The following is a 72,089-nucleotide window of genomic DNA, read 5'->3' as shown; positions in this document are numbered from 1 at the left end:
TCTTTTTTGTCTAACTAGCTGACACAGTCTTCTGGTTACCACCCCACCAGATTTCTCAGGCACCTGTCTCTCATCTCTCCATCTTTTTGTGTAGAGTATAAGGGAGGGTGGAGGTGGAGGTGGGGTTTGGCTTCTCCCATGGAAAGAGGGCCGTTTGAGAGGGGAAGGAACACAAGCAAGTCTCCCAAGGGTGTCATCACCTTTGATGTATGTGTGCCAAGTGTGGTGGGATTGAGTTCTCACCATGACTGTGAGTCACATGGCCTGTTCTCAAAAGGGTGCATAAGCCCCACCCCACATACACACATGCAGGTCAGGGTGTGGACTGGTATGCTTTAAAAGAACTGAGGACAGTAGCAATCCAGAGATGGAGTATGACTTTAGAAAAACACATGCTGGACAAGTATATACAGTAAATGATGATTTATCTGTGACTCCACCTCTTTTGTAGATTTGAGTTGTTTTGGATCTTATCTTTTTAGGTCATTTTTTAGTTCAAAGTCACACAGGAATAATGCACTTGGGACAAGGCCCCTCCCTGTGCTATAACCCAGTATTAAGGTTACAAGCTTCACTTAAAAATGTGTGTTTATTGTTGTTTTTTTGTCTCGGGGTTTTCAAAAGCAGTGAAGTAGGTCATCTGGATGAGAGAAAGAACACTCTCACCCTCTTCTAGTCAAACTAATCTTTCCAACAATGCAAAAGCGAACATGTTACCAGATCAGATGTCTAATTGAGCATGTGTGTGTGTGGGTGTTTGTGTGTGTGTGTGTGTGTGTGTGTGTGTGTGTGTGTGTGTGTGTGTGTGTGTGTGTGTGTGTGTGTGTGTGTGTGTGAGAGTGTGTGCGAGCGCGCGTCTGTGTTGAAAGGAGGGGGGGGCGTATGAGCGATTGCTGCTAATAGACTAAAGGTTGATTATTGTGCCATCTACAGTATCTTCGCATTAAAGTGAGAACTAGAGAAAGCGCTATTGGTTCAGTTATAAAAGCACTATTACAGGCATCTGCCACAAAACCATTGTAGCATGTGTGTGTGTAACAAGTAGATGGTGTTTTTGTATGTTTTCACCAGCACTCACCTGTGTGGAAATATGCACTGGCGTTGCTGCTGGCCGCACTCTCGCAGTTCTCAGAGATGGCGGTGACGTGCACCTCGTAGCTCTGCCCACAGGGCACCCCCTCCAGCCTACAGCTGGCGCTGTGGGAGGTACAGAACACCCGGGTGCCATTGCTGCCCGTGGCCTCTGCTCGATAGGTGTCAGCCCCGAAAACAATCCCCCACGACACCAGCGCTGAGCTGTTAGCACAGTTGTAGTCCACAGAGACTGATGTGACAGGGTTCAACTCTGGATACAACAAACACACACACACACACACACACACACACACACACACACACACACACACACACACACACACACACACAGATAGTTAGATAGATAGAGAGGGAGAGAGAAATAGAGAGACAGAGAGACACAAAGAGAGAGAGGGAGAGAGAGAAAGAGACAGAGAGTGAGAGAGAGAGAAAGAGAGAGAGAGAGAGGAGTTTGGCTTTAGATGTGATAATCATAGAGGTTTGACTGTCACTAGTTTTAACTGTCACTACATACAGTAGGCTTGCACCTCATTAGCCAAAAATGACTATGTACAGTATTAAGACCAGACGGATGCCATGCTCACTGTTTGTGGTGTAAGTGTAATTGTTGGCCTCTCCAGGCTCCAGGAAGCTGTTGATGGAAGAGACCGAGATCTGGTAGGACGAGCAGGGCAGAATGTTTGGCACGTCCAGCGTCGTGGAGGACACGTTCATTTGGATGGGAGCATTTCTGGGGTCGCTGACGTCCGCGATGACCACCTCGTACAGCAGGACCCTCTCCACCGACTCCCAGCTGATGCGGGCCGTGCGGCTGCCCGTCTGCACCGCTCTGATGCCCCCTGGTGGCTGCACCACTGCAGACACAGGACAGGTGTGCTTATCTACCCATCGGTGACTCCACCACAAGTAGCCTGTTTGTGTTAAGGAGTCTCGAAAACATGTTACATTAGTTTGTCCTGACAGTTAATGACAAGCAACCTCTGCAAATGTATCCTTTGCTTGCTCCCAACAGAATTCCCGATTGCATAATAGCTAGTTTAAGAGAGTGAATACACACTCAAGCAATCTCTGACATCTCTTACACGTCTGACACATATGAAGAGGTGGGACACTTACAATTATATGTTCAGCTCTGAACGACAATTCAAATGCACACATATTTACAAAACAGAATAAAATACAGAAGCCGTAACTTGACCATACTGTAAATCACATCGGATCAGAGTGTATGATTCTATGAGATTTCATCTGTGTCCGACTCACATGTGGAGATTGTCCGCACTCGGCTCCTTCTACCAGTCCCAGCCGCGTTCACTGTGTCAACGTAGAAGCTGTAGGCGGTGGATGGCCGCAAGTTCGTCACCAACGCAGACAGCCCGGTGAAGGTGAAGTTATAACTTTGTCCAGTTTCCGAGGAGTTCACCAGCAAGTGGTAATGCTCTGCAGTGGTCACTTGGGCCCACTCCACCTGGATGGCTGTGCTCGATATTGCCTTTGAAAAGGTTATCTGAGATGTGCCTGGCACTGAACATTGAGGAGAGATGAGACAGCAAGAGGACTCTCCGTTATCATATCATCTTCAGAATCTTTTGATGCTGGTTGAAATTGATATTAGTTGATGGTTTGTCTCAAGGTGTTTAGAGGCATTTTTGATTACAATGGGTGTATTCTCCGTGGATATAATAACCGGTTTGCTTAGCAAGGGCAATCTGTCAGCGCTATAAAGGTTTCAAGGCATGAAGTGTTTTTCAGGATAAGATTACGAGAAAGAATGGTGAGAGAGTTCTTACCTGTGAGAGCTGTTTGAGTGTCTTGACACCGCACGTAATAAAACTGAAATACTTTAAGTGTAACTCTGTAAGTGGTCCCGGGCCAGAGACCCCGCACCCTCATCTGAGTGCTGCTTGCACGCACAGTGACCACCACCGGGGCAACACCATTGGCGTTCACCACCCGCAGGTCTAAAAAGTAATTTGTTGCCCCTTCATAACTGTTCCATTTCACCAGGAGTGACGATGCGTCAGGGGAGGAGATTGATGTGATCGGGCATTCTGAAAGAAATCACCACGTCATAGGATGAGTGTTATAATGCCAACTAATATATATATATATATTACCTTAATATGACTGTTGTCATATTAAGGTAATATGAAGATCTTATTAATATTAAAATATTATATGTGATTCATATCTAAAACAAATTCTTCTCATTCGTTTGCTTAGTGTATGCCATCCATTCATTATTCCACTATACCAATGTATATGACAATCTATAGAAATATGTATAAGTCCAGTACAACACTATAGAGATCCAAAACAACGAGAGCTCTAGCCATTAACACTGCTGAGACTAACCAAGAATTTAACCAGAAAGCTCCAGTTCACCTTCACACTTGCTATAAATCTCCACACTACTCAACTGTCTGATATGTCTCACAAGAGCTCTCAATATCTTTTGAGGGTGAATGAAAGAGTGCAACTCACCTTGTGCCTGAGAATATGGCATCTGTGAAAGGATCAGAATCAAAGCATGAGGCCACATGTTTGTACCAACATTTACAACAACAAAATGTACATCTCAACACTCAACATCACTCTGCCGCTGTATACCATAGCAGTAAGTATATAAGAAGGCATTTACCTGAGTCAGACATGCCAATATCATAGAAAGCCCTAATGCTCCCAACAATTCCATCTTTGACAATGAAGGGAGGCTTTCAATTAGTTGTATTCAAGGCAGTCTAACACAAAAGGTGTTCTGGATCCTTTGGAGCTATAGCCCAGGGAGCCAATCAGAGTGCCCCAAACGGGGCCAGAGGATCTGCCAATCCCCTTAGGCGCTGCCCTGCCGTGAAAAGAGCTGAGAGGGGTGGCTAGAAGGAAGTATGACAGGTAGGCTAGCTGTACCAGCAATCACAGAGAACCTGTTGGTGATATGAGTTTTCACTGTGTGCCTATTAAAGAACGTTCCTGATGACATGATTCACTGCAATACACAAGGAACAAAGTGAGCTGAATGAATGAGTGATGTAATTAATAGGTCATCCTAGCCAATGATAGTTGATGAACAAAAAATACGAGGCATTTAATTCCACACTGAGAACATTGACATTTAAATTAGGTATCAAGGTGTTAGCATAAAACATATAAAAAAAATATGCTTCTGCTGGGACTGAGATTGTTTCCCTAAAATGGCATTGGTCATTTAGGTGAAAAGAATGAAATGGGCCTATCAAAATCCCTGAAGAGAAAACGAAAAAAAAAACAATCATTGGGATTCTCTTCAAGCAGCACTGAATAAAATTTGCTCTCCCTCTAAAGTTGAGAAGCACAATAATAAACGAAATCTAGTCTTTTGCAACAATGTACAGTATGATCATAACGCTGTTACATTATAGGGGAAATGCACCGACAGCATTCTGTAAAAAGAGATCTCCGAATTCCTGCAGGAAAGGAGATCTTTTCCATTTCGATTTTGGATGGGGACAGTGTTCCTGCCCGAATGCCAAACTTCCTATGGCTGTTTTACAAGCGGGAAGACCTGCTCAGAGCGTGGCTGAAGTGCCGCTCCTATTAAGTTTATGTGCCATCAAAATGATTTTGGAAACGATCAAAACAATAATAATAATAATAATAATAACTCTGTAAGGGGTCTTTAAAATAGAATTTTGGACTTTTAGAGCTATTTTTCCATACATGGATTAAGACTTCTAGTCTAAGATGTATGGAATAATGGCTCTAAAAGTACATATCCTCAATTGTAATGTACATATACCCTTTCATTGTTACACAGAACAGCTTTACTAGTGTTCAAGAATACTAATGGGCTCTTAATTCCAGATTTAGAGCATTTGGCTACTTGTGGCTGTTTGTGTAAAGAGATGGCTCAATATTTCATTAGAAATTCTTTGGGCACCTGTTTGTCCTTTGAAATAAGAACAAATGCAATAACTTCTACCCTACAGCTTGGAATTCTAATGACAGACATGTTTACAGCCATCATCTACACTTAAGACACTTCAGACAATACATGCCATATCTGACACCTGTGGACATACTGTACTGCTCGTCTAAGAGTTTGTGGTGATACTATAGGTCTTTGTTTTGAAGTTTACTGGGCAAGAGATGGGATATAACCCACTTAATGAAAGATATGGATAAAGATATACATCAGAGCCACAAGACACCCAAATACACGACCCTACAGAATAATACCTACAGAATAAATACTACAGAGCTTGATGAACGGTGACGGACTGAAAGACAGTCTTGACCCAGATTGCCATTTTTTGACCTACAATCTTTGTCTGAAAACAGTCAATTGTGTTCAGGCTTATCTGTTGCCCTGTTTGCATCTCAGCAGCACACCAAGATAACAACCTATAGCTATATGAATTCACCGCTTCCATTGTCTCCTCTTTTATCCTAGTCTCTCAGGCAACAATACCCGGTAACAGTAGAGATGACCTGCAATGCCGGGATAATGATTTGGGTGGAGCCGGATAGAATGGAGCATGGTGACGCTGGAGGATTGGATATGTGGAAAGTGGGACTCATGGCTGACAGATACAGCATGTACTGAACATTTTTTTTGTCATCCCACTGCCTCTGAAACTGGTGTTCATAGTCATTTGTAGATATTGTCTAAACGTTTTTGGGGCGCTGTTACTTATTTGTATCACTCACTCCACTTATTTGTGTGTACTTGTGTTTTGAAGTGCGTTTCACATGGACAGCAGGTGGGTGTGTCTGAAAGGACCTTTCATCAGCTGGGTATAAAGAACCACCACCTCTGGTTCCTGATGGTACATAAGAGGGAAGGAAGTTGACATGAAAGAGAAGAACCCTTCCGAGCCAGTTAGGATATCCAAGCTGCTGCCCACACAAAAGAGGCTTTTCAATAGACATAACAAGGACAAGTGGTGTGAACGCCTTAAAAAAAGAGTTATTTGAGTCCATCTCTCTCTCTCTCTCTTAGTGTACTCATCTGTATGTGTGAGGTATCTGTCTATTTATACTGTGTGTGTGTTGCAGTGATCCACTCAGCAATTTTCTCAGTGACTAACGTAATGGCTTTTGGCAAAGTTTAGCCATTTTTTTCAAAGTTTGAATTGACATGTTTTGCAACATGTCATGAAACAGTGAAACAGTGAAAAAGTATATCAGAGATATCAGTTAATGGTTTAATTGTTTTTACCCCCTAACATTAAGAGGTTGCTATAATTTTCCCCGATGGGATTTTTGTGTCAGGCTCTTCACAGGCTTCAGAGGACTATTTGCAATTTGAGCTTCATTACCGGTTTGTAACAAAGTGGATGTCTTGTATAATGGTTATATAACAGTTATATAACTGTAAAAGGAAGGTTTATAATCAATCAGTCAGGCATTATTGGAAACCATTGTTATACTGAAAATAACATTGAATATATAAACTTCCCAATCTTCTGAATGAAAATTGCAACAGCAGGATATTCCTTTGACACTTTCCCCAACTGTTTAATCGGAATGCTGCATTCACTGTCCAGTGAGTAGAGTCAAATTACTGTAACATTCAACACCAATCAAATATGGCATGGAGTTTAACCTTCTCTATGCAAATGACCCCTACAGGATACAATTTCGCTGGTTGATAGAAACATGGTATCTCATTTCTGTAATAAATGCGGCAGATGCGACACATTCCTTTTTTTTTTTTATCTTTTTAAGCCTACTGTCCTGCTTTATTTATATTTAAGTACAGAAAGAAAACATACATTGGTACTACAGTATATGAAACATTTTAGAGAGACAATATGTATAAACAATTAGAATTAAGTGCTTCAAATGATTTGCACTTTCAAGTTTTTAAGTAATTACCTTTTATTTCAGGTAATAAGGTAGACTGAGTAAATCCAGCCCAATCTGCCAGCAATTGGATTTTACCCTGCAGCTCAAGCTGGAAACCTGCACATTTATCTCTCATGCCTGCATTCCATGTTTGAGTGCCCGGGTGCGCCTGGCTTATCTACCAGGTGCACCTGAGTCGTTGGTCTGATTGGTTAAAGGACTATCGTTCAGGGACATTTGAACTATGCCCATTGATCAAGCCTCTTGTAGAATACAGCACAGACTCCCCAGACTAATTTTCAATGTCAGAAGATTTTAAAATGCTAATGTCCATTAGAGTTAACTATTCAATAATATCAGTGCTGGTTATCATGTACGTGTTTTTCATCTATAGGCCTGTTTTTAGAATCAGGTAATCAGAGAATGTCTAATAAGGGGAGAACTGCCACTGTCGTTATACTTCCGGTTTTTAAATGGTTGCAGTTCCACGCTGGTTCTATATGAGGGCGCTCACATTTGGAGTGCAGAATGCATGGAGGTCTATGGAGCAATACCCCTCAAAATCCACTTTTCTCAAAATATAATTTTTTGTCAATTAATTAGAATGTTGTTTTCGAAAGGGAATGCAAAGAGATTACGTATTGCGTGTTTGATTTTTTAGAGTCACTTATTTGCTTTAAAACGTCTTTTAAAATGTAAATGACGTCTTACACTCAAGCTTCATTAGCAGAATGCTAGCGTGGTACAGTGGGTACGGGTTGAGAATGCACCTTCTCCCGCGGGACTCCCGAAGAGATCCCGCAGGCCGTCAAGACGATTTTTTTCGAGGCTAAGGCAATGTACCCAAACAACCACCAGGTGGCAGAAAGCTTCATCCCGCATTTCAAAATGATGAAGACCGCATATCCGTCAATAGTCGACTCCTTAATCTCATTTAATCATTACAATGAAGGTGATGACTGGCGAAATTATTCAAACGACGTTTCAATGAACCATTGTTGAAATGAATGAAAATGGTTATAGAAAATCGCCTACAGCCTATAGCCGACACAGCTGATTCTTTGATTGATTAAGCTGTTTTGATGTAGGGGATGGGTAAACTGGCGCGCTACAAACATGTTACCAATCAAATGTAATATTAGTAGGACTAGCCTACTTAGACACTTTAGTCATAGGCAACGTTGCCATGTTAATTTGGGCTAGAAGTGCTTGCTTGTGGTGACGCTCCTGTCCGATGCTTCTCCCGAATTGTGTGGCAAATTTGTCAGCAATCAGCTAAAATGTCAAATCATATTTATTTCTCTTTGTCGCCATGGTATTGGGGGAAACGCGGAGAAACGAGACGGTCAGTCCTCGTATTTTTTCTTCGCGTTTCGTTATAAGAAATATATAGGTAATAGTTAGTCTTCTTCCGTATTGAACATTGGCTACGGGACGCTCTTTGTTCCGTAATTTAGGTAATTAGGTCCGGTGATCTGATAATTTGCTGCGCAATTGACCAAGCAACCGCGGACCGACAGAAAAAGAAAGCAAACGTTGCTGCTATCGGGAGGAAATGCTTGCTAATTTTATGTGTTTAAACATAGAGCCATACAATTAGGTGTGTCTGTTATTATGATAATTTTCGAGCATAACTGCTTGTCCATAGCTCAGTGACAGGTGTTAATAGCCTTGCCATAAGCACTGCTGTGGAATGCAGGTGCTTCTTTTATTATGCGGTTAGAGCATAAGCGCTTACTCATATAGACCAGGGGTCTTCAACCTTTTTCAGCCCAAGGACCCCTTGGCTGTGAGAGAGACTGAGCACGGACCCCCACACCTGGCACACCTCAAATCATGCCTATCATTTGAACCGTCAGTCATTAGTGCCTACATGCATGCACGTACGCGCACGCACACACAAACGCACACATTCTAAACATAAGTTATTATTAACAGGGGGGTAACTGCTTTATACAACTCGTTTCTGATAATTCTTTACATAGTGTTGCATAAACTCGCCCTATAATAGAATGAATGTCACAAGGGTCAACTAAGGTGGATATGTAAGGGATAATCAACGACGCACCGTGCGTTTCTAGGAAAATAATGCACGTTTTAAGTGTTAATAAGGTCCCGACGCCGCAGGCATTATTGCAGTGCATTATTTTCCTATAAACGCACGGCGCGGAGTTGATTATCCCGTTTATACCACTGCTACTGTCATTTTCGTTTATATTGCCGCTGTCTTAGATACAACGTTGCTGTGTTTACCGTTACAGTACATTCACATTGGCGAATTAATATTCAAGTGTGAGAAGCTCCGCTTTAACCCTCTCTGGTGGTATAAATTCAGCTAAATTCAGGCAAAGCTTCATTTGCTCAACCTGATACAGACAGAGAGCCTCTGCATCTTGTGTAAATATAACTTGTCTTACACAAGGAAACACAAACACACAAGATTATCGTTATCGTTTCATTTTGATGGTATGACATCGCAGAGAACGTTGGATTAATGAATTCACGCAGAACGCCTTGACCCCCGGTTGAAGACCCATGATATAGACTATAACTCAGGGACAGGTGCAAAACCACCAACTGGGATGGATCGAAGGGCAAGCAAGCACTGCCACACAACGTGAAGGCCTTTGTGTTGTCAACACTAAACAGAAAGTTTCCTACGATGGGGAGAAGTGGCCGCAAGGACTGCATCGATAAGATCAACGAATGCCTTCGCAAGCCCCGAAACCCCGGTGATACATTTTCTTTCCTTTAATTCAATAAAAAAAAATTTATCTGAAGAACTTTTCCGAGGTTGTCTTGTCTACCAAATCCTAAACTTAAATAGCGTAAACATTTTATCTTATGAAAAAACTCTTAGGGGGAACAGTTAGGCAGCCCTTCCTCCATATCGTAGTAGGCCTATAGGCAATTTATTAGAGGGGTCAAAAAATCTCATAAAGTAGGCTAGCCTGCTACTTTTTCCAGACTAAATGTGTCACTTTAGTGATTGGCTCTTTCAAATGCAAATGAGGTGGATGGGCTTTTGAATGGGCCTGCTGCAGGTGAGAGGACAAATCCTAAGAATTTGTTGTTTTTACAAAGTGCCATTATCATTGGCATATTCTCTTAAAACAATACATAAGTTTAGAGCGAACGTTTCAACTATGTTTGCCATGGTAGACAAAAACACTCAAATAAAACAATAGCCTAAAAAATAACTGTAGTGCGTAATGGACACGGCTCTATATCCTAAATAATTTTCGAGGTTCGCCATTTGGTAAAAAGCCAGGTCTATATATATATAGAGAGAGAGAGAGAGAAAGAGAGAGAGAGAGAGAGAGAGATTCATGCATTCTGCATTACCGTGACCCTATACCTTGGATGTTTTTTTTCTCATTGGAATAGCCTACAGCAGGACAGGATGCCTTTTATCTATAAACGCAAAAGCTGAGATTGTTGGAAGGACTAGGCTACTCAACAAACTTGTTTTTCGTTTCTGGGAGATCTCGTTATCGTTTTGGATTGTCGGATTTTATACTTATTGTATATATAGGATGAACAAAGTCCATGGATTTGCTATATTAAATCCAGTAGCCTAATAATTAGGCTATGTGCCACGTCCGATTTCGCAAGTGGTGTAGTAGGCCTAGGCTACATTTAAAAATCGACAGCCGTATGTGAGATCCATTTCATGAAGAGCAATTGTCTTGTGCGATCATGCCCCCTCCCCCACACTCGTCTAACCAGTTCACTACATTATAGCCTACCTATATGTGGCACTGAGGACGACTGCCTCTCCCTCTTCTCTCTCGACAGACACCTGAGCCCGACTCGTCAATGTAAAAATGTGCGTGAGTGTGCGCTGAACCACGAATTCACATAGGCTATTAACTTTTCTTTTCAGCAGACATCGCAAACATAAAAAAAATCGCAAAACAGAAAATCTTTCATTTTTTAATAAAACGACAACTTTGCTCTTGATGAGTTCCGGAGGGGTTCTTCGAGTGGGTTTCGAACCCCGGTCGCTGGCGTACCTTGCACAAGCGCCAACCAGTTGCGCCACAGCTCTATTGTTAACTTCATTATGCTTTATTTGCGCCATGGACTTGAAACGCCGATCAAAAGTTCTGACATGTTAAACTGACGTTAGTTAGCCTATTAATTCACCACATGATAAAATGCTGTCATATAGCTTGACGCCCAGCAGCCTATGGTAGTCTATGCCTATCTCTGAATCAACATGAACATGCATACGATACATACGTTGCTAGAAACTTATATTGCGGAGCTAGGCCTCCTAGTCGATGGTTACAATGAATCACCCTCACTGCATATCTGACCATCCATTGTTACAATGTTACAAAATGCGCGATCTTCTCCATGCATGTAGCCTACGGTTATAAGTAAAGTGACAAGCATAGGCATGTATTAAAGAGATTTCTGTTAAATACATTTTATTTTCAGTCGTCAAAAGTGGTGGGGACAAAATCTGTCATAACAAGTGCTGGGTACATGTAGGCTACCCAGCGTCGCCGGTTAAAATGAACATGCCTCCGTTTTAAAATACAGAAATGCGGTCTTGTAGGCTAACCGTAATGAATTCATGAATTAATCTAAGGTTGTCTTTAGAGTATTTCAGGTTGAATTGAAGGCTATTTCCTTCTGATAGGCCTATAGGCGATTTTCTAAAACCATTTTCATTCATTTCAACAATGGTTTATTGAAACGTCGTTTGATTAATTTCGCCAGTCATCACTTTCATTTTAATGATTAAATGAGACGGATATGCGGAGCATTTCTCTCCCCCTCCATTGACCAAAACGTTGCTCTGGCATCTCTGCTGGACTGACTGAGTTATAGGCTACGTCGAGTGAGAGAGCTGTGAGGTAGGCTGTAAACATTCGAAAACTCTGCAACTGCAATCTAACATGCCGAGCGTCATGTCTCTTTTCTCCGCTTGTCACCAGCGCGGTGTCCTCGGGTTTTTCCATGAGCCGAACCTTCATATTATTAGGGCGGTCTATGTTGCCCCCTTGCGGTTGCAGTTTTCCCGATGCTTCGGGAGTCCCGATGTGCGGGAAAGAAAGGAGCATTCTCAACCCGTACCATCTGTATGGGCAACAACAACTCAACCTGTAAGAAATCTGAAGGACGTAAGTACTCGTTCATTCAACTTTTGACCTATAACCCATGTTGAACTTGCAAAAACTACAATCAAATCTGAGATCTCTCAACGACAATTGGGTGAAAGAGCCAAATTTAGCCGTCTAGCTCCATAGACTCCCATTCATTCTGCACTCAGGCGACCGCCCCCAGTGGAATTCTGATGGAACTGCAACCAAAAGTCGTTACAATGGGACTTAATAGCGAGTGGCAGGGCTCTCCGTAGACGGGCTCTGAGGTAATCTAGAATCAGGGCTAAACCACGCCCCCTAACGCGACGAGCCAATCACAGTGCACATAGCTAACAATAGAGCTCCACAGTCCTGCCCACAGCCTTGCCTGTAAGTAAAAATCCAATACAATTTTTCCATTGACAACTGGAGAATAAGCCATAAAATCGTAACCGTCCATGGTAGACTTAAAGGGATATTCGCGATATTTTGGAAATACGCTCATTTTCCACCTCCCCTCGAGCAAAACAATCAATATTTAGCCTACATTGTTCCCGTTCATCCAGCCATTCTGTGAGTCTGGCGATACAACTTTTAGCTTCAGCCTAGCATAGATCATTGAATCGGATTAGACCATTAGCTTCTCGCCTGCTAGCTTCATGTTTAAAAGTGACTAAGATTTCTGGTAATTTTCCCATTTAAAACCTGTCTCCTCTCAAGTTAGAAAGTGCAATAAAGACCAACTGAAAATGAAACCTGGAACTACAATCAAGGCAACTTGCAAACTACTGGCACTACTACTGCTTGTTGTCTATGGGGACTATTTTCAGATGCTGCGTACGATATCACTGCGCCTATGGTACGCTTGCAAGTTGCCTTGATTATTACGCCAGATGAGAGTGTAGTTCCATGTCAAATCAGCCTAAAACCGCCAGGTTTCATTTTCAGTCTTATTGCACTTTCTAACTTGAGAGGAGACACGTTTTAAATGGGAAAATTGCCAGAAATCTTAGTCACTTTTAAAAATGAAGCTAGCAGGCGGGAAGCTAATGGTCTAATCCGATTCAATGATCTATGCTAGGCTGAAGCTAAAATATCGCCAGACTCACAGAATGGCTGGATGAACGGGAACAAGGTAAATATCGATTGTTTTGCTCGAGGGGAGGTGGAAAATGAAAATGTATTTCCAGAAATGGCGGAAAATCCCTTTAAAACCAGCTACGATGTGACTAAGCGATTATACCTGCTCACATAGATGTCAAAAGTTAATGGGGCATAAACCTCGTTTTGGAGAAAACAATGTTTTATTCACGATTTAACGAGAGAGTACTACACTACCCGACACCCTAACGTGTAAAACTGGTGAAAGCAGAGCCTTTGATTGGTAGAGATCGCCGTTGCCATGGCAATCCCAAACAAACTGTACTCAACTTTTCCCGCACCTATCGTCCAGCTATCGTCTTGCTGGAACTTCAAAACTTAAAATGGCTGCAGGGCTGTCAGGACCGATGTGTGGTCTTCCGAAAAAGAACGGTTTTCTCATCTTGAAGGTTGAATTTACTCAATGGAAACGGTAGGAAGTAATCATCTTCTTTTCTCAGATTAATATGGAACCATGTTAAACTATCGTTAGGCTGCAAATGTTGGAAATGTGTGTACATTTGCAAAGCATCATGGGATTTGAGTTCTCTAAGTCGGAATTTAAGATATTTACACAGTCTTGTACCTTTCGCTTTTTTTACATTTTCTGTCCATTTTTTCACTCGAAATTATAAGTTATATGCTTCTGAGTAACATCGTAGCTGGTTCACCTAAGGCAGGCATCACCAAATGGCGGACCGCGGTCCGGGTCCGGACCCAGTGACGGTGCTGTCCGGACCCGTTGAAATTGTCGGCCTAATATTATCAAAAAGCATCGTCCGTAGCTAAGCCAATCAACTCGATTGTTTACCTTTCAGCAACAGAGAATAGGCCTAGCGGGAGAGAGAGGAGATGAGAGAAAATGGCTTGCTCAAAAATGATGGTGAAAACCGAACTTTTAAAGATGAATGGACGGACGGACCAATACGTTCGTGCTGCTGTGAATATGCGCTGTGAAACTGTGGCGACGTTAGCGTGCGTCACTGAGATCAAACACGGGTCGTTAGAGGAAAGGTACACGCAGAAGTCCGCAGTGAGGGCAAGTAAAACTTGAAAAGCACTCCGAGAGCTAACAAACAGAACAAACGCAAACCCCGATGAAAACATTACTTTCCTTGGCGGAGGTAGGATAATAATTATCAAATTGAAAGCACACTATGACAGGTCTACTCGTGTGATCACGCATGCATGTACAGGCAAATTAGTGTTCGTTAAAGATTGCGTGGATTTTGATGCAACACAAAAGAGCATTTAGCGATGGGACAGCAGCTGTGAATGAGTGCTTAATGCGGCTGCAGAAACTTTACAGATCCCATTGTCAGCTTCAACAACAAGATTCAAGAACATCTGAACTATTAGCAGAGGATACTAGAACGCAGTATGCAAATGTGGCCTTTGGGAGTATAACCCAGTTGACATCACAAAATGGTCTGACTACGCCACTCCCATTTATTTGACTGGATGGGAGACCCAGCTAATATCTTAGAATAAAGGTACACCCCACGCTAGATATGTTCAACTGAATGAAACGATTGGAGGCTGATGTAGCAAAAGCAATACAGACATTATTTATTTATATTCTTTGCAAGTAGTTAAAATAGTTGTTTGGTATAGGGACAACCTACAATAACAGATTACACTAAAGACACATCCATGGGTTCTCGTACATAAATATAATAAATTACATTAATTCCTGTTGGGCAGCACCACAGTTCTCAATGTTGACAGGCCATCCACCTTTTTGGTTCACCATGAGCACAAGGCTCCAAAGAGATTCAGCACCCCAACGACAGCAACCTGGATTACACTGCATCAACCATAAAATGTTATACACACCAATTTTAATCACGTCACACAGGTGGTCACCTTAACACACTGAGAATTGAGCCCTGCCCACTAATTACAAGAACCCACTTAATGTCTTATACTGGAGACCTACTGTAGTAAAGTGCATAGTGCTACTAAGATCAGCTGTATAGAAAAACATACAATTGCACTTGCCCACTGGCCTTTCCCCAGCCCCCCTTGGTATTGCACACTGCCCAAATACAACAATTTAACTCAATACGAGACAATACCAATGATCGGAACAAGACATTAATATAAGTTCATAGACCTGAATGCAAGATAAAATCATACGCAATTTTCATACATGAGAAAACAGTGACTGATGTCCAAACAAAGTAAACAAACTGAGAAGACCTACGAAGACAGAAACACACTGATTTAGTTATTCACATATCACACGCCTCTTCATCTTACTGGTAGCAAACATTGAAATAAGTTGTAAACCTTCAAACACTCACGAGGGTTGGAATTCCTTCACAAAGGACTAGCCATGTGTGAATGGAAGCATGCAAACGGCAGAGCGCGCAGAAGCCAGAGCACGCAGAAGCCAGTAGGCCCAAATAACTGAGCGCACGGGACCGGGTATGACGACGGGCTACACACAGAGTCAGAGTAAGTCTTTGTAAGGCCAAAGTCTTAACAATTCATTTGGTAATTAGGCTACCAGATACCTACTTTGGTTAGGGCTAGGCCATCCGCCCCAGTACACGACAGCAATTAAGCAAACGTCCTGTAACACCAGCACAGTCTATTGAGAGACATAAGATAACAATATTCCCAGCGTACAGAGCAGGGGATCATCAGAGCAGGGGATCATAGCTTTGTTATTAATACGCACCTGTTCACGAGAGAGAGAGAGAGTCCCAGCGGAGATCAAGATTCGTTCTATTTACATGCTCGTTCTACAAGATAGGCCATAATAAAATCACATCACTGCATATCTCAAGGCTCACATCAAAACCATACTTTTAAGGGAAGGATACCTACCAGCGTTAAACCCAAAGACGCTTCCGCGATTCATTTACCAGGACTGCACACGCACCCATCAACACACGAAACACCAGCAAACTAACTGCCTACGTTCGCCTGTGATCTACAACAAACACATCTTTATCAATATCACAACACACAATAAAGCAGCTAATGCTGGCCTAGTACAACAGCGTGCCAAACAATTCAAACTCACCGCGGTTCCACTCCGCTCTGTTTCCCTGACCAAGCAGCTGACTGACGACGCAAAGTCCCGCCCCCACGAACACCTCAGCATTTAAGCCCTCGCTACCAGCTCCTGGGTCCTAAAGTCCCACAGGCTACACAAAGGTCTTTTTTTTCTTTTCTTAAAGATCCACTTTTATTTTATTCAAAAGATTCGGAATGTTTTACATTAGGCCTAGGCTGCTTGAAATAGGCCCTAAGTTCAGGCTGCTCAAAGTTATTTTGCACTTTATATTTATTCTATTCAGAATAAATTCAGTGTCTGTTGTCTGTCTTTCTTGAAATGTAGGCCTAGTAAAGACAACTACAGTATTGTTTTGCATTCAAGTACCATTCAAGTTCAGACTTTTTGGTATGTTACAAGCATATTACTTTGAAAACACTTGAAATGTAACAATAAATTAAATAGGCCTAGAAATGTACATGCATTATTGATTTTATTAACTTCAGGGTAGCCTACACTATTTTCAGTGACAATTTAAGATTCGGACCTTTGCCGGGAGGACATTTTAGTAACTGGACCTCTTTGAATTTTAATTGAATACCCCTGACCTAAGGCATGGTCTAAAACTCTTTATATTCAGATTTTTCCAGAACTCAATGGGAGAAATGAATGAGAAATGTACTTCCAGGCAAGCAGCTCTCTCGGAGGAGGGGCGGGACTGTGGAGCTCTATAGCTCGGACATCACGTCCATTAAAATGCATTGCAGTTAGTCAGTTTTCATTCGTTTTTGTTTTTTTCTCAACATTTTAAGTTTCATATGGTCAAACGGTGTGCATGGGGTACATGCAACTCCGAATGTATCCCGAGAGGCTGGGCGACAGTGTGTATTTTATACTCTTTCCCAAGCCACATTTCAACCGAGAGAAGCGCCTGCTCTGGATAAAGTTAGGCGGTAGACCACAACAACTAAACCTGGATAAAATGAACTAGAATGCATTTACAAGGAACTGCGGAGTGTGCTTGCTCTAGTGCGGTCACCAACGTGAGCAGACAGTGGAATATACTACGTTGAATTTGACTTGATCCAAGGACTCTAACAGTGCCTTTCAGTGTTGGAGCAGTGGTAATATCTCAAAAGCTCGTTGTGGCCCGTTGGATTTTACCTGTGTGCTGCCTTCAAATCTAGCCTCCATGACCAAGATCAATAAAATAAAACAACAGCAGTGATTGGCTGCAAAAATAAACAATGTTGTGCCTTTCACACTGGGCTGTCATACAATCTACAGTGGAATTGATCAGTGGCAGCAGTTAATGTTTCACTGTGGTTAATTTACCAAATATGAAACATGACATAGGCATTAAAGAGGACATAGAATGGCTATATTGAGTATTGCACTTAGGGATGTCACGAGAACCGATACTTGCAATACCTCTCGATTCTAAAGAGAAAAAACACCGGCGTTGCCTACTTTTTTGAAGCACCGTAAGCACCGACGCCAGCATAAGCATCGGTGCTGCGACTCTTCCGGAACTGATGGGGTAATAGTGTTTCCCACACATAGACTAATTTGTGGCGATGCGCCACAGATTCAGCACCGGCCGCCACATATTGCCTATCGTTACTTTTTTAAATTAATTTATCTATTTTTTAACGCTATTGAAAAACACGCAACATTCGTTAAGCTGAATTTCCTTTCCCTGCTCTCCCTCTCTGTCACTCATGCGTCTGTCTCTCATGCACACACATAGAGCTCGACAGTCCCGCCCACAGCCTTGCCCAGAAGTAAAAATCCAATACAATTTCTCCATTGACAACTGGAGAATAAGCCATAAAATCGTAACCGTCCATGGTAGACTTAAAACCAGCTACGATGTGACAAAGCGATTATACCTGCTCATATAGATGTCAAAAGTTAATGTGGCATCAACCTTTTTTGAGAAAAAAATGTTTTATTCACGATTTAACGAGATAGTACTACACTACCCAACACCGTAACGTGTAAAACTGGTGAAAGCAGAGCCTTTGATTGGTAGAGATCGCTGTTGCCATGGCAATCCCAAACAAACTGTCTCAACTGGCTGGGTAATTTTACAGTCCCCAGTCACTGATCAGAGCAGTAACAGATTGACATAACTAATTTGCATACTGTAATAGGCTAAATTCATATACAATGTTGATTTTTGAAGTCAGTTAGCTTGTAATTGTAATGTTTTCCCTTTATTCTGTCTTTTCCAGATCCTCTTCCAATATGGCCCTCCATTATTCATGATTACAAATAAAGTAAAATTCTAAACTGAGATGATGTCTTGTATTTTTACTACACACTTAGTTTAGAATTCTTAAATGTAAAAAGTGCATTACATGGCAGTCAATGTGTGACCCAAGGGAGTAAAAACACTGTAAAGTTCATCTTGACCTGCAGTCTTTCACCATAAGATATGCTTGATTTCTTAACTGATTTGAGATAAGAGTTGGCACACAGATATACATTAGTAATGAGAAATGGCATTTAAATTCCAAAAACATTTTATTATTAAACAACATTTTAAAAAAGAAAAATCACATAGCCATGGCTGCCATCATGGATTCTGAATTTGATCCCCAGTCATCTCTGTCCTGGTGCAGCTTTACAGGGACATTAACACGTATACAAGCTACTGTACTACATACAGGAAGGGAGGACGCAAAATTAGTGTACATAAGTGCTTATGTTCTTAAAAATTTATCTGGCATCAAGTTATTCAGGGGGACCATCCACACAGACACACACACATGAGCAAAGATACAGCAAAGTCATTAAAGTGGGTGGTGGTATAATGTACACACCTTACCATTACAAATACAGTGAGAAGAAGAGGACTCTGATCCGGCGATCTTTCCCACTGAACAGCTACAATACTCTGTTTCTAGAGGGTTGGAGAGAAACAAATGCATTTAGTAACATAATTTAACCCCTGGAGTCTAAATCCCCCTGGGAAAAAGTTTGAAAAACTGTTCCAAACACACATCTGAATCTCTGCAAGTTTTTGTCCTAGAAACATATACATGACACCATTAGTCTTTGAATCTTCTAGTTTTCCAAATATATGACAAAATAAAATGTATCGATGGCACTTTGTAAAAACCACGTGTTCAGGTAGAAACAGTACAGCTGATTTCACTAATGAGCTGGTCCACATGGCTTAAATGTTGTGGTAATTATGGTGCATTCCAGACAGCATTTAAACTAGTGGGATGTGGGATTAATCCTACCTCCAACTACGAAAGATGCACTGGAACGTCTGTCGAAGTGGGAGCTCCTACTCGCAAACTCGTAGGAGCTCAATCTGCCCCGACCTCAACAAAATGAAATGGGAGGATTATGGCGGCGCCCATGGAGACATGCTCCGTGAGAGGTAACTTCAAGGAATACGCTTTAAACTTTAGGGTAGGGTTGTTTTAGACTCGATAATTAACTTGTTCTTCATATTATGACTTAAAATTGTGTCAACAAAGAATACAACGTATTGTGAAAGTAACGTTATACAGTTAGCCTAGCCGTAATATGCTAACGTTACGACGGTATGCTAATGTTACGGCAGTCACCCATGTTTTCTAAACCTCCCACTCCAAAATGCTTGGAACGCTTTGAAGTGGGAGGTAGAACCTTTCAGGTAGGGTAGGTCCCACCTCCCACTCGTTTGGATGAGGTCTGGAATGCAGCATTAAAGGTAGGGTATGGAATGAGCTTTTTTGGCCATTTTTGCAAAATCACTTGAAATCCTATTCCTAACCCACTTATAGCCACTAAGTTGGAAGCACTGAAATGGAAATTAAACACGTCAATCATCTGCGGAACGGGCAGGGCTCGAAAAACTCCAGCCAATAGAATTCCTCACCCCATACCATCATTTCACAGCTCGATCGTCAATCTAACGTCTTACTCCTCTTCCTACTCCCCCTCCCCACCGCGCGACCCTTTCAAAAGCTGGTGACCGCGAGTCAGTGCTGAAACGAAACCAACTGCCTGCTGCTGCACGTCCATGTTCCCCTCTTGTTGTGTCACTTCATTTCTATACAAACTAACTAAGGCAGCGGATACCTACGGAAACTCAATCACCCACGCAATAAATAAGCTATGTAGCAAAAATTACATTTTACCATGACACGAAGAGTGCTGTAAACATGAAATCGAAACTTAACAGCTTGGAGCTACGGTGGAATAGGCGAACCAACGGGGCAGCACTAAACTCGGATATTTCAGGAGATAATCGCCCTGGTAAGAACAAACCAGATTCTGTTCAAATATAGGCTACACACCTATGGCTACTGAACCATATGTACTACAACCCTTTGGAGGTGAATAGCCTAAAGAATGTAATTGGGGAAGTTGATGTGAGTGATTGTATGGAGACTAGAGCTCATAGTGCTGTAGACGCCAGGATGGCATTTCATTTAGCCTGGCTCGCTCTCGCGCTGCGCATTTGAATTGTCGCTCGTGCATGGAGGGCGGGACTTGAGGTTGTATATGTTCAAACTCTGCCGTCCGTTTTGCTAATTCCGTACCCAACCTTTAATATCAGCTAATTAAGTGAATTGAACACAATAAAGGGAAGTTTTCTGAGAGTGAGAATAAAAGAAACCATTTCATTACATTCACTTTACTCTCATATTATTATTGTTCATGTCTTCTAGAATGTAACCATATGTACCACTTTTGCATAGATGCTTTTAGGTACATGAAACACTTATTATCATTTATGCTGTCTAGGTACTTGCTTATTTGTGCATCAGTGCTCGAATCCTGGGTTGTGCTGCGTTGCAACCTAAAGGCCTGGTAGCATGAAAGAAGACGCTGTTTCGGCGGTGGGGCAGAGTCACTATCAGTATCCATATCTGATGCTTCTGCGTCTTCTCCTATTGGTGCTGCAGCTGCATCTCTGTCTGCCTCTCTGATCAAAAGGCCTTTAAAAAGTGCACGCACGCACACACACACACAAAAGAGGCAGGATTAGACAGGATGCTTCTAATGAGGGTATAAAAACAATGACGGTAATAGTAATTGCAACAATAACAACAGTAATAAATAATAACTATATAGTCACCTCTTAATGATGTTTTAAGGTCATCTCTGAACCTCTTCACTGATGGTCTGGTTTCACCATTTTGGACATCTAAGTCTACCCAGGTCAGTCCAAACTGGGGGTCGAGCATGGCGGCAAGGAAGTAGATCCGATGGCTAAACGGCTCCTCTGGATCCTCTTCATCCATGTGAATCCGCCTGAAGATTCCAGAGAACCGTTTCTCTAAGGATCTTTTCAGTGCCCTGACTATACTGTAGCCACGAGCTGAGGCATTTGCACTTCCATCTTTGTAAGATGACTCTTCAAGTCCAGTACGGTGGGGACTACCATGCTAATTGTCACCTGATGATCACCTTCTGTAAGGTCTGTTGCCTCAGAAAAAGGCTCAAGTAAAGCACAAAGGTCTTTTAGCTGAGCCCATTCTCAGGCTGAAAAGACTAAATTCTCTGTATCGCTGCACATTTCAGTGATGGCTCGGTGGTCAAGTGTGGTGAGAGCCTTTAACTATCTGTAGGTGCTATTCCAGCGTGTATTGTTTGCTGCTGGGATACACTTATTGCAGCCGAAGTGGGCCTCAAACAAGTCTCTGTGTTTACTACTGCTATGCAGCAGGGTTGTAAACTTGCTGGCCTTGGCAATGGCTCTAGCTACTGCCTTTACCTCTTTCATCCCGTCATTAATCACGAGTTGCAGCGAGTGGGCAAAGCAAGAGAGACGTTCACCCGTTGAGCATGGATCAGAATCCTCTGCATCCTCCCACATTGTTTCATCATCTAGCTCATCACAGCTGTCACCTTCAGGCTGCTCTTCTGGCATCCTGACTTTAACCCTTTGTGGACGGCCCATTGAAATATGGTTCGATTTCGAACCATGACGTGTTCGCCGTGTTTGAATCACGCATTTAACCTCACCGATGAAAAAAACTATGTAGATACGTTGTCAACAGCTAGCCAATCACTGTCAAGTAGTTTAGTTCGTTTTGATAGCCTATTGGCTTAGTTTTATGTCATTTTACATCTTGTGATTGCCCCGCCTCCGATACTTCCGCGTTCAGCTCATTCGCGGCTGTTCAATGAATAAACATGTCGGACCATACATATCGACAAGTCCGTTTTTCAGCTGCTGAGGTGGCAGAAATGTGTTGTCAACACATAAATGATGACAATAGCAGTGAAGACAGTGAAATAGGTGGCTTATCTAGTGGAAAAGAGTACAAGTTGGACCGTGAACTGGATGAAGACTTTCGTGACTCTGACTCCGACGACGACTAGCTGCTACGGCGACAACAACGTGAGTAAACAATAAAGTTCTTGAAACTCAATATTGTATTTTACTACTACTTACACTACTTACAGCTTCATAAAACATTATATTTTCGTGTGATAACACTCTGAGTAGACTGTGCCTTTTGTATGGTGTGTTTTTTGTCTGTCACAACTGAAAGAAATAGCGCCTCGTGTTAGTTTATTTTTGATCGCGCTTTATCTACTCGCGGGTAAATTATTCGCTCTTTGCCAACATTGTAGTGTTGCTAGCATATTCTATGGGCATGTCTGGATGAAGAGCTGAATATAGTATGGAAGGAATAAATAAATATCAGTGTTACTCATTCTGTTTAGTTCCAGACATGTCTATTTGTGCTCCCTATAAGAAAGTAATGGCATATAAGAAAGACATGCCTAGTAGGCCTAAGTAGCAACCTTCTCTGACTGAAAGTAGCCTTGACCTAGGTGTTGAACATTGAACTTGTTTTTTTTTTCTCTCAACTTCTAGACAGAAAGCCTAATGACATTTAGTAAGTAAGCAACCTTTCTGCTAAACAACTTACTTTTTTTTCCATCTCAACTTCTAGAAAGAAAATAATGACATGTAGTCAATAACAACTTGTCTTGTTTTTTTTTTTATCTCAACTTTTAGAACTCAACATTCTCCTGGTTCTGCCACCGACTCAGAGGAGGATGACCCTGACCCTTGAACCTGAAAGGACCAGAAGGAATGCCAGAACGACCGTGCCCAGGGAGAGCTGCACATCCAGTGAATCAACCTGTTGTCCAGACATATAGCTATGATGATCCAGACATGCTCAACCAGTTGCCATCTGTCCGTCCTGTACGCCAGCCTGGTGTTCACCTAGATGTACAAGTAACACGAGGTACCATGACCAAAGCCATAGATTTTTAAAAACTTTTTTCTACAGATGCCCTCCTGCTACAAATGCACCTACACAAATGCTTATGCTTGGGAGGAAATCCTCAGAAAGCCCTATTATGGTGGTACAGATGGTACAAGGAAAGAAACCAGTCCAGATGAATTGGCACGACTGATGGCCCTTGTAATGTTTTGTGGTCTTGTCCCAGTCAGTTCTTTTTACAGATACTGGAGCCCCAAAACCATGTACCATGGCCTGTGGGCACGCAGCATAATGTCAAGAGACCGGTTCAAAGCATTGATGCCAATGCTCCATGTTGTAGATACTGGTGCTGAAGATGAGCGTGATAAACTGTGCAAAATCACTGGCCTGTTAGAGACTTTCAAGGTGACGTGTAGTAAAGCACTTTACCAACCATAGAGCTCCCCAGTCCCGCCCAGAGCCTTGTCCGGAAGTAAAAATCCAATACAATTTCTCCATTGACAATTGGAGAATAAGCCATAACATTGTAACCGTCCATGGTAGACTTAAAACCAGCTACGATGTGACTAAGCGATTATACCTGCTCATATAGATGTCAAAAGTTAATGGGGGCATCAACCTTGTTTTGAGAAAACAATGCTTTATTCACGATTTAACGAGAGAGTACTACACTACCCGACACCCTAACGTGTAAAACTGGTGAAAGCAGAGCCTTTGATTGGTAGAGATCGCCGTTGCCATGGCAATGCCAAACAAACTGTACTCAGCTTTTCCCGCGCCTATCGTCCAGCTTCGTCTCGCTGGAACTTCAAAACTTAAAATGGCTGCAGGGCAGATCAGGACCGATGTGTGGTCTTCCGAAAAATAACGGTTTTCTCATCTTGAAGGTTGAATTTACTCAATGGAAACGGTAGGAAGTAATCATCTTCTTTTCTCAGATTAATATGGAACCATGTTAAACTATCTTTAGGCTGCAAATGTTGGAAATGTGTGTACGTTTGCAAAGCATCCTGGGATTTGAGTTCTCTATCTCGGAATTTAAGATATGTACACAGTCTTGTACCTTTCGCTTTTTTTACATTTTCTGTTCATTTTTTCACTCGAAATTATAAGTTAACTGTTATGAGTCACATCGTAGCTGGTTAACCTAAGGCATGGTCTAAAACTCTTTATATCCGAATTTTTCCAGAAGTCAATGGGAGAAATTAATGAGAATTTTACTTCCGGACAAGCACCTCTCTCGGAGGAGGGGCGGGACTGGGGAGCTCTATTCCAGCATGTTGCTGTGGATGAAAGAATCAAAACATAGTTTATGCTTCTATACAAAACCCTGGGGAATTTGTCACTGATCATATTCCTTACTGGTACGGGTACTGTTTATAGTGATTGACAAGAGATTATTGTTTATTGCACATGAAAGCAGGAGGCACTTTCCATTACCATTGATCTGACATTGAGTGTTCATTCACTATTGATTGTTTATTGGAAATGCACTTACCAATGAATTTACATTTATTGTTGACCATAAATAAGACATTTTTTTAGATTTTATTGATTGCCTGTTCATAACATGCTTTTTCATCCTAAATAAGAAGCACTTTTTTAGTTGATGGTTGACTTTTTGTCCATTGCTGCTTATGTTTATTGATTGCTATTTTTCGTGACTTGATAAGTGCACTTCTTTATTGAGTTACCACATCTAAAAAAAAAATGACTGAAGCAATATGATTTGTAATAATTTATGTTTGCAAATAAATCAACTAAATACAATCAAAATAGATGTTGGGTGTTGTGGTGGTTTCCAAAAAAAAGTTAGAATGTACTGTACATATTTGGGTTATTTAGGTGCAACTTTTCGTTGGTCACTAAAAGGTTAACACTTTCTTTTCCATAAGGATTTGTATTATCTGTCCTAAAGTATAGTGAAACATACCATATATAGCTCTGTCTCATGGATATATGGCCAAAATAACTTATTTTGACCATTCTGTCTGGATTTTGAGGTCAAATGTCAAATCGGGCAGTGAAGACATTCTACTCTGTAAAGATTCTAAAAATTTCTGCAAACGTACAGGACATAATGAATTGACCATAACTTTTGAGCAGAAAGTGATAAATTGATTCTGTTTTTTTCCTTGAGTAGGGGACAACATTGCTAGTCTGTCATGTACTCTAAGTTTTTCTCTATCTACACCAGAAATTAGAGAAAAATAAGATTTATGTTGAAATACTGTAATTTTCTCCTTTTTTTCGGATTAATTTTGAGCATATTTATAAAAATAATTATGCTACCCTCACACATAATTACTTATGTTTTATATCATTTTAAAGTGCTCTTTCTTCTGATTACAATGGTGTGTATATTTTATCTCTGCCATGTAGTATGGCCACACTGTAAGCTTTTTTGTGCCCCGAGGTCATCATTCTACTATTTTCTGCAAACGTACAGGACATAATGAATTGACCATAACTTTTGAGCAGAAAGTGATAAATTGATTCTGTTTTTTTCCTTGAGTAGGGGACAACATTGCTAGTCTGTCATATACTCTAAGTTTTTCTCTATCTACAACAGAAATTAGAGAAAAATAAGATTTATGTTGAAAAACTGTATTTTTTTTTATTTTTTCGGATTAATTATGAGCATATTTCTAGACATAATTATGTTACCCTCACACATAGTTATTTATGTTTTATACCATTTTGAAGTGCTCTTTCTTCTGATTACAATGGTGTGTATATTTTATCTCTGCCATGTAGTATGGCCACACAGCAAGCTTTTTTGTGCCACGAGGTCATCAAGTGTGGAAAAAATGGAATGTTCGGGCAGTCAACAAAGGGTTAAAGGCCCGCTTCATATTGGACGCATTATCCGTCAGGATGTAGCTTAACTTATGGCCAATGCCATACTCCTCTACAATGCTGTCAAATGCTGAAGCAATTCGTTTGCCACTGTGCTTACCTGTGAAACGCCTACAGTCTAGTAAAAAAGACTGTAACATGTAGGAGTCCTTGTTCTTGCAGATAACATGAGCAGTAACTCCCAGGAAGGACCGAAGCCTCCGGTCAGACCAGAGGTCTGATGTTATTGCAACATTCGTCTGGACTTCAAGGGCTTCAATTATGTCCTCCTTAACCTTAGTGACAAGGTGAGGAACCATCTTCTCTGTCAAGGTGGCCCTTGACACAGGAGTGTATTTTCCATCCAGGACATTCAGGAAATGTCTAAAGTAGGGATTTTCAACTAAAGACAGGGGGAGAGAGCATCCGACTATGAGGTCCTGGAGGATGGACTGGGTGATAGCCTGTTGCCTGGCTGAATTCACAGAGTATAGCTGGATGTTTGAAGCAAACAATGCTATATGTGGCTGTGTTGGGTCAGATGAAGATGCTGCAGATCCAGCTTTGTACTCCAAGTATCTTCAACATAGGGGAAAAAGAATCTGTAAGTCATCTGTATCTATTCAACCCAGCAAACTACTGTATCTTACAAATGCAGTAATTGTAAATATATCAATGAGTGCAGGTCTTTATTAACCTCATCCAATCCAGTGAGACACATTAACAGAAAATTGTATTTTCACATTACATTAAGGCTTCTTATGTGTCAGCCAGCAATCAGACACAGCTGATGACAAGAAATGAAATAAATATATATCTATTATGGGACACAATTCTATTGTATAGCCTAGGCCAGAGTGTAACTTAAAGGGATATTCCGCCATTTTTGGAAATACGCTCATTTTCTACCTCCCCTCGAGCAAAACAATCGATATTTACCTTGTTCCCGTTCATCCAGCCATTCTGTGAGTCTGGCAAATGAAATAAATATATATCTATTATGGGACACAATTCTATTGTATAGCCTAGGCCAGAGTGTAACTTAAAGGGATATTCCGCCATTTTTGGAAATACGCTCATTTTCCACCTCCCCTCGAGCAAAACAATCGATATTTACCTTGTTCCCGTTCATCCAGCCATTCTGTGAGTCTGGCGATACAACTTTTAGCTTCAGCCTAGCATAGATCATTGAATTGGATTAGACCATTAGCTTCTCGCCTGCTAGCTTCATGTTTAAAAGTGACTAAGATTTCTGGTAATTTTCTCATTTAAAACGTGTCTCCTCTCAAGTTAGAAAGTGCAGTAAGACCAACTGAAAATGAAACCTGGCGTTTTTCTAGGCTGATTTGACATGGAACTACACTGTCATCTGGCGTAATAATCGAGGCAACTTGCACATTACTGGCACTACTACTGCTTGTTGTATATGGGGACTATTTTCAGATGCTGCGTACGATATCACTGCGCCTATGGTACGTTTGCAAGTTGCCTCGATTATTACGCCAGATGAGAGTGTAGTTCCATGTCAAATCAGCCTAGAAAAACGCCAGGTTTCATTTTCAGTTGGTCTTATTGCACTTTCTAACTTGAGAGGAGACACGTTTTAAATGGGAAAATTACCAGAAATCTTAGTCACTTTTAAACATGAAGCTAGCAGGCGAGAAGCTAATGGTCTAATCCAATTCAATGATCTATGCTAGGCTGAAGCTAAAAGTTGTATCGCCAGACTCACAGAATGGCTGGATGAACGGGAACAAGGTATATCAATTGTTTTGCTCGAGGGGAGGTGGAAAATGAGCGTATTTCCAAAAATGGCGGAATATCCCTTTAAGACTTTTTTGAATATATAAATATATAAAGTTACACTCTGGCCTAGGCTATACAATAGAATTGTGTCCCATAATAAATAGATACAGTAGATAGATAGATAGATAGATAGATAGAGACATACATTTATATATATTAACATGCTGTGGTCCTACACGCTGGACTGGTTACAGCTAACACAGGACAAAACGCCTAACCACCATAACCAGGTCAAACATGATTGTACATTTTGTAGAATAGGTGTCAGTTGCAATTATGTTCAGGCCAACTCAAGATTCAGGACGTTTTTTACCTCACAGCTTTTATGACACAATGTCAGTCAAAAACAGATGTCAAAGCAACGTTTTGGATTGTCGTTTTTATTGACTATAAAATTAAAATAAAATTAAGGCTCAATTCCATCATCCTTGCTATCTTGGCCAGCCTAGAGCTGCTCTGATCTGGCTTCATCGTCGACAATGCCTCTAGTGCTAACCTAGCAATGTACAGTGGGTACGGGTTGAGAATGCACCTTCTCCCGCGGGACTCCCGAAGAGATCCCGCAGGCCGTCAAGCCGATTTTTTTCGAGGCTAAGGCAATGTACCCAAACAACCACCAGGTGGCAGAAAGTTTCATCCCGCATTTCAAAATGATGAAGACCGCATATCCGTCAATAGTCGACTCCTTAATCTCATTTAATCATAACAATGAAGGTGATGACTGGCGAAATTATTCAAACGACGTTTCAATGAACCATTGTTGAAATGAATGAAAATGGTTATAGAAAATCGCCTACAGCCTAACGCCGACACAGCTGATTCTTTGATTGATTCTAAGCTGTTTTGATGTAGGGGATGGGTAAACTGGCGCGCTACAAACATGCTACCAATCAAATGTAGGCCTAATATTAGTAGGACTAGCCTACTTAGACACTTTAGTCATAGGCAACGTTGCCATGTTCATTTGGGCTAGAAGTGCTTGCTTGTGGTGGCGCTCTGTCCGCTGCTTCTCCCGAATTGTGTGGCAAATTTGTCAGCAATCAGCTTAAATGTCAAATCATATTTATTTCTCTTTGTCGCCATGGTATTGGGGGAAACGCGGAGAAACGAGATGGTCAGTCCTCGTACTTTTTCTTCGCGTTTCGTTATAAGAAATAGGCTATATAAGTAATGTAAGTAATGGTCAATTTGCTGCGCAATTGACCAAGCAACCGCGGACCGACAGAAAAAGAAAGCAAACGTTGCTGCGGAAATGCTTGCTTATTTGATGTGTTTAAACGTAGAGCCATACAATTAGGTGTGTCTGTTATTATGATAATTTTCGAGCATAACTGGTTGTCCATAGCTCAGTGACAGGTGTTAATAGCCTTGCCATAAGCACTGCTGCAGGTGCTTCTTTTATTATGCGGTTAGAGCATAAGCGCTTACTCATATAGACTATAACTCAGGAACAGGTGCAAAACCACCAACTGGGATGGATCGAAGGGCAAGCAAGCACTGCCACACAACGTGAAGGCCTTTGTGTTGTCAACACTAAGCAGAAAGTTTCCTACGATGGGGAGAAGTGGCCGCAAGGACTGCATCGATAAGATCAACGAATAGCCTACAGTAATGTTTTACAACCCAGCTGGTATCCGCTGTTCATTCCGACATATCCCCACTCGGCGGTAGGCCTAGGCCTATTTAACTTTTATTTCAAACAACGTGCCATTCCGACATGAGGTCATTAATAGGCTATTAATGTCATAACTATTAGGCTATGATTAGGCTTACTATGCATGGCTGTAGGCAGCTATATGAGGACACTGAGATCTGGACCTCATCGGTTTTGAGAGCTGGAAATACATGTGTTTGCTAAATATCGGTTGTTGTGCATGTTGCGTTCGCGACTCGGGGAAGTGAAAGCAGTTCTGTAAAGACATTGCAAGTTTTCATGGCGATCATCTGCGCCGCGCCGCGCAGCTGTAGCTGATTGTGAAAGCCGATTGGAAATACACAAGTTTAGAGCGAACGTTTCAACTATGTTTGCCATGGTAGACAAAAACACTCAAATAAAACAATAGCCTAACAAATAACTGCATGCGTAATGGACACGGCTCTATATCCTAAATAATTTTCGAGGTTTGCCATTTGGTAATATGACCTATCCTTACTGACAATATTTGGATTGGACAATTTAGATTGAGCACAACTAAAGTTGCACGAAGGCAAAATACAGTCCTAAAAGCCTATTCTATATAGCCTGGCCAATATTGTAGATGTGCAAAAGCAGCATTTGCGTGCGTGCTTGCCGGTGAGGTGTAGCCTACAAAAATGAGCATAACATCTGATTATTAAAGTATGGCTATAGGATATAGGCTAGAGAAGAGTTGGTTTAAAATTCAAGTGTAGTAAAAAAGTTTGTGCACATCCCCGGTCAAGGTGCAGAACAAGAGTAGGCTAAATCATAAAAAATGGAAAAAGGTTCGCACACTTGAAATCCTTCTTTTTTGATTTGATTTTATTTTCTTTATCACAAAGGAATGACGTTTCGACCGTGTGGTCTTCTTCAGATTAAAATTCAAGTACGTGCGCTATTTAACCCCTCGAGACCGACTGCAGTCTGCTGACACAGCCAGACGACTCTCCCAACCCATTCATTCGTTTTGGCCGATATAACCCATTCATTCGTTTTGTGCGTATATAGATTCCTGCATGCTGCTACCGTGACCCTTAGCCTACCTTGTGGATGATTTTTTCTCATTGGAATACAGCAGGACAGAATGCCTTTTATCTAACAAACGCAAAAGCTGAGATTGTTGGAAGGACTAGGCTACTCAACAAACTTGTTTTTCGTTTCTGGGAGATCTCGTTATCGTTTTGGATTGTCGGATTTTTATACTTATAGGTTGGACTTATGGACAATGAACTTTGAGGGGTGGTTGTTAGTGCTTTACAAAGCTTTGTGTTAATAAGTGTCGGTCCTCCTATCCTTCAGCTCACTGCGCGATGCAGTTGCGCATAGTGGCCAGCCACGAAGTCATTAACTGTTTACGACACAATACATGATATTTGTGTTTTTCGTTTCTTAGATTTAATGCATGTTTGACATGTAAACAGGCCTTCAGTCCGTTAACTTAAGGCCTTCTTTTGCATGGGGTAATAACCTAGGCTATTATGTGCGTAGTGGCTGCATACTCTTGATTATAATAAGAGGCAAATTGTTACAGGACAACTTAAACTGACTTCCCCAATGCTTCCCCGCAGCACATTACATTTTAATATAGGCTAATATAGGATGAACAAAGTCTATGGACTTGCTATATTAAATCCAGTAGCCTAATAATTCTATGTGCCACGTCTTTTCACGATTTCGCAAGTGATGTAGTAGGCTACGTTTAAACATCGACAAACGTCTGTGAGACTACCCATTTCATGAAGAGCAATTGTCTTGTGCGATCATTCCCCCTCCCCCACACTTGTCTAACCAGTTCACTAGACATAGCCTACCTATATGCGGCATTGAGGACGATTGCCTCCCTTCCCCCTCTCTCTCGAAAGACACTTCCTGACACTAGGGCTCGGGATCAAGACATCAAAACTTCACGGGCACAGCCACATTGGCAGCTTCACTCCTTAGTTTACTATGGATTACTATGGATTTACTCCCGCCTTTTAGTGTGTTCCTGTTACTTAGTTTTTGCCTTCTTGGTAGTATGTTGCTGTGTAGTGGGGTGTAACAGTGCAACCCACGATCGCAAGAGGAAAAGAATAAATCGCTACTATATTTCTGCTTCTTGTCTTGTGCATCTGAATGAATGGATATTACGTTCAGTGCTATACCAATGGCGGCGATATTCCTAGAATGCAAGGCGTGTGCCCGAGCCCTATTATGTAAATGTAAAAAATGTGTGTGTGTGTGTGTGTGTGTGTGTGTGTGTGTGTGTGTGTGTGTGTGTGTGTGTGTGTGTGTGTGTGTGTGTGCGCGCTGAACCACGAATTCACATATTAACTTTTCTTTTCAGCAGACATCGCAATCATAAAAAAATCGCAAAACTTTTTAATAAAATAATGCCTCTTGTCTTAATGGGTTCCGGAGGTTCGTAGAGTAAGTTTTGAACCCCGATCGCTGACGTATGATTAAGATGCCTCAACCAGTTACGCCACAGTTCGAGTGTCAATCTCTTCGCACTTAGCCAAGAAATATAAAGGATTCAGTCAGTCGAGTTCATTTATTCGCGGCATGCACTTGAAACGCCGATCAAAAGTTCTGACATGTTAAACTGACGTTAGTCATTAATTCACCACATGATAAAATGCTGTTATATTGACGCACAGTAGCCCACGGTAGTCTATGTCTATATCTGAATCAACATGAACATGCATAACGAGATCCATATATTCTAAGTTGCTAGAAACTTCTTTTGCGGAGCTAGGCCTACTAGTCGATGGTTACAATGAATCACCCTCACTGCCCTATCGCATATCTGACCATTCATTGTTACAATGTTACAAAATGCGCGATCTTCTCCATGCATGTAGCCTACGGTTATAAGTAAAGTGACATGATAGGCATGTAGGCCTATTAAAGATATTTCTGTTAAATACATTTTATTTTCAGTTGTCAAAAGTGGTGGGGACAAAATCTGTGATAAAGTGCTGGGTAAGCTACCCAGCGTCGCCGGTTAAAATGAACATGCCTCCGTTTTAAAATAGCCTATAGGCCTACACATTTCTAAGTATTCCTAGCATAAATGTAGCCTAAATGTCCATCTTGTCCATCTCTTTCGTCTTCGCCTTGACAATAATATATTCACGGAAATGCGGTCTTGTAACCGTAATGAATTAATGAATTAATCTAAGGTTGCCTATCGAGTCTTTCAGGTTGAATTGAAGGCTTCTAAAACCATTTTCATTAATTTCAACAATGGTTTATTGAAACGTCGTTTGATTATAATTTCGCCAGTCATCACCTTCATTTTAATGATTAAATGAGACGGATTAAATTAGACGGATATGCGGAGCATTTCTCTCCCTCTCCATTGACCAAAACGTTGCTCTGGCATCTCTGCTGGACTGACTGAGTTATAGGCTACGTCGAGTGAGAGAGCCAGCTGTGAGGTACGCTGTAAAACATTCGAAAACTCTGAAACTGCAATCTGACATGCCGAGCGTAATGTCTCTTTTCTCTGCTTGTCACCAGCGCGGTGTCTTCGGGTTTTTCCGTGTTTTCCGGTATGAGCCGAACCTTCATTTTATTAGGGCGGTCTTATGTTGCCCCCTTGCGGTTGCACTTTTAATTAAAGTCCCGATGCTTCGGGAGTCCCGATGTGCGGGAAAGAAAGGAGCATTCTCAACCCGTACCATCTGTAGAAGCACCCAAATGGCTAATCATTCCGTGTCAGCAACCATATAATGCCAAAATAAACAACAAACCACGTGATACCAGCCCTTAAAGTGCTCACTGACACGGTTTTGATATACAGTATTGCTACTCAATGAATTCGCCAAAATATCTAACGTTGGTGAACTTAGTCGAGAGCCACTAATAAGTTAACTACCTGTACTTAGCATGTAGTTACAGTAGCACTAAGTCTGCAAAGAAGCTTGAAAATCGTTCCCTAAACAATTAATACAGCGCGTGTAAGAAGAGCATGTAAGGATAAATAATACTAACACATGCATGATCTGGTCATGTGAAATTAGTATGGAATGGATAAAGAGTTTGGAGCCAGTAACTGGCTAGCTTACCTCTCCGGGTGTTTCCGCTCCAGATCTCTGGTAAATGACGATGTGGTCCTGGCTGTTTCTGTTAGCAACACTTTGCAAAACGTGCATTATGCCGAATGTACAGGGCTGTGGATTACTTCACACCGGATTTCTCCTTCAAGACACACTGGTTTTAATCTTAAGATATTTGTCATTACAGAAGAGCAGATCCAGATGGCAACTCGAGGGTGTGCTCTTGCCATTTCCCAAATGGAAAAAGACAGTGGCCCCTCTACATTTCCTTGGACCAGGGGCCGGATTCACGAAAACAATCTTAAGATAAATCTTAAGTTGATTCCTAAGAAAATAAATAAGAAGTCCTTAAGATTGTTCTTAAATGCTATTCACCAACATTTTCTTAAGAATTGTCGTATTTCTTAGGGACTTCTTTGTTTTCCCACTTAAGAACTTAGATAAGAATGCCCTGCGCCATTCGTTACACTAAACGCAATCAAACGTGAGTTTTGTTTACAAGTGGCAACCGTTGCTAAGAGGGAAAGTCATGCACTCAAGCACTCCCGGTTGTCTTAACTTTGAAACGGTAGGCTTACTTTCTTGAAATTTGCCGTTTTTACTAGAAAATACTGCCATTTCCATGGACTTTAGATGTTTAAGAAAGGAAACGTGTTCTACTCTGACGTCGACGTGAGCCGAGTGCTGCCAGCTAACCCTTCGGGCTATGCGAGTTTTCCATAGAGGACTGAGCTACCGAAAACAATAGCAGCAAGCTAAAATTAGCAATAAATGGTTGGCTTATCGTGAGTACACAAAATAAAGGCTGATATTTCAAACGAGCTGTCTAAAACTGGTAAATGTGTTCAAATATATGACTATAAGAGGCCCGACTTCACACTGTAAAGTTTTTTAAGACAGGTGCAGGGTTGTCTTAAAGTTGCGAGGAAAATTACGAATACATTTAAGATCTTAGTTTTCAAGAATGCCATTTGTTCCTAAGTGTTTTCTTAGGACGCATCTTAAGAAGTATTTTTGTCTTAAGAAGGCTTCGTGAATCCGGCCCCTGGTCTTACAACTCTCCAACTTACCCATTACTGGTAGGCAATGTGATGGTGATGTCCACCCAACACCTTAAGGACCACAGCTACACTACAGTTGTCCTCGGCGACTCAGAACCGGGACCCTCTGCTACTGAAGACATGCCACTGGAGGAGCAGCCAGAGGATCTCAGCCTGCAGTCTGGACCCGTCATCTGCAAAACACTATCAACATACTGTACTCCGTGGCAGGATTAACAGATGACGTGGTCCGGATGGAGACAGGTCTCCCTACCATGGAAATGTTTAAACAGAGGGCAAGGATGGTAGAGCGTTTTCAGGGGTCCATCAGTTATTTTGCAGGGTAGAAAGTGGAAAACATACCATTGGAGGACCAGGTTTTCATGGCCCTAATGAAGGTCCGCCAGAATTACCCACATCTCCATATCGCTCAGCTGTTCAAGTTCAGCACTGCCACTGTCAGCAACAGTGACAACCATGGTCCAGCTCCTCCACAGATTGCTGTTCCAGGCGATGATGTCCAAAGTGCCTAGTCGTTGCAAAAACCAGGCCAAAGTGCCTGCATCGTTCCTGTCGTCTGCATTCAACTGCAGGATGATTGTTGACTGCACGGATGTTCGCGTTGCCACACCACGTCAGATGGACCAGGCCAAGGTGACATACTCCACTTACAGAGGCATGCACTCTTTTAAAGTTTTAATTTCAGTGGCCCCAAATGGCGTCATCAATTTTTGCAGCCGCCTTTTTCCTGGATCCGTCTCTGACAAGGCCATTGTGCAGCAATCTGGTATTCTGACCCACCTGGTTGCTGGGGACCTTGTGTTAGCAGACAAGGGCTTCCTCATATCTGACATTGTACCTGAGGGGGTCATTGTCAATATCCCGCCCTTCCTGAATAAAGGGAAGTTTTCTGACAGCGAGATCCGGGCAACACGGGAGGTTGCAAGAAACAGGATTCATGTCGAGAGGGCGAATTCAAGATTGAAGGAGTTCAAGATCCTGAGTATGATCCCCCATCACCTTCGCACCTCCGCCAATGTCCTGGTGCAGCTCTGCTGTGCCCTGGTCAATCTCCAGCGTCCGCTGATTAAGGAGATAGCTCACACTCTCACCACTCATTAATCCACTTACATTTTCACAGACATGTTCTCACAAACTAACACTACACTAACACTAACAAACAACCTAACACTACAAGTTACTACCAACACACTAACAAATAAAAAACAATAAATGTCTGGCTGTTTTTTGTTTATTGTCCATTTGTCTGGTGGTTTGTACTTTCTCAGTAGACAGATATAGAATAGAATAGAAACTTAAATAAGTAAAACATAAGTAACACAGTAGTAACTATCTATTTGGGTCCCCTCCTGCTATTACAAGCTGTCTGTTTTCTTTTTAAAACTTGCTCACTCTAGGTAAAATGTTCTGGGATACCAAATTTCCAATTGAATCATTAGCTTCCCTGAAATATGCAAACATATTTCAGGGAAGCAAATAACAGGAGACGTGTCGAGAACGCTGATTCATGTCTCCCAAAAGGAACAATGAACTGGAACAAGAAGGAGAAAAATAGAACAAACTGAACTGATTCTTGAAAAGCTATTTACATATTTACATGTCCTCTTCACTGGCCAACACAGGGAGCATGTGTTGGTGGTAAAAAGTCTCCAGGAGGGAGAGATTGCCACGCCATGAGGGGTCTTTGGGTATAGGGATGATGTGTATTTTGTTGTCCACACAACAGAGTCTGTTTGTCCATTTCTTTTAGGTCTATGTCTCCCCTCCGTGCACACAGCGTCTGTCTCCATGAAAACCAACCAGGGGCCGGTTTCCCGAAGCCTTCTTAACGCTACGTAGTTCGTAACCTCTATCTTAAGCTCTACCTTAAGTAACTCACGCATTTCCCGAAACCTTCTTTGCTACGAATGTCTTTCGCACGTCGTTCGTTGGTAAGAGTGGTCTGGAACACTCTCAGATCTCTCTTAGCTGCACCTTAGCAATGTTTCGACTCGCGACGCTAGTGGCCGCCACTGTACCCTACAGCAATTTCCGTTACGCTTGCAACTCATATGATACAAAATCACTATTTTGGTTCGCCAATGATTTTATGTAAGTATGCTAATTTAGAAAATAGTTTCTGGAAATGTTGTCATACAAATATGAAACGTGCATGCATTTGAAAATAGTTAAAAGCGCTTTATTCTTTGCTTCCCCCCACCGCCCTACAATGTTTAGGCCTAATGTGCGGGCTTGCTGTCATGTTTAATGTTAACCAAAGGCACACAATACGGAATGAGGATGTTGGTCAATCAGCTGTGATTAAAAAAAGTCTACATAGCCTATTTCAACTAGAAAAGCACAAACCTCCCCCAAGCAAACACATGTAGCCTACGCCTCCTGCATCCAGACGGTGATACGAATCACTCACAAAATTAAATAGTTTCTTCCTTGGGTCATTTCAGATCTTCCCTGGAAATTTAATCGAAATCCATCTTTAACTTTTAGAGTTAGCCTATCTTGCAAACAAACGGACAAACAAACAAACAAACAAACAAGCTTGAAAAGCACTCAGAGAGCGCAGACCTCTGCTTTCAAACATGAAGCGTTCGAATCTTTTTATCCATGCGGGAAACAAACTAACACACCAACAAACAAACCCAGATGAAAACATAACCTACTTGGCGGACGTAGATCATTTAATTTCTAGACTACTTTTTTATCATTGTGTGCTAATAAGTTCATCCACGTTGAAGTTGCATGAATGTTGTGGGGGCGATAGGCTATTATAAGCAATGTTTTTTGGTGCAAAGGGTTACATGCTGCCACTCAGACATGCCACCACTACGACATGCTTCCATTTAGACATGCCTCTATTTCGACATGCTGCTATTTAGACATGCTGCCAATCCGACACATTTTAGTACCCCCATTCCGACAATTTACAAATCCTATTTTTTTCCAAGACAATTTAACGGACCCTATGAGCCCGACGGACGCAAAGTGCGTCAAAAAACACACCCATTTTTCTCTGTACATTGCTCCGCGATTATTAGTCATAGCGAGATGAGACCTATATTGCATGAAAGAGCAGAACCGGGGCTTTAACGAGACTAGAGAGTGTCTGTACGATCAAGTATGAAAATAAAATAAAATCATGAATTTAAATCAAAGTATAGGCCTATCATATTTACAGTCTATATTGCTCCACGCAGCCACTGCTCTCGCTTGGATTACTCCGGGACCAGGCATCGCAGGCAACAGACACGCATATCAAATGAAAGAGGAGAAACAGAGCTTTCCATTGATACCAAACACATCGATCCTTTTGTGTTATAAAAACAGACGAAGTGACAAACAAATAAGAATGTCATATAGCTTCGGCTACCGCTACTTTCGTTTGATTTAGGCTACTCGTGAAACCATGGTAAAAAATATATGGCTTGCATGTCAGATAAAAGAGGAGAGCTAGAGCTATCCACAGATGCCAAATACAACCTTCTAGGTCATAAAACAGACGAAGTGACAGGAAAATAATAACTGTAACATTAATAGCCTATTAATTACCTCATGTCGGAATGGCACGTTGTTTGAAAAAAAAAGTGAAATACCGCCACTGCGACCATGAAAAAAAAATATGTCGGAGTGGTGGGACTTTTTCCCATAAGGAGACATGCCTCCACTACGACAATTGGACGTCAATGTCGGAGTGCTGGTATGTCGGAATGAACGGCGGATACCGGTGCAAAGAACGCTTTCATACGTCTGTCAAGCCTCCGCGTGAAATAAAAAATCGATTTCTGAGCAACCGATGTCACCTAATTCAGCACCTTCATGGTGGACAGTGCCTTATACGTCGGACGTAAGGAGCTTTTCGTAAGAAGACTCCTAAGTGATAGTTCGGGAACCACGACTAGAAAGGTAAACAACTTTGGTAAGTTATACCTTTGGAGTCTTCGTAGCTCGCTAAGAGTGAACGTTATCGGGAAACCGGCCCCTGATCATTCCTGGAAGCGTGGTCGTACTGATGCACCTGACGCTGCCTGGGTGGAAGCATATAGTTCTTCCGCGCAACTTTTGTAGACTATGCGTGCAACTTTACCAAACAGTAGAAGTAAACTCATTCTCCTTGGCCCGCTCTCGTGCGTGCTCAATGGACACCCGCCCACGACATGCACATTTAATCCAAATAAAACATTCACAATCGTGAACGCAATGACGCACAGAAGACGACTAGCTAAATTGCTGTTTAAAATCCGGTTAGCATCATTAGGCTATGCTGCAGACATTTGATTAAAACTCTTGCATTCAAGTTGACCGACCATCTCAATACCAATGTTTTTCAACTCCAAGACTTAAAAGGGCCTGTCCCAAGGAAAAAAGTAGCTTACCTTGAAACTTAAACACATGTGGGGAAACTGCTGCTGGTGGTGGTGGTGGTGGAGGTGGAGGAGGGCTATCTGGCACCATGCATGCAGAGGACGGTGATGGATATGTAGGGGTAGTAGGCCTATCCAGGTTAGGGTCAGGCTGAGGGGACTGGGACGGAGGTGAGGTCAGCCCAGTTTCCACCCCACCTCCTGAAATTCCCACTAGGGATGGGGAATCATCACCTAGAATGTCCAACACCAGGTTAGAGTATGGCCCGATGTCTGGCTTTGGACCCCCTTCAGTACTGACCGTCTTCGGAAAGTCCTCCTAGCATCTTGAGATCGCTCCATTTCTTACGGACATCCCTGATGTCCCTCTGGTCCACCCCCTTGGCGTTGACCGCCTCTGTAATGTCCTCCCAAATTTGTTGCTTTTTCTTGTTAGTGATAAAAGTGTTGAATTTTGACTCCAACACAGTTTTGTTTGTTGTCATTAGTGAAGTTCTTCTTCCTCGGCCTGCGGTCTGCCTGTGCCATTTCTAAAAAACAAATAAAATACATAATACATTAGGCACTTTTCAGGTTAAGTAGGCCTATCTAAACAAGAGCTAGGCTAATACATGACTGGTTTATTCAGTTGTTGAATTTGGCCAAAAGTCTGCTTTCCCTGTATTTTGCTATCTGTTTGGTAAATAGGCTACATCATGAGTGATGTTCACAATCTGACATTAAAATTTCTAGAGCTAGGCCTATAGGCCTATTGGCTATATTAAAATGACACACGTAAGAGGGCGGACATAGCTAGGACGGGCGGTGTCGTTCCGATGGGCTACTACAGTAGATCTGTACACTTAGCAGTAGGCTTAATGTAACAAAACATCAGCACTAACGGTAGGTAGTAGTGATGCGCGGGTGGGCTTTTTTTAAAACCCGCCCCAACCCGACTTTTCAGGAGATCCAAACCGCCCCGCCCAATCCGCAAAAATATGTTCGAATTGTGACCCAAATCCGACCCGACCCGCGGAAAGGAAAAAACGCATTTAACGTCTTTCCTAGCCTAATTAGCCCACATGAGGACAACAGCGGGTTACAATGATCGGTCATTTTGACAATCTGCGCTCCTCCACACCATTCATAATCTGCAGCCTAGACATAGCTAGTGTTAAATCTCATCTTCATAACAAGTTGCCATTCATATTTCCCCTTGCAACTTCATAGGCTAGCCTACTTTTGCGTTTAACACTGCCAAGCATTTAACAAGCACAGCTGTTTATTCGTGTAGCCTATGACAGAAGCGAGGTGTTCTCGCATTGTGCACAACCTTCGATATCCCAGATCATTAGGCTCCATGTCCATAAAGTAGCGAATGCGCGATTGACTTTTTCAGTCAGTCACGCATGGCGCAATTGGGTGCTGAATTTAGGAGAAATTATGTTTTGCGCTCGACCACACCTGCTGTATTGCAGGCGCATCGCCACCTAATATGTCGGAAGTTAACAAATGAGAAATGTGCATTTTTACTTTTTTGACCCGACCCACCCGCAATATTTAGAAAAAACTATTAGGCCTACCCAAATCCGCCCGACCCGCGGGTAAACCCGCGGATATCCGCGGGTAATGGGCTGAACCGCGCATCACTAGTAGGTAGGCTAAAGGTTCATCTTTTGTATTCAAATGTTGATGTTTTAGTGTCAGAGTTATAAACAACTTACTGTGTCCTTCGTGTAGATAGATGCTTCTCCTCTCGTCGTAAGATTTGCTCGGAGGTAGAAATTCAATTTGGAAATTAATTTGTTAATTCCGTTATTATAAATAGTTGCTAGACAACCCAACTCACTAGACAATACCCTCGAGAACAAACACAGAACACACTAGAACTACACAATCATAACGTTAGTGAGACATGCAGAGGTTCCCCAGACAAAAGAATATAACAACAACAACATTGAGTAGATAAAACACAAACCCACAACGAACTAGGGTGGCTAGGCAACTCACGATATAGCCTATGCAGTAGACTTAATTGCGGGATTAAATTACGATAGGGCTGCTTTCCCCTGACAGGTTTAGGTCTATGGACAGGGTGCGTTACGGAAACTGTTCTTCCTGTTTACATTGTGAGCTGCCGATGATTGGTTTAAAATCGTATAAACGTCATTACATGCGACACTAATTTGACTTACGCACTACTAGTTAAGTTCCGTCTTAAATTATGGTGGTGCAACTGAAATTATGCTGGTGCAGTGTGGTGCACAGCAGGACATCCCTTGTGTCCCTCCACTGGACGAAGAGAAGGCGCTCTTCCCTGAGCCATCTGATGGTGCCCCTGGGACAATCCTTTTGCAACTCCCCAGGCTTGTTCCTTGGGTATCCGATTCTGTTGGCACGGATGGTCCCACATGCCCCAATTTTCTTGTCCAGGAGGTCATTGAACAAGGTGGGGCTCGTGTAGAAATTATCTACATAGAGCTTGTACCCGGTTCCCAGATGCTGTGTGGAAACCAGCTCCATGACCGAATCGTAGCTCAGACCCTTCCCTGCTCCAACCGGGGCCTTCCCCTCGTAAACAAAAAAGTCCCATGTGCAGCCATTTGATGAGTCAGCAATGACAAACAGTTTATACCCCCACTTGCCGGGCTCGTCCTTCATATACTGTACTGTTTTATGCCAATGCGTGCTTTTGTTTTGACCATTCTTTCATCCACACTGATGTTTTGAAATGGATGAAAGTTAGCTTTGCAGACCTCTCTCATCTCGGTGTACATGGGCTTTATTTTTGCCAGTCGATCATATTGATCGGTTCCTCTTCTGGCATCATTATCTTCGACCTCTTCGGGGTCACTCATGTGAAGAGCTCTGGCAATCGTGTGGAACAGCCGCCCTGACATAACTGTACGAGGAAAGGCCAAAGTGTAAAGTTTAGACCTCCTCAAATAGTCGTTGGTTGCCGAGGCTTGCAACAGGCCCATATAAATGAGCATGGCCAAGTAAGCATACATGTCATACAAAGTGAGCGCTTTCCATGTGTCATTGTGAATTGCCCCATACTTGTTTGTGTTCTGGAGAACAGTTAGCAGTATGGAGTTGATCAAAAATAACTGAAAAAGCTGTAGCACTGACGCTTCATGTATAATCTGGGGGCCTGGTGTTCTTGCTGGACGAAATGTTGGCTGAGGAGGCACGATGTCATCAATGTCTGTGCCATGCCATCCAGGTTCATCCAGCTTTACGGCGGACATTTTATTGGAGAAACGATGGAACACATCGACAAAGACAGCAGTGTCGGTGACAAGTCACCACTTCCTGCGAGAAAACCGCCTAGCCCCCGCCTACGTTGGGCCGAGACCCAGGAGATCAGCTCCCAGACGGTCCAATCCCTGAACCCAGCTCTGGACAGGTAACCCACATTCTCCTCTTTATCAATGAGGACACCCTGATGCCAGAGGAGGTTGCCCAACAGGAGGCAGAGCAGGTGCGGATGAGCCCCCTGCCAACACCTATGAGGCAACATCCCAGGAAGTCCTGCAGGATGACAACGGTGACATCTTTGTGGCTGATGTCCGTCTCGCTGAGGCTCAGACATGAGACCACGCTGTGGAGCAGCGAGCATCTCCCCATCAGTCATCCTCTGAGGCCTCTCTGATGTTTCTGAAGCAGGCTATTGAGACCGCTGCCCTACCTCAAGCCATCCAGGGTCTGTTGACCCCAGCACCTGATGTGGAGAACTCTGCCTGTGGCCTCACTGTGCAGACAGATGTTACAACAGGTGATCAGTCCCTGTTGTTAACCATAAGCTTTAACAGCAGCATCCAGATGGTGCATGAGGAGACACTGCCCTTCACATTTAATGTCCCCGACACACCTGACACCCCTACTTTCCTGGGAAGGATCGAGGGGACCTCCAAAACGTTCTGGAGAAGGGTCTGGTAGCAGGTTCAGATGTGCAAAGAGGACGGCCCCCACCGCTACCCAGAACTGCCCAGTTGCTAAGGAGTCCACCCAGTGTTGCCAGATGCCAGCAAGGTTTTCCAGCCAAAAACCTTGTCAAAAACCGCGAGAATGCACCTAAAAACGCCCAAATTGGTTTGGCTTGTTTCTCGTTTAAACACATGGAAATAATTAACAAAGCTTTTAAATTACTCGTTTTCCGATGTAGCCGATCCGATTTTAGAAACAATATTCAATCAAATGAAGGCAAAAGTAGGCTACACTGACATTAGATTATGATCATGGACAATAATGCGATCAACTTAGGCTATCAATAAGTCTGCTTAAAGGAATAGTTCGGAATTTTGGACATAGGACCTTATTTCCAACTTAGTCGAGGTGATATAGGTTGGTGAAGACCATTTTCAGTGAATTTCTGCCCTTCCTTGAGTTGCAGCGTTCGTCTCGTGCTAACTTAGGTGCCAAGATAACGCAAGTCAACGGTAACATCCAGCCTGCCACTGAAAACACTCCACAGAACACCCGAAACAAATAAATGATAACGTCAGACTATCAATGCACATGCCTGTGTTGATAGAACAATGTTAGAAATAAAACTAACCTTGCATCGCATTGCAATAGCCTACTTTGTTCCCTGTATGGCAGTGGCGGATTGATATTGAGAAACTAGTCCCTCAAAATGTAATAAATCATTGAGTTGCAAGGTTAGTTTTATTTCTAAAATTATTCTATCAACACGGACACGTATATCGATAGTCTGACGTTTTAATTGACTTGTCTCGGGTGTGCGGTGGAGTGAGTAAGACTGTTGTTGATGTCAGACTGATGTTACCGTAGAAATGCGTTAGCTAAGAACCAGCGTTAGCAAAGGGGGACGCTGCAACTGAAGGAAGGGGGTAAACGCGATAAAAACGGTCTCCACCGACCTATATCACCTCGGTAAAGTTGGAAATAGTATGTCCAACATTCCGAACTATTCCTTTAATGTCAATAGGCCTACAAGTCGCATATGGAACAAAAGCCCTAACATAAAAAAACGTTGACTGGATATTATGGACATTCAAAATAACCCACTTGAACATTTCAATTATTTGAAATCCTTTCTGTTTTTTGTTGTTTACGAAAGCTTAACGAGTAGCTTGAAAGAAAACAAGTTTGTGTGCCTGCATGGCATAGCCTATTCTCTGTCCTGCTCAAACAACATGTGTGCGCATTCTTACAGTAGATTTTGTTATGCATGTTCGCTAACTTCACTTTACAGAAAATTGTAAATAGCCTCCTGTCATGCAATTAATGCGATAGGCCTACAGTGAGTTGGTAAGTTATGGTAGACCAATTTGCTGTGAATAGGCTACACAAGGTTAACTTTTCTGTCGTTGTTGAGAAGCCTGGCTACGCACAGTGCGTACGGCTGTGGGCTGCACTTGCAGGCGCGCGTCTGAGTAAGTGAATCTGCTGCCTGTCATGTTTTAGCAGTCAGTAGGAGTCTCCTAGTGATGAGTGGTCAGTCAATTTACTGATTTCCCAACAATGCGACAACAAAAGGACTTGAACACAAATTCACAAATGGAAAATATAATCTTTTCCATAGCACATGAATGCGGCCAGTGTTGTGCATGAACGAGTTCAAAAGAACGTGTTCATTGAACACGCTCATTTTTCTGTGAACGCTGAACTGAACGCAACACATTTGTAAATAATGAATTTGAACGTGAATTCGCTCAGATTTTGGGAAATGAACGACGAACCTCACTGTTGATGTCCAATTAAACGTTACGGAATTTATTTTGTCCTGAGAAGTCGAGTTACACTACCTGCTGGCAATTTAGAAACAGTATGTCGTTGTCACACTCACTGCCCACGGGCGCCACTCCTAAACTACAGCTTTGCACTACCTTACTACATTACCCATGATCACGTTACGCATGATGCATTGTACACAGAACCGCTGCTGAATGCAATCGCGGAAAGATTCTGCACTTGTCAGTGATGATAGAGGGATGCATAACGTATTCAAAGAGCCCTACAGTATGTCACTGAATAGTAATGCAGCAAGGCAGCCTCCTCCATACTCCCGGTGTAAAAACTACACTCTTCTGCTGTCAGGCATGCACAGCTGACGCATTTATTATTAATTATTAATAAATGCGCGGCCGCATTTATTAGGCGTCGGTATCTGCCATAGACCTAAAAGAAATGTATCTGCCCAGCGAAATAAAGCCCAATTTACGGACATTCTCAATTAGATGAGAACAACAGGTGGCTGTAGCCTATATTCCGTCAGAAACAGATTTTCATTCAAATGAACTGAATTTGAACTAGTTCAAAATTAAAAATGGTGAACTATGAACGTGAACAGTTCACTTTGCACGTGTGTGAACTGAACTTTGAACTAGTTGCTGAAGAGTGTGAACGTGCACAACACTGAATGCGGCATAATTCAACGTCCTCGTACATAACATTGGTTTCCCATAAAGAATTATAGTTCTGCAAGTCTGTTGAAGGGAAGCAGAGGCGATTGCTCTAAGAGTGCAGGGGAAGCTCAGCCTCTAAACGGAAGATTGCATCAAATAATGCCTTAGGCTATTAGCCAGCCTGTTCCAACTAGAACATGCTAAAAACATGATCAACGTCATGGCTATATCGTTATGTAGCCATAGTTTTGTTTCGCAATAAGGTTTTGCCGGTCATCATCGTGATTTCGCACGCCTCATATATTGCTGTGACGACACAATCCATTAAAAGCCCATAGACGCTCGGCTTCACTGAACTTCAATGGCACTACAGAGTGGGCTGGTCTCAGTGCAGAAAAAGCTTGGTGTTTGTTGGATAAACCACACAAAATCGTAATTTACAGGGAAGCCCGGCTACTCTGGGGGTGAATACATAGACAGTAAAAGAAATGACAAACACACTCCATTATTCTCAATGGGAGGGGACTGAAAGAAAAAAACTGTTTACTTCCCATCGAATGGGCGCAGACTTTGTGACATTAGCCATCCTGCAAGTTGCTGTAACTGATAGATGGGTCACTCAGAACCCAGTAAGCACAAGAACGTCTGCAAGGCGTCTTGCAGATGTGTTCGAAAGGTCTGCTGGATAGCTGTAAGATGTATTCTAGAGAGCGTTTGCTCATCTGGCAGGCGTAAATGAGACATCTTGTTAAGATCTTCAAACAGCGTTTAGCAGCCATATCCCAGATGCTCATCAATACGTCATAATAGGACATCCATCTCCCTAACGTCTTGCAAAGATCTTATAAAGGTATTGAATATGCCATTTTTACGTCTGGCAGACACATTTTTTATTCCTTTACCCGCTGCATATCAGATGTTATACTAATTTCATCTTGTTAAGGTCTTTGCATCGTCTTTGACGACATTCAGCCGCCTTATTTAGCCTTATAGGCTACTATAAATAAATACGACAAATGGGAGCTATTAACAAAATATTTATTAAAGATTAAAGGGATTTGCGCCCAGGCGCCAATCTTAAAAAATCCTGCAGGTGCTTCTCTGCCTCCGCATCTGTTGCTTGCAGCAGTGGATTTCTGACAGCTGCGCCTGGAGAAGAGAGAGAAGCAATATCGGTGTGATCATGGTGTGACGTGTGAGAACAAACAATTTTGTCATTTCCACAAGTGGACAAGTAGTTTAGGAGCAACCTTTTACAATGTATGGGAGCAAGTCAAAGTCAAAGTCAAAGTACTTTATTGGCCATTTGTGCATAACACATTGGAATTCTTGTGCAGGCCCTACAAGTCAAGTATTTTTTAAAAAAGAACAGACATGACAAGTATTTAAAACAGACATGACAAAGAGTAACACATACAAGACATTCAACAAATAGCATTGCACCTGATCTCCTTATTGCACATTGTCCCATTAGAGTCTTTCACAAAAATATTGCACCTTTTGTCCCTTTGTTAATATTGCGCATATTCCCCACATTAAGTTACCCTAGTTTACCCTAATATTGCACATTGTCCCCTTGTTTCAGTATTGCCCATAGTCCCATATACAATACAGTGTAAAATATTGCACAGTGTCCATATTTCCAGGCAGTAACCTCCAAGTGGCATGTGTATGTTATGTTAGTAGTATTGTGTCTTTTATGTCAGTATTTTAATTTTGACAGCAGTCTGACTGTAGCAGGAAAGAAGCTGTTAAAGAGTCTGACCGTCTTAGTTGAGATGCTGTCCGCTCTGCTCTGACGCAGGTTGTATGTGCAGTGTTTGTGTCTGAAAAGAGAGTGGGCTGGGTGTAAGGAGTCTTTGATGATTCTCTCTGCCCTCTTCTGACAGCGCTGTTCATACATGCTTTCCATAGAGGGAAGTTTTGTTCTAATAATCCTCTCTGCAGATTTTATGACACGTTGTAAAGTCCTTCTCTCAGCCTGTGTGGTGTTGCCATACCAGACAGTAATACCTGTGGAGAGGATGCTCTCAACTAGTCCTCTGTATGCTTGTGTAAGGGGGCGGTGACTCAGGCCAGCTTTTTTTAACATGCGTATAAAATAGAGCCTTTGCTGGGCTTTTCTCACTGTGGCTGTAGTGTTTTGGGTCCAGCTCAGGTTGGAAGTCACTTGTAGTCCCAGAAATTTGTGACTGTCGGCCCGTACTACCTCAGTCCCATTGATGCTGAGGGGCTGTAAGGGAGGCGGGCGTTTCCTAAAGTCCATTATTACTTCCCTTGTCTTGTCTGTGTTAAGGATGAGGTCATTTGTCTCCCCATAAGCAATGATGTTATTCACAACAGACCTATACCCTGACTCATCCCCCCCTTTGATAAGGCCCAGAATGGTGGTATCATCAGCATATTTTATGATGATGGTGTTATCATGGTTGGATACACAGTCATGGGTGTACAAGGTGAAGAGTTTAGGGCTGAGGCAGCAGCCCTGTGGAGATCCTGTGCTAACTGTAATCTCAGCAGACACCCGCCCTCCCATTCTCACCACCTGTGGTCTCTCTGTCAGGAAGTCCAGGATCCAGTTACAGGTGGGGGTTGGGAGACCCAGGTCTGTCAGCTTTCTGATCAGCCTGCCTGGACGGATGGTGTTGAAGGCCGAGCTATAATCCAGGAAAAGCATCCTGGCGTATGTTCTGCTGCCTTCCAGGTGTTCCAGAGTGTGATGTAAAGCTATTGACACCGCGTCATCCACTGATCGATTGGGGCGGTAGGCAAACTGAAAAGGGTCGACACTGTCCGGTACTGTGTAGTTAATGTGTGATAGGACCATTTTTTCTAAGCATTTCATGGCGACTGATGTAAGTGCTACTGGCCTGAAATCGTTGAGAGTCTGTGTGTCGGGTCTCTTAGGGACTGGGATGATGCTTGATTTTTTAAATATACGAGGGACTACTTCCTGTGATAGGGACAGATTAAAAATGTCGGTGTACACCCCAGCAAGTTGTTCGCCACAGGCCTTCAGCACCCTGGGGGGAACCCCATCTGGTCCCACAGCTTTATGGGGGTTTACCTTTCTCAGGGCCTTCAAGACCTGCGCATGTGTCACCTGGAAGGCTGTGTGAGTGGAGTCATGGGGGGCCTTTGTGGGGTTATCAGTGTTCATTCTGTCAAACCTGGCATAAAAGGTATTCAGGCTATCTGGTAGAGTGGTATCACGGGGGTCTGTAGGTGTTGTAGCTCTCCACAGCAACACAGCAACACTGTCTGATGGTGGCCGAGAGGCTTGGTAAGTTAAGTTAAAATAGCTACTCTTATTTTAGTATAAGTGTAAGCCCGTGTTACAATCAATATTGTGTCTAATATGTGTACAGTGTAAATGTAGGCCTAATTTATGTATTTAATAATTATTTGAAAGACATAGCTGCGGCATAGGCTAATCGCGTAGGCCTACATGGCCGTGTAGGCTGAATTGCCCATGTGCACTAGTTTGTGTTTAACTCAGCGATTTACTGTAAACTGATTTTTGTGTTAGACCGACTGCAATGCTTGATTAATTGAAATTCTCACTTGTTTCTTGATGCTTGCTTATTGTTTTGTATATTGGTTTGGCGTGTTAACTAAATAGCATCTTCAGTTATAGCCTACATTTCGCAACAGGCCTAGTTTCGCAACAGGCCTAGCACAATGTCTTGGCGTTTAGGCCTACATACCAAATATTGTTCTACTATTTTTTGAGCTTTCCGATTAGCCAGACGAGCCAGACGGGGTCGTCTAGATTTCTACTCTCCGATATGATGGGCTTGAATATTTTGATATATTTTCATAGGACTGAAATGGTATACTCGCGTCACATAACTTAGGTAGCCTACGTCACCGCCCATTCGGAATTACGAAATTATAAACTGCAGGTATTCCCATGTTGATTTTCGTGTTTCCTATTCGCTACCCACACACCATTTTAGTCCTATGAACATCACCGAAAAATGCTTATAATGCTATCCTTCTTTCCAAATCTAGGGCCTTAACTAAAACTAATGGTCATGCAGGCTACAAACTTTGAACAGTCCCAAAACATGTCTGTCTTCCACCTTACAAAGTTTGGGCAGGCTGGGATTGGGCATTTCAATCAGATAAGATTGTTTCTACACCATCAGGGGTACTTGGTGACCTGTATGCAGCAAATCGCAACAGATTGGACCGTGACAAAGTGAACAGTGTCTGAAATTTATATTACTTATAACTGTTGGGAGATTTTGTCCAGGCTATGTTTTGCGACACCTACCAATTATCACTGCTGCGCAGAGCGTGCCTTTCAGGCCCCTCTTGTCTCCTCTGCCGCACCAGTTCAGCTGCTTAGCCAAGTCATTTGCCAAGACTCTTTTGGCCACACGCCACACAGTTTTTTTTAATTGTGTGACCTCCACTCTGGGTCAGAACATTGATCTGAAAAAAGAAGGTTAAAGAAATGGCTTAAAAACAAATGAGGGCAGGGGGGTTGTTATTTAGTAATTAATAATTATTTAGTAAGTAATTTGAGCAAAGATAACTGTATAATTGTATAATTTATTGTCTACAAAACAGTGTTTCTATTCCAGTTCCTAAATTACATGACATGATATATCTTATGACTTACGCATGCTTCGATTGGGAAGTGGCCGGTTGTGATATTCTGAGGGTCTTTCATCCAATGCTGTCAATGTCTGTCAGTTCCTCACGCTCCTCAGGATCCTGGTTTGGTCCTTATAGGGTGGCCACCATGTGAAGCCATCCTTGAACCAGGACTTGGCCACAGGTCCGGTGTTCCCTTCCTCTACAAATTCCACAATCAGGAACATCTTGAAGTGTGCCTGCATCCCCAGAGGGCCACACCAAAGGCCAGACAAAATAAGGTGTCTTTCAAAATGTTCCTTGTTTATATAAAAAAAAAAGAGAGAAAATCATCTCTGATTTTAGTTATATATCTTTGCCATGTAACAGGGACATGGTAACAAAAGTTCTTCTAATAGGTATTACGAAAGCCTTTAAGTCTATGTCTTCTAATTTGCACGTTTTTATGGTTTCAGACATACGACAAACTTCATGGACACTATGCACCCTGATATTTGGAATTAAAATAACCCCACATCATCACATACCCTTCACCATACCAAGAGATTAGCATGGTTTTATTTCAGTTAGCCTATTAGCTGGTTTGAATTGCATTGAGCTCAATGAGAATGAAACCAGCTAATAGGCTAACTGAAATAAAAACATTAAGATATATACTTATTCACAAACAAAATTGATGTCCTTAAAGGTTGGCTATTTCCTCATTTTTTCCATTTAAGGTAGGGTTTCTCAACGGGGGCGTTCGGACATTGTTGGGGGGCGGTGTGGACGAGGCAGCATAGAGGGGGGCGCTCGGGCACAAATGGGGGGCGTGAATCACTGTTATTCATCTCAACTTTTAAGCCTCTGACAGTGACTACACAAAATACAGTGTACATTTGAATTTGGATTAAAACGATGTCTTTGTGCAAATGATTGCACAAATGTCAATGCTACATGCTAGTTCTCAAACTATGGGCCGCAGACCGGCACCGGTCCGCGACGTGAACACTGCAGGCCTACGGAGCCAAATTATTCCCGGCGCTTCGTCTGATTTGCAACTGATCAAGCAATCGCAGACCGACAGAAAAAGAAAACAAACTTTTCTGCAATCAGGAAATACTCACTAGTTTGGCGTATGCCAACATACAGGCATGCAATTAGTGTGAGCGTGCATTCAATGCATGCATGTGCGCGTTTACGCGAGATAAACTGAAACTAAGAACGTTGGTAGCAAAGCTCCGCTGCAACCGGTTGGAAGGCTATTTAATTATGTAACAACAAAACGACGTGGATTCTTCCAATCATTATGCACCATGAAAAAGCAATGAAACTTGTAATTATGTTTTACATTAGTAAAGCAGTCCACTGATCCTGTTTTCACCAACATTTTGTGAGCAATGTTAGCAATGTTGATTGTTTTGAAGTGCATGTGAAAAATAGCATAACAATAATTGTGATAAGGATGATCATAATGATAATTTGATAGTTACTGAATTCCTTTTCTACAACATAGGTTTCATAAGCCTACTCATAAGAAATTCTGTTTCAACCAAAACTCTGGTATCAGCGACACTTTTTTGCCTGTAGCCTAATATTTAGCTCTAGTGATTTTTTTTTTCGGGGGGGGGGGGGCGTTAAGAGGATCATCCAGAGGTTAGGGGGCGTTTGTCCAAAAAAGGTTGAGAACCACTGATTTAAGGCATTAAAATCAATTTCCAAAAGACGATTTTATACAGTCAACTTTAGCATGTGTTCCATAGCCTACTCATGGAGGTAACTGTATTATTATGAAATGTCTCCATTCAATAAACTAATGATGAAATTGACTTACTTGCCCTATAAAACATATATTTTGACGTTTTAATTGCATTTGTCTTCGGTTTTAAGCCTGAAATACGGAAAAATCTCCAAATTACGGCAATTTTGGACGCCATCTTGAATATCTCAGAGAGCACAAGGGGGATTCACAGGGACTTTCAGTATGTTATTCCTATAGGTATTCTGAACATATCCTGAAAAATTCAGCTTGTTACTAATTTGTTCTGGGTTTGACCCTATAGAGCTCCCCAGTCCCGCCCACAGCCTTGTCCGGAAGTAAAAATCCAATACAATTTCTCCATTGACAATTGGAGAATAAGCCATAACATCGTAACCGTCCATGGTAGACTTAAAACCAGCTACGATGTGACTAAGCGATTATACCTGCTCATATAGATGTCAAAAGTTAATGGGGGCATCAACCTTGTTTTGAGAAAACAATGCTTTATTCACGATTTAACGAGAGAGTACTACACTACCCGACACCCTAACGTGTAAAACTGGTGAAAGCAGAGCCTTTGATTGGTAGAGATCGCCGTTGCCATGGCAATGCCAAACAAACTGTACTCAGCTTTTCCCGCGCCTATCGTCCAGCTTCGTCTCGCTGGAACTTCAAAACTTAAAATGGCTGCAGGGCTGATCAGGACCGATGTGTGGTCTTCCGAAAAATAACGGTTTTCTCATCTTGAAGGTTGAATTTACTCAATGGAAACGGTAGGAAGTAATCATCTTCTTTTCTCAGATTAATATGGAACCATGTTAAACTATCTTTAGGCTGCAAATGTTGGAAATGTGTGTACGTTTGCAAAGCATCCTGGGATTTGAGTTCTCTATCTCGGAATTTAAGATATGTACACAGTCTTGTACCTTTCGCTTTTTTTACATTTTCTGTTCATTTTTTCACTCGAAATTATAAGTTATATGCTTATGAGTCACATCGTAGCTGGTTAGCCTAAGGCATGGTCTAAAACTCTTTATATCCGATTTTTTCCAGAAGTCAATGGGAGAAATGAATGAGAATTTTACTTCCGGACAAGCACCTCTCTCGGAGGAGGGGCGGGACTGGGGAGCTCTACTACTGGACTAAAGGGGATTATGTACATTTTAACACAAATGTTTTACCCCAAAGTCACTTTTTATTGTTAACTAGTTCTCACTGCATACTAACATGCAGTGTAACGTTAGCTGGCTAGCAGTGTTGGGAAGGTTACTTTAGAAATGTAATGTGTTACAGTTACAAGTTACCCTGTTTAAAATGTAATAGTAGTGTAACTATTTGAATTACTTTTTCTGAGTAACGTAACTAATTACTTTTGATTACTTTTTGATTACTTTTCGGATTTTTTAATAATATACAGTACAGGCCAAAAGTTTGGACACACCTTCTCATTCAAAGAGTTTCCTTTCTTTTCATGACTATTGACATTGTAGACTCACACTGAAGGCATCAAACTATGAATTAACACATGTGGAAAACAAAAAAGTGTAAAACAACAGAAAATATGCCTTATATTCTAGTTTCTTCAAAGTAGCCACCTTTGCTCTGATTACTGCTTTGCACACACTCTGCATTCTCTGGATGAGCTTCAAGAGGTAGTCACCTGAAATGGTTTTCACTTCACATGTGTGCCCTGTCAGGTTTAATAAGTGTGATTTATTGCCTTATAAATGGGGTTGGGAATCAGTTGTGTTGTGCAGAAGTCAGGGGTGATACACAGCTGATAGTCCTACTGAATAGACTGTTAGAATTTGTATTATGGCAAGAAAAAAAGCAGCTAAGTAAAGAAAAACGAGTGGCCATCATTACTTTAAGAAATGAAGGCCAGTCAGTCCAAAAAATTGGGAAAACTTTGAAAGTGTCCCCAAGTGCAGTCGCAAAAACCATCAAGCGCTACAAAGAAACTGGCCATCCCAGGAAAGGAAGACCAAGAGTCACCTCTGCTGCGGAGGATAAGTTCATCCTAGTCACCAGCCTCAGAAATCGCGCGTTAACAGCAGCTCAGATTAGAGACCAGGTCAATGTCACACAGTTCTAGCAGCAGACACATCTCTAGAACAACTGTTAAGACGAGACTGCCTGAATCAGGCCTTCATGGTAGAATAGCTGCTAGGAAACCACTGCTAAGGACAGGCAACAAGCAGAAGAGACTTGTTTGGGCTAAAGAACACAAGGAATGGACATTAGACCAGTGGAAATCTGTGCTTTGGTCTGATGAGTCAAAATCGGAGACCTTTGGTTCCAACCACCGTGTGGACTGCAGAGTGAAGGCAAAAGGGCCAACAAGTGCTAAGTATCTCTGGGAACTCCTTCAAGACTGTTGGAAGACCATTTCAGGTGACTCTTGAAGCTCATCAAGAGAATGCCAAGAGTGTGCGAAGCAGTATTAAAAGCAAAAGGTGGCTACTTTGAAGAACCTAAAATATAAGACATATTTTCAGTTGTTTCACACTTTTTTGTTAAGTATATAATTCCACATGTGTTAATTCATAATTCTAAAGCCTTCGGTATGAATCTACAATTTTCATAGTCATATAGTATGAATATAAAGAAGGGGTGTCCGAATGAGAAGGTGTGTCCAAACTTTTGGCCTGTACTGTATATAGTCCCCAAATCCATGCAAAGATTTCGCCCTTGGTCTACAGGCTGCCGAGCAGTTCTGTACAAGCGCAGCAAGGACATTCAATACATGAATTAGCATCACATTTTTTGTGAGGATAATATAATGATAATCATAACATGTTTACAGGCAGGCATGTAGGCCTACGCCGATGGCGCTGTAGACGTGATAGAGCCTATCAGAAGGTCTCGTATCAAACTATGGCTGTGGAGGGAAACAGTTCTTTTTACATACAATATTCTTTGCAAGGTTTTGCTGACAATATTAAGATGTAATTCAAATCGTAATTTTGAAAAATTTCAAAAGTATCTGTAATTGAATTACAATTTTTTCTACAGTAACTGTAATATATTACTGTTACATTTATTTTGTAATTAAATTACGTAACTCAATTACATGTAATGCGTTACTCCCCAACACTGCTGGCTAGGAAGCTAAGTTACTTTCACCATGCAACCTACCAGTCCGCATGCTCTTTTAATGTGTGCATGACACGTTTGAGGTCGTTTACATTTTATTCGTCGGCAGGAACATACATTGTTGCCTTAATCTAGCCAGGTTAGTTTAAAGCAGACGGTGTTGACTATCATAGGACTGAAGCCCTACATTAGCTATCCATGCTAGCCTGCTTATTTCAAATGGATAAGATAACATAATTTAGCACCTTTTCTGTTGTTACCATGGTAATATAGCACTTTAGACCCATGTTAGCCTGGGGGTGAGGTGTCTTATTTTTTAAGTCTAAAATGAGATGGTCTTAACTTTTGTGAAACCAGCTTACTTGCATTAGACTGTTCTATAAAGAAACTTAAGACCTATCTTAACCCATAGACCAGTCTAAACTAGCCTGATTGCCATCGACTTGAAAGGCTCTGCGAGACTTTAGTCTGACCAAGAGCTTGTGCTACACGGTTTCTCCAAGCGCTTGGTTGACCCGCCTCCTTTTGGTGCCTCGATTTGCTACTGGTCGATGTCAGAAAGCGGTTTGCCGAGTTTAAACCAATAACAACACTCTTTCCTCTGCCTTGAACACGCCTCTACCCAGAGCCGTTGGAGCTGCTCAAAGTTGATTGGTTCTCGACCAAAGGGGGCAGTTCCGCGGATTTGGGGAATTCAGAAATCCTTCCCGATTAGCAGTTGACCAGACCAGCGACAGCAACGCCGAAGGTGTTACGTCACTGTGAGGGCGTGCCAGGCTACATGTAAGTCTAAACTACCTTAGTGAAACCGGCCCCTGGTGTGTTGGTGTGTTAGCAGACTCTGAGACTTGCAAACCGTAACTCGAAAAATCAAACTTAACTTTACGTTACGCATGGCTAACGAACTCGTAAATCATAACGATCCGGGTGTAACTGAAACTTGTCGCAAGTGATGCGTGAGATGCACGCAACTTTAACTGTAACTCGAAAAACATATCACTGTGAATGTTGTAGTTAACGAGGGAATCAGCGTCCGTTTCCCCCTGACAACTTGAAAATGCCATGCGTCCAGCTGCTCTTGATGTAGAGAGGGATTAAAAAAGCTGAGTGAGGAGCACTCAAGACGTGACTATTAACTCATTAACTGCCATTGACGTCTTTAAACGTCAATTTAGACACATACATTCACTACCATTGACGTCTTTAGACATTGCATTTTTCAATGGGGAGGGCTCATGGGTGAGCTTGGGAACGATCTGGCAGAGTTTCAGGCTTGTAAACAGACTGTAATAGCTATCCGAACCGCTAGATGACAGCAGTGTCATTTGGATGATTATCTGCCTGCAGAGTATCTGCCTGTAGATTGTACAATGTAGACATGCAACAAGCTAGCACTAAAGATCGACCACAGTGGATCTAGTTTGCACGCGGTGCAGGGAATAAATATGCTTACTTCTTACATCAAGGATGGAAAACATGTGAACGGTATGATCCATTTACATTGGATATTGCTGTTTAGACTAACAACAACTTTGCTAGTGCTAGCTTGCTAAGTCTACCGTCCTGTTCAGAGTCTTTAGCGACCATCAGAGTCCCTAGCAACCTTGACGAGACTGACGAGATAACAGTGCAATCGTGGTTGACATACTACTGAAACGCTAACGTTAAAAAGTTGATTTTCACAAAAAGATCGTTTTCTCCATTTTTTGGTCAGAAACAGGTGTTTTTAGCCAAACTAACCCATGTTCTACTGACGATTACTAAAGAACGAAAAACGATAGAAACAAACCGTTTTTCCTGGTGAAAGAAGAGAGTCTACCCAGCAAACAATTAACGTTCTGCTAACTTTCACTAACGTTAGCTTTTGGTTCCCCTATGGTTCGTTTTTCAGCAACCTACTAATAACGTTTAGAGAACGTTATCTCCAGGTTGTCAAAACAAATAACGTTCCCCTAACGTTTTTACAACTAAAGAAAAAAACGTTATATTCTGGTTGAATCCCAGCAAGCAAATAACGTTAGCCGCTGGTTCTCCTGTGGTTAGTTTATCAGTAACCTTCTAATACCCTGGAGAGAACGTTAGCTCCAGGTTATCAAAGTTTCCCGAACGTTATTACAACTAAAGAAAAAAACGTTATATTCTGGTTGCATTTCTCTTTTCACACAACGTTGCTACTTAGTTGTTTTTAGGTAGGCTATCTTATTTGTATAACCATATCGGTATTCTGGTTATGTGCGTGGGGTTGATTGATGAAAATCGCCCCAGAGTTTCTATTAGTTTCCAATTGAACACGGCCAGCAGCCACACTGCAAAGTCGGAATAATTTGTTGCAAAATCGACATATAGCCCTATTCTATTCTTCCCCCCTCTGTTGGATTGATATTCGGCCGATCAAAGCCAGCCCGTCAGCTAAATGGACCAGCGCGAGAAGCCAGGTTGAGAAACTTTCATCTCCGTGAGTTCTGGGGTGTTGGTGTTTTAGCAGACTCAACCTCGCTATCTTTAAGACATTTGGATAACACAGAGATAAAGTTACTCACGTGGGCTGGCTGTATGGTATCGATCACATTCTTCACATCGTTCTCCATGCACTTGTTCCATTAAGTCCAACAGGCTTTTAAAAAACACTGTACAGGGTTAACCGGGTGGAAGAGCTAGCTAGCCATAGTCCCAGGCAGGCACACAACGATTTCATGCTAACTAATCTGACGAATAGTTTTGGATTAATCCATAATCGATTAGAGTGGCACCTGAAATGCATTCATGTTTTTAAAGCTTTATTTGTTATGAAAATATGATGACGAGGACTCCAATGAATTATTTCTCAAACGTTGAGACTGCATCTTAAACAGCACAATGTTCCCGGGGGAGAATTGTTTTATATTAACAAGTTATAGCCTATGTTAAGCTACTGTGCTGTTCACTCAGCCTATCCCACAATTCCCAGTCCCAATTTAAAACAAAATAAACCAAAATCCATCATAATTCTGAACCGAGGACTTTTAATGGCATACGATGCAATAAAAACAGCCAGTTTTGAATGTTGAAACAGTGTGTTAGGCTAGCGCCTGCTCTGCTTATGTTTTGATCTGACTAATCGTTTATTATAGGAAAAGACACCGTAGACAAGAAAGTATTAGACCTAACCGCATTTAAATACTTAGCTGACACATAGATATACTAACGGACCGTATTCGTCGCAGTTCAGCAAGCAGCTAATGGTAAGTGAAGATTCATATACTATAATCATTGCCAAAGCCATCAGAGACGTTCGCTCTCCCAGGTTACAGATAGGCTGTCGTCGCAGACGGCAAGTGTGCAGCGAGGCAAGCAAGGATGTCACGATAATTCTACATATTTTTTCCCCCTTTACACTTTGTTGCTGGGAGGTTAGGGGAACGTTAATGCAACCAAATATAGTAAAGTTCCCTAAAGGGTAGGAGAACGTTCTGCTAACCAAAATAAACAACCAGAAAAAAACGTAGTATTTTCGTCAAGAAAACTTTCCTGGGGAACCTTGTGGCAACTTTCGCAACTTTCAGGCAACGTTTTCCTAACCAGGAAAAAAACGTTCTAAAAACGTTCTCCTAACCAGAAATTGTTAGCTGGGTACTCTTTCATTTGGTACCTTCAGTGTTTACATAGTCATAAATCTCACCGTTCGGTGGATCTTGAAAAAACAGTCAAAATGCTGTAAAACGTCTGGCAGTATGGAGCGCTCTGCACTGAAAATGGCTGGCAGCCAATGAGTTAACACTAGAAGCGCCAAGCGCCGGTCATTTGACCGCTGACGCGTATTCCTAGAAGCGCCGTGTGGGTTTGACCTAGATATACCTAGAACTGCCGGGCTGCGGTCATTTGACCGCAGGGATTACAAAAAAAAAAAAAAATCTTTTCACTCGATTAAATTCCAGGACCCAACGTTCACGACTTTTCCTAAATACGCGTGTTTTGTCACCCAGAATTTTTACATGATCGAAAGCACACCGGTACAAGCTAGTTTAGAGCTATTTTGCGCTCATTATGTGACAACACTATGTTGTCTCGCGTTCGGCCATGTTTGTCCAGGCTGCTATTCTCTTTTCTCACAGCAGATGTCGCAAGTAGGGTTGCCAACCGTTCCGTATAATACGGAATCGTCCCGTATTTGACACCTAAAAGTCTTGTTCCGTATTGAACTAATACGGAACGCTCTTTGTTCCGTATTTTTGAGAGACTGCTCAATGCACACATACTACAATAAAAAAAAAAAAAACACATAAAACACACACAAAAAACTCCCTGACACAACGTGGAGCCTGCTGGTCCGCAAGGCATGGAGTGAGGTCCGGTGCTTCACCTGATAATTAGCTGCGCAATAAGATCTGGATCAAGCAACCGCGGCCCGACAGAAAAGAAAACAAAGTTTCTGCAATTAGGAGGAAATGCTGGCTAGTTTGATGTGATTAAACAGAGTCATACAAATAAGTGGTGGTATGAGCGTTCATTGAATGCATTCGGTTGTGCGTTTGCGCGACAGAAACTGAAACTACACAATAACGTTGTTGGCAAAGCTCCGTTTCAACCTGGAAGACTATTTAATTAGGCTACGTAACGACATTTAACAACGTGGATTCTTGCAACTTCCATGGAAACAGAGCAGAGACTGTACAATACATTGTTTAGCATTGAGTATTGTTTAGTCAAATTTGTATATAATGGTCAAAAGATTGTAGCTTTAGTCTTTCATTTAAAGATCTCCAGATAAGTGATTTACGCCTATATGCTCGGCCGTTTACCATAGACAAAAGTTGGTATTGTTTCCTGGATCTTTACATTCAGGCATTCAAATGAAATTTCATTATAAAGCATATAATTTTTTTCCCTCCATTTGCCTACCAGAGTAGGCCTATGATGCTTGCATGAGGGAAACATCCCAAAACAATAGCACCCATATAATTGCTCTGTTGTTTTCAGAAGTATTTCTCATGCAACCATGCAAAAGCAATGAACTATTGTAAATATATCTTACATTATTAAAGCAGGCCTCTGATGTGCATAGGACATGTACACACATGCATAGCACTTTAAGCACTTTTAGCACTTCAAATATTGACTGCTTTGAAGTGAAGTGCATGTCTAACAATATAGCATAATAATAATTGTGATAATGATAACCATAATGATAATTTGATGTGGGGTGGAGGTACGTGTAGGTGGGCCCCAATAACCCTCGCCCCCCGCGGTATCTTTGTTCCGTATTTTATTTTCTCAGAGTTGGCAACCCTAGTCGCAAGGGTTTCCTGACAGTCGGGCATGAGAATAATATTTTACCATAAAACATATTATATATGTGCAATATGTAGCCTATTATACATGTGATTTATTTTAATAACTATTTTTCATTTACATGGCATAGTCTATGGAGGCGATTTACAGTGGTAAAATGCGAGTTTGTTTTGAAAACGTTGCGACGTTCTGTTAGGCAGGCCTACATGTGTAAACAATATTTTCAGCTGAAATTCGTCCGTCGTAGCCTATTTATGTACGTAGGGCGCGTATGCCTACGTACATTCATAGTTGTATATCTTATCTTCTATTTGTATGGAGTGAGATAGCTGTCAATATATTCGTGTCATAGATTTGATGCACGTTCGTATTTGTCTGTAGTCGTGCATAAAATAAATATTTGTGAGTTCTCAAATGAGTCCAGTCGTGCATAAAATATATTGTGTGTATTTTATCCATCAGAATACGGATGGGAAAAAAATATGAATTCAAAAATTACAAGTACGAAATCAAACTTTACAGGTAGGCTTTCATTTATGAGTAGGCCTACGACTTTGCACAAGTGACTGAACTGTCAAAATACGTCATCGCCACACAACCACTCTCATTGTCGTTGGTGGATGTAAAGAGCAACACCAGCACGGCCCGCATGACTGAGACATTACTTGTTTACTTGACTGACTGAGTTTCGTCGCAAATAGCATAAAACGGCAAGTGGCGCAGCGTTATCTTCCCTGACTGCGACGCTGAAGGCCCAGGTTCACATCCTGGCAAGGGCGTAATATTATAGCCTAGCTCATTGACTGAATTCACTGACCGTTTTTGACGTCGACGTACAATTATTTTTTGTTAATGTTTTTTAATAACAAGCTCTCTGAAATTGGTTTACCATTAACGAAAAATAATTTCGCCAGCCAATAATTTTCTAAGCCAAATTGAGCCGCCATCTGACAAACTTTGGCTAAGCCAGTTAGACTTTGCATCTAAAAATAATTATATCAGAGACACACGCGAAAAATAAACGCGAGCCTATAAACGATTCCCACTGGATACACCATATCAGTATTGTGCTCGTTGCTACGATAGGCTACACAGGACTCAGTTGCATGTTCTGTAGACATGAAGTGGCAACTAAAGCCATGAAAACTTCAGCCAGACGTTATTCTCAAAGCAAATGGCTTCGGGGTCTATAGGCTACATAACACAGTGTCCATTGCAAACATAGCCTATTTGAAACCGATCATTCCCCCTCCCCCATACACGTCTAACCAGTTCACTGGGGGGGGGGGGGGGGGGGGGGGTCGTTTTGCTACGTGTGGACATGATCTTAGGCTACAGACATCACTGTGGCATTGACAAATGCCTCCCCACCCCCACTCTGCCTCCTGCATGGCTGTAAGCTGGCTGTTTGTTGTTTACATGCAACTGGTGGAAGAATGCGCAATCATGTTTCATCGTATATGCGCGTTTTAGAATGTTCGAATTCGCCAGCATGCGTGTAGGCTAGTTGTGTGAATAGAAAAGAATAGAATATACTTTATTGATGCCTTGCTCAAAAGTACTTCTGCCATAGCCTACCCAGGTCGGGGATCGAACCAGCAACTCTTGGGCGGAAGGGCTGATGCTCTAACTAACCAGTGGGCTACGGCTCTGTCCCTTCGCAATGTTGATGTGTGTCTCAATTCAAAATCACGAATTCACAATAGGCCTGTAGCTGTTTTTCAGCAGACATCGAAACATAGCCTACACATTCGCAAAACGGAGAATATCTTTTTCACTCATCATTTTTAATTAGTCTACTTCTCGCGCCTATGCCTGCTCAGCATTTCTGCTCTCTCTATCTCCCTCCCTCCGAGGTAGCTAGACCCTAGATGCTTCTCCCTAAATGAATGAACATTGTCTTAGAAAGTAGCCGCGGTAGCCTGTAAAATGAGGCATGAAATCCTGGCTACTGTGTAATTGAAACCAGACTAGGTTAGGCTCTTTGTTCGGTCCGATCATTTTCGGCAGCGCGAACATAGACCTATTAAATGAATAGAAGTGAATTTGGGGAGTGAATTAGAACTAGCCATCCATTCATGTTAGAGCTTAGATTAGGCCTATCTGCCCAAACCCGAACTGCGGGTTACGGATCTCGAGATCCAACAACATTTTTCATCCTTCCCCTTCCGTCAGGTCAGGCTCCTAATCACAGAACGCGTATGCCTCCGTTTTAAAATAGCCAACATTTCTAAGTAGGCTAGCATACAAAATGTAAAAACGAAATATAAAAAAATGAAATACTATGAAAAAGTTGAAAGTCAAGTTTGCTCAAGGTTTGTTCAAGAACTCCTCCAGAGTTTTTACTTCAAACAACACAAATCAACACAAATAAATGAACAGGTAACTCAAACGTGCTGTAGACCTATGTCATAATGAAACAACCACAGACAACACAGTCTGACAAATGTATTCAAACGATTTGATTCGTGCACGAAGTGCCATCTAGCTGTCATTATGTGTAAGTAACAGCCTCCCAGTCTAAGGACTCAGCGGTCTTTTGACCGCCTCGCCGCGCTTTAACGGTGCAGTCAGACGCCTCCGTCAGCCAACGTATGCCTCATTTTGTCACATTTCCATAAACGCGAACTGATTGGTTTGTCAGTGTTCGAAAATTTGCATACACGGAATTTCATTGGCTGGCGCTTGCGCGATCCGTCAAAAGTTGAACATTTCTCAACTTTTTAGCAGAGGCAACGTATCTCAGGCAACGCATCGGACCCACAATTCAGTGCGGCATGAAATGAAGTCCAGCCAATGTAAAGTGAATGGGAAAACAACGGACGAACGTTGGCCGACGCAAGCGTGTGACTGCGCCGTAAGTAGTTCACAACAGCACGGCGCTTCTAGTAGGTCGTCAAAGCGGTCAAATGACCGGGGCGCTGCGCTTCTAGGTATAAGTGGGTCAGAACGGCACGGCGCTTCTAGTGTTAATGGCAGGAAACCAATGCTTACTTGCTAAAAAAACGGAGGCGAAGCGAATGCAATAGGGCTGGCATGAATGAGAGTCATAGGTAGCCTAGGTTATCAGGTTTTTCACACGTACGACAGGTTTCCGTGTGGTCTGAAGCAGTCGTAACTTTTGTCCCCTAATAGTCAGCGTGTTTGTATAATTGATTTGGTGGGATATTTATGTTTCTCTCATTTAATTTGAGCTCACCTTTAAACTTTTGGCATGGGCTGCAGGGGCATGTTTTAGCACCTCTGAAACCAGCACCTCCACGTCCTTCTCTTGCAGCCCTTGCTTCCATTTCATGATCGCCTCTGTAATAAGATTGAATTTGTGATCTCATTTCAGGCAAACACTTACAAATAGTCACATTATTTTTCTGAAAGCATATTAGTCCATGAACCACAGCACAGACCCAAAAGTATACTACATAGGTTTTAGCTAGATGTGTACATGTCAACATTTTTGCACTATTTAATTCAGGTCTAATTCAAATTCCATTGTTGCATTTCAGCTAAAGCACAAGAATGAAAGTCTTGCTCAACTCCAACAAAATCAAGTGCCTCTGTTAAAGAGAGTCAATTGAAGCAGTAGGCCTAAGCCCGGAGAGTCCATCATTTACACAGATTTTAGAACAGCTAGGTGGTGTTGTTAATCAGTGTAAACTAGAATCTATCTGGCAAGATTTCATGGACCACAGGTACAGCTACGAGAAACAACAATTTACACCATTCACTTTTGTATGATGTTGATTTAGCGCAGTACTGCAAAACAAAATGCAGTCATAATCAATCACTGAAAGCATTCCATGAACAACACACCCTCCAATACAAAGACAAAAAAGCAAGCCAGGGACACTGAAAGAGCTTGTCATGGTACCGAGGTCAGTGATCATAATCAGGAGTCTTTGGAAGAACCAGATCACATAAGCTAAAACGTGTAGAGTAATAGCTCCTTTGTTTGCATATTTGGACTTACGTTTGACTGCACTGCCCACTGCTGTGCCCAGCAGTGGCATCTTTCCCTTTTTGCCACGAAGGCTGTATTTACTCCACAGGGAATTCGTCGCCACGGAGCGCAACACCCTCCTGGCACATTCTCCAGGGTTGGACCCACCAATTAAGCTCAGGTGGGCAATATAAGGAAAGGAAACAACCATGGTTAAAGCAAGTAGCAAGTACTTTATTGCTGTTTTTTTGTTTTGTTTTTTGAGGGGTGATCAAATTAATAGGTCGTTGAAGATGGACTGCTCATCTCTCTAACTACTGAACTACTGGTAGTGTGACCCACCAACAGGAAACTAGGGAACTAATGAAAAAAGCTTACTGTATGTGTATAACCTAATGTCACTTCACTATTATTCGTATATTTACAATTTTTTTTTGCGAAGTCTCTGTTTTGCATTTTTTCTTCTAGCTGTTGCAGTTCAGCCTCAGTTTGTGCCTGCCTTAGGTCCACCGCTTCCACAGGGTCTCCATTTCATTTGGCCCGAAGGAGGCGTAGGGTCTCCCTCTGGTTCTGCTCCAGAGTGTCAACTCTACGAAGCAGAACCTCCAATGTTGCTATAAAATAAATGTACTGTAAGTTGAGAAGGGGGGAGTGTATTTAGTAGAAGTTGGTGTCATTTGCATACATTGTGTTTCTACATAACAAGTCACAATTTTTAACTACGTACCGTTGATATTTTTTGCCCACATCGGTATGGTATGGTCACCTGAATAGTGTGTAAGAAGCATAATGTGTTGTGTTAGTATAGATAGATAACTGTTATTAATTGTGGATAAAAGTTACTATTTTGCTTTCTACCACTTCACCCGCCACTTTATCATTACCAGTGTGAGCAGCCAATGATGGTGATGATGGAATCGAATCATCTACAGAAAGTACAAAACAATAATTCAATGTCAATTTTTTGTAGTTTGAAACTCCTTGTTGTCTTGGCTCATAGAATTACTGTTGTATGTCATCATTCATCATTCATTATCATTACACATAACTTTACCATTGTCGGTGTAAATTTGTCCCACTGGTGAAGATGGAAGCGAAAGAAAGTACAAGATGAGAATTTAGGTTTTATGTGTTTTTTGTTTCTTCTTGACTTCTATACAAATATTGCTATTTGTTTTTCACCATCATTCCATTGCATAGCTTTACCGTCATCAGTCACAGGGCGTGTGGAAGTCACAGGGGAGTGCTGTGGGCTAGGCCGTGGGCTGTGGCATGATGAACCAGGGGGGTCCTGTCTTGGGTGGAGGAGGAAAGGAAGTCTTTTAATGATTTGCTGTTAGCTGTTTCTTCTCCTTTTTTGTGTTTTCTTTTCACCTGAACAGAATCATATAGGAATGTAAACAACAGTTGTTTAGAATTGCTGACTTGTTTAGAAATTGTTTAGAATTGCTGTAAGTCTGGGTCACTCACTACTTAATAGACTTATCATATTGTCATAAGGTCAAGACTAAGAAAAGACAATCTCAGACCTTACACAGCTGCAAAAAGGCTGAAACATGCAGTGACTCCAGTAAGACACCCGTGAGTAAGTTTTCAGTATATATGAAAATTAGTGTGAAAGTTGTATAATCAGGTCACAAGATGTGCATATATACCGTTCTGAATAAATTTCTTCGGTTTGATAATATTCCTTTTGACATTGTCCTCCTTCCCTGTCTCTACACAGGACTTTGTCTCCGCCCTTCTGTTCCTCCTCCTGACTGCCTGATCCCAGTCATCCAGTGGCGTCATGCCCATTGAAGTAAAGGGGGCACGTGCCCCCTCTGATTTTTCGTCCCTGATATTTTTTTTAATCATAACTTTCCGATTATGCTCCATAATAATCCATTCTAGCGCCTATAACGACTCAAATGTATGCTTCTGGATGTGTAATAAACCTATACCTAAAGACCGTCAGCCCTTTTCCTAAAATTGGTGTCTGTAGCAAACTGTTCCCGTAGAAACGAACACGCACGTTGAGCGTGCATTGTTGTGTTTATGTTGAACTGTTACAGTTAACGTTAGGCTACAATTTGAACAGTAAAATGTAGCGGAATTATTTGTGGACCTGGAAATGTTGGTGATGATCACAATGTTCACCAAACGCTCCAAAATCGCACTGTTTTATCTACCCCTTTGAACGTGGCTAGAACTCGTTGTGATTGAAACCAAATAGCCTATTAAACTTCCTCCAAAGTGAACTGGTATAGCCTAATTGGTCTATTCTGGGATTTTGGGATCTTTATAGTAATATAGCACCCTTAATATTTATCTAATAATTGACCCCCCCCCCCCCCCCCGTCGGAAATTATTGCAACGTCGCTGATTGTGCCCCCTAAGAATTTTGGCTTGCATGACGCCTCTGCAGTCATCTGAACAAAGTGAGTTTGACCAAAACAATTAGTGAAAATTTCCAGCTAGACATTGCTCTCTTTTAAATGTGTTGTGTTTTGTGTACATCACCACTTGTTATTAACACACCTGTGGAGAAGAACAAAGCCTTTTCAGCCATGTCTCTGGATCAGGCAGCACCCTCTCCTTTGCCCTTTGTGTGGGATGATGCTGTGGCCAGTAGCTGCATGTCCTCTGAATTGAAAGAAGAAAAAAAATCTCACAACAGCATTGGTGTTTTGCAGAACTTGCATAGAAATTGTGACATGATTGAAAGTTTTTAGCATGTACTTACATCTCCCTCTTTATAAATCCAATTGCTGGCCACAATGCCAACCGTCTTCTCCCCCAAAAACTCAACGATACTATACATTCTGTAATCAAGAACAGAGAAATTAATGTGATGCAGTAAAGAATAATTGTCTCTGTAGAAAACATTGTAATGATAATACACTGATTATCAGAGCACAAATGACAACATACTGCAATGTCATGAAGAATGGCCATGAATATTGTTTTTCCCCTAACAGGAATCTTGATTGCGCTTTGTTTCAATTTGTCTTTTGGAACCACCTCAATAACTCTTTAATGTACAGTATCAAATTCACTTCTCTGTTCCTGATTACGGAATGTAGTATTGTCTTCAAGCATGCCCCTGCAGCCCATGCCAAAAGTTTAAAGGTGAGCTCAAATGAGAGAAGCATAAATATCCCACCAAATCAATTATACGAACATACCAACTAGGGAACAATTATCTGAGAAATTACGATGTCCCACGTAAACAACGGACTGTTTTCAAAATTGTTCATGTTGGATAAACATGAGTCCGACACACATGCACACATGCACCCATTGGTAGTGTATGGCGTTTTCCATGTCTAAACAAAATTCGATATCGATGGCTTTGGTGTGAACTAAAGCCAGTCGATCGCCGGCTAGCTGTGCAGTGTGAAAGCGGCTAGAAACTAAACATTAACATTAGCTAACCTGTGGCACAGTGCTCTGATGATAACCTCGGCTGTACCCTGATCTGTAGAGACTGAGGACAGAATTAATTACTTTATTTTTAGCACAACAAAATATAACCCTGGCTAAGATGCTAATGTTGAAAACAGCGTAGCGTGGATACCTTCAGTTGTGAATATAAGATGAAATGTAGAACTTGAAACCCTTGCTCCTCTTAGAGGCTGGAGCAGTTGAACATGAATCAACGATGTGGTGAATGTCATAACAGAAAGACGTGGAAGGTCCTGCCGACATCTAGTAAAAATAGCTGAAGCCATTTCTCAATCTCGATAGACAAGCGCTACCAGACCGGAAGCGGGGGTGCCGATTCTTTTTAAAATCGAACGTTGCCTGCGACGTCGTGCACGTGCAGATTCGCACGGGATTAGTAGTTTGGCGAAATACTTAGGTAATTTGCGGCGGAATTTTTAGTTTACAAATTACAGACATGGCACATTCGCACGGGACTAAGATCAGGCATCCTCCGCAATTATCACAAATCACCAAAGGTCCACAGGTAATACTTACTCGTTTGAGTAGTCCTCACTAGCGAATGCTATGGCTTGCTGTGTAGCATTCTTACAGAGCAGGTGCCTCTTCCAGCATATCTTCTTAAAGTGTTTTTTTTTTCAACTGTGCAAGTTTATTGTTCTTATAGCATACAGGCAATGTAAGCCATTAAAATAATCATTAGTCAGCTGTGAACTATGATGTGTCAGTCTATGAACTCATCCATGTGCAACGATTGCCCTAATTAGCTTGAGAAAGACAGCTAGGCTACTTTGCTTACTTAAATACGTTTTTATATTATTCTAGCAAATTTCTGTGTGACCCATCTAGCAGACTAACATACACCTTGTTCTTTTTCCACGCCCGTCATCTCAAATTCGTTGTAGCCTAAATCAAGATGGATACCAGAGCTGTCAGAACCAATGTGTGGCCATCCGATAAAAATTGTTTTCTTATCTTGGAAGTTGAATTTACTCAGAAACGGTAGGAAGTTAAAGGGGTCTCAGATTAGATTAGAAGCTTACACTGCAAATGTTCAAAACAAAAAAGGCTACTGTTCATCTGAAAAGGCTCATGGGATAGAGAGCCGAAGTCACGCCCTTCTACTTCCGGTCTATGGGACCTATTTCACGATTTTTTATGCATGGGAGTCAATGGAGAGATAACAATTATTTTTGGTCCCGTTCGAGTTGGACCGTGCATTTCACATATGATGTGTGGGAATTTAAAAGATAATTTTTCACATTAATAAAGTTCTGTTTTTCATTAGACTTTAAAAGTTATGTAAGTTTTGTGCGAATCCGTTCAGTGGACTACATCTCTCGTCTCAGACGATGCACGTCACCAACTAGCAAACGAGAGGCTGGCTAGTTAGTTAGCTATTATGCTAGTTAACGGTTACATCTTGCTGCCAGCTACAGTAAGTCACTTAACAGTAGTGTTTGTACAGTCTATGAATGAAATACAACTTATCTGATGTGTTTAATCCTCTGACTCATGATATTCAGACCTGTTGTTGGCGCCCGTGGCTGTGAATTGGTCTAACGTCACTAACGCGACTGATGTGTTTGTAGTCGTTGGAAACACGATCTTTCACAATGTTGTAATTCACTACGACATACTTTTCAAATGTCTTTACATGAAAAATTGTCATTAAAATTGACAAACACCATATGGGTAATTCAAGGCACAAGACAACCGGGACCAGAAAATAATTTATATTTCTCCATTGACTGTCATTAAAAAAAAAATCCAAAGATAGGTCCCATGGAGGCAATCGGAAGTGGCGGGACTTCGGCTCTCTATAGTAGGTATAGTTCTTTAACTCAGAATTTAAAATGGGTAGCCTACTGTACCTTTACCTTTTTTCTTTTTTCGAAATGATGTTGTACAGCAGTGTTGCCAAGTCTTGAGAAAAAAATAAGCAACTGGGTCTCTGAAAACAAGCCCAAAACAAGCGACCCAACTGATAGGCCTGCAGATTTATGTAGGCCTACAGGTTCCTTCCAGATGGTGGATGGGGACCTTTTTGGATTGCATAAGTCAACCGTGAGCAGACATGGGCAGTATTTCAATTATATGTATTTTAAATACGTATTTAATTACTTTAGTGTATTTTGTAGTTTGTATTTTTCAGGATTGGAAAAAATCAAATGTACTTTGTAACAAAATACTTTGAGGGGTTGTATTTAGAGTATTTAAAATACTTAAATACTTAACAAAAATCTAATTTCCCCCCTCAAATTAGCCAAAAATTAATCACACAGTTAAATATAGCCTCTTACCTAGTATAACCATGACAATATGCTATGCTTATCATAGTCTGGGAGCCAAAGGTCAGAATCTTTAGGACATGAACCCCATGACATGAGGATTTATGTAAGGTATCAACCAAGGTGTCCTGATCTGCAGAAATAATGGAGGAGAGCAGGAGACTGAGGCAAAAACCTCCCCAATGCGAAACAGTCTCGAGTTTTCACCTCCCAGATTCTGTATATTGAGACACCTTACAGGATGTTACTTTATTTGTCCCCTGTGTTGCCAGTCATGAATGAAGGCAAAAGGCATGCATTTATGGCACAAAAAGGGAAATGAATTTCAATTTAAAAAGGCTAACCTGTTCAATCTGTGATAGTGCTTTCATTGAATACGGAAAATGATGGTGGGTAGTTTGCTTCATCAGAGTTGATTCCACTGTTGCAAAGCCTGCTTGTTGTCAGTTCAATCATCGTTTATATTTATATGGGATGCTGATTAAATTTTTTTACTAGATCTACTTCATGGGTAGCCTGGCTCCGCCTTCCTACGTACTTCCGTTCAGTTTTCATTTCACTCACTCCACTACGTACTGTAGTCTGGGTCTGCGGTATATTCACAGGTTTTCTCAAGACAAAAATGTGCAGGTCCAATCAGCGAACAGAGGGAGTAGCTGAGAACGATGCCGTTGAGGTCGCTAGTTTGAACATTTCACCTCACGACCAAACGTTTATCGATTGGTTATGGCAGATCTGAGAGGCTCTGGGCAGAGTATCCGCATTCAAGGAACTTCATGCTTGGCAATGGAAAGTGTCCAGACTCTTTGTACATTATGAATGTACGAGAGTATGGTAAGACCAGGCTACTTCAGCCCAAAGTAAAGAATTTAGGCCTCTGTCCGCCGATAAAAAACTAGCATTTCTTGTAGTTTATTTTAAAAGTTGGTATACCATGATTATTGTGGGGGTATTTTTGTATTTTCTAATTACTAATTACTTGTATTTCAATTAAATACATTTTTCACATCCGTATTTTGTATTTTATTTTGTTACATTTTCTACGCCAGTATTTGTATTTTGTAACAAAATAGTTTTTGATGTATTTGTGCCCACCTCTGACCGTGAGTAGGATTGTTGGAGGTAGGGTGACCACGTCCCGAAAAATTCGGGACAGTCCCGATATCCAATTAGTTGTCCCGAATCCCGAATCTTGCCTAATTGTCCTGAAAATTAAAGCGAAGTCTAAAACGCAGACTCGAGAGTAGTTATTGTCTGATAGAACATTAAAAACTTCATGTGATTGAGTCGTCCTGCAGCCAGCAACAACCATAGACCATACAATAATGCAGACACATGAGCAGTTACCTACTGTAGGCTACGTAGCCCTACGTAGGTGGCGAGGTGCGAATTTTGAAAACACGTATTGCCATTTTTCATTCATTCATTCTTTGTTGAAATGGAGTCTCCGGAACCCGGTGATCACGTAGCTAAAAAAAACAAAGCGTGCCTGCAGATACCGACAAAACTGGGTAGGGAAATACCCCTGGATTACTTCAGTTTTACGTAATGAAAACAAAGCGTTTTGCAATGTATGTAGGAAGGAGTTTGGTATTTCACACGGGGGGAGTCAGATGTCAGGCTGCATGCTAGCAGCAAATTACATCAGAGCAACAGTACAACTGTACAGACCAACACGTTGGTGTCCCTGGCGCACCTACTTCTGACCTCTCTTTTAAACCCAAACACCGGTGGAGAGACGATACAGTGCCAGCCATTGCTGCAAGATGTCTTGTGGAGTGTTTAGAGTTTGGAAACAAAGGTTTCCCTGCTTAAAGGATGGGCTTCGAACAAAGCTAGAGACAACTTTAAAAGTCATTGTGGCCCTAATAGTGCTGTTCAATTTCGGAAAGACACTTGGAGAAGAGCTACCAGAGGAGACAAAAGAGGATCCCCATGAGGACCGAGAACATTTAAGAGGAGCACGCTATGGCTATGGAAATGCTGTTTGGAAAACCTTGATAGATTACCATTTCGCTGCATAGATAAGGTGTGTATGATCCAAGTTTATAATAAAATTATATTTTCATAACATATATGTAATCTATATACGTACATATGCCTTTTGGATAAAACAATCATGTGGATATTCAAGCAGTTTAATTTAATAATAGTACATTGTTAACATCCTGTACTGTATGTCCTGTATTTGTTTAGGTCATGGGATTCACCACCCATGTAGACACCTG

The 72,089-nt window shown here is 41.8% G+C and overlaps 2 long non-coding RNA genes across 2 annotated transcripts; one reads left to right on the top strand and one right to left on the bottom strand.

Moving 5' to 3' along the window:
• Nucleotides 1-15,204: 15,204 nt before the first annotated feature.
• Nucleotides 15,205-16,233, bottom strand: LOC134102266 (uncharacterized). The gene is made up of 3 exons (XR_009941500.1): nt 16,192-16,233; nt 15,993-16,098; nt 15,205-15,907 (listed from the first exon to the last, which is right to left on the bottom strand). It is a non-coding gene; the product is annotated as an uncharacterized LOC134102266 (long non-coding RNA).
• Nucleotides 16,234-22,060: 5,827 nt separating this feature from the next.
• On the top strand, nt 22,061-23,785 carry LOC134102169 (uncharacterized). Its single transcript, XR_009941491.1, has 3 exons — nt 22,061-22,519; nt 23,003-23,024; nt 23,147-23,785. It is a non-coding gene; the product is annotated as an uncharacterized LOC134102169 (long non-coding RNA).
• Nucleotides 23,786-72,089: the final 48,304 nt, after the last annotated feature.

Source organism: Sardina pilchardus, chromosome 15, assembly GCF_963854185.1.
Source record: "Sardina pilchardus chromosome 15, fSarPil1.1, whole genome shotgun sequence".
Lineage (NCBI taxonomy): Eukaryota > Metazoa > Chordata > Actinopteri > Clupeiformes > Clupeidae > Sardina > Sardina pilchardus.
Note: the sequence above shows the minus strand (reverse complement) of the source record. Positions and strands in the feature narration are given on the sequence as shown.